The sequence below is a fragment of the Pagrus major genome, chromosome 11 (genome assembly GCF_040436345.1).
Source record: "Pagrus major chromosome 11, Pma_NU_1.0".
Lineage (NCBI taxonomy): Eukaryota > Metazoa > Chordata > Actinopteri > Spariformes > Sparidae > Pagrus > Pagrus major.
The window spans coordinates 4,338,480-4,409,199 of record NC_133225.1 but is presented as its reverse complement, the minus strand read 5'-3'; the positions used below and the strand labels follow the sequence as shown (position 1 = coordinate 4,409,199).

Below are 70,720 nucleotides of genomic sequence, written 5' to 3'. Positions count from 1 at the left end.
AACACCTCTGCGGTGAAAGTAGGCTCTCCATCACTCACAACAGCTGGATTCACACATGATACATGAGATGGTGTCTATGGCTCTGATTCTGATCTTTTAGCTTAAAAGCAATTCGGTTAGGGTCTCGTTAGTATTAAAAATTACTCTCGTAATCTTTAAATGCTTCAACCTAACTCATAATCTCACCATCAGCCCATATTCCACTAATAACCCATTACTTAGTTATTCCATATTTTCTGTTACCTGTTGTTATTCATTTAAATTGCCATTTCATTTATTTAACCTGAATTATTTAGTCAATAAACATATTAACCGTATGTCGTTGTCTGTGCAGGTTTGTTTTTAATGTGGAGAACCGATGGATATGTGTAGAATTCACCTGCTTCATATATGAGATGAATAAATTGATCTGAAATTGATTAAAATTGATACAAGTTAAACTTGTCCAGTCGAATTTGATTAATTACCTCCGGATTATTCAAATAGACAAAATAACGGAGGTGGTGCCCCATTAACGAGTGTTTATTATTAGTGTATCTCCTACAGTGTCATTATGTGTAGTGAGGATTTTCCTGAAACACTGCTTTGCTTTTTACTGGAGTGCTTTGAGGCTCTCAAGTTGCAGAGTAGCTGCTCATATGGGAAGGCATGAACACGGAACAAATCTGTTTTCTCTCAGCAGAAAACAGGAAGCATACTTTCAACAAGTTTCCCCTCATTTTCATCCAGCTGCATTTGAATTTTTGTCCCAGCTGTTAACGCTGTGGATTCAACTTCAAGTGCACTCGAGTTGTCTTTATTAAAAAAAGTAATCTTCACATCAAGGCACGTATAATCCAGCAGCAATGTCATTTTCAATAAAACTCACATTCTGCCTCTATTTATTTTGATCCAAACAGTGTTAGTGCATCCAGAAAGTGTAACAGCCGAACAAATACATAAACTGCAACCATGCAACAATTCAAAACTTTATTACAGACTCAGGGTCCAGATCAAAGACACATAACAGCATAACATAGAATAAATTGCATACAAAATCATATTAAGAGATCGTGGTGTAAAGAGGAAATTAGTATACGTTAGTTTCTTAAATAGAGACAGTTGTGCTGGTTTGATAAAACCAAAATTATTTTATTTTCAGAGACATTGAGGCGGCAAATGAGATTTGTACTTGAAGTTTCCATAAGCTTGCTTTTTCTGTAGTTTGATCACGTGTGCATTTTAAAGTGCTGCACCGTCTGCTCTGAACAGAGACATCTTCACTCCATCAGTACACATATAAAACCCTGTGTGAAGGTGTGTTTGAGTGTGCATACATCTTCAGCAGTGATGCCTGTAAATATCATAATCGCTCATTTGTTCTGTAATGTCCAAGATATTTAACCCAATTACTGACTTCAAGAGTATTATCAGACAATTTGTCCTCTTTGGGTCTTCAGAGTAAGACGACGCTCTTACTGGCCTTGTATTTGATGTTATGTTCAAGACCATAAGCAGAACATACAGTGAGAAGCTGCTGGAGACCAGCGCTACTTGGACTGAGGACTTTTTTATAACATGATGTCACAAACTAGCTGCAACATAGTCTGTTACGATATGGAAATAAATATTCTTTCTCCCATTCAAAGAGGGTCAGAGGCAGATGTAGCCTAATGAAAAACATCTTCAACTGTGTAAAACCTTAAACTTAACTAGTTTTCTTTTTAGCAGTAGTATATCTAGACAGGCAGAAACACACAGTCCAACATAGGATGTATAACGGAAAATATCCGGCCCCATTTAGGGAATTGAACATACATTAATGCAGCACATTAAAGCCTCTGACGTGTGCATTTATGTTCTTTGGCGCCACAAAAAGCTCTTAAAGAAATAAGTGATCAAAAGCATTATCAGTTAGGCTTTTATTAGACTGCAAATAGACCACATGCCGTGCTTAATGACTAACAGGTAGGTCCTACAGTAATGATTCAGGGATTATCACTGGATTACTGTCACATGCTGTTTAATGGACTAAATGAACTGACAAAAGTACACAGAGGAGGCAGCTTTTTAACAGCTTTTCATCCATTATTCACGGACAAACACCTGCGCTGACGTGTTCCCTATACTTTGACTTATTAGCAGTTCTTCTCAGAATTTGTGCTAAAATCACAGATACAGCATCACAACATCCTGTCACACCACAAACAACCTGCACCAGAGTCCATTTGGAAGCGGGCTGAGACCACCCTTTCTTGGAGATTGTTGTTGAGGGGGGAAACGCTCCCAATCCGAAACAACTGCTCCAAACGAGCCAGGTGCGAATACACTAGAGTCTACAGCCGTGCTAGCATAACCCATGTTCATTAATTTAGGGTGTTAGCAGGCTAGCATTTGCTAATTAGCACCAAACACGGGAATATCATTAGTTTCTGACTTGATGAGAGCGCTAGATGTAAAGTCAAGGGGTTGCCAATCATCCTGAAGGGGAAACATGAATGTCTGCAGCAAATGTCACAGTGATCTATCCAGAAGTCTTGGAGATGCATGTTGACACAAACGTGAATCTCAGTGGTGTTGTAGAGGAAAATGTCAGGGGATCACCAAAGTCTCAAGGATTCATTCTCTGGACACGATGAATGTTTAAGTTAAGGCCATCCACCCTCTGGTTGGTGAGATATTTCAGTTTGGACTGAGATGGTGAACTGAACAAAACAGGTTTTACCCAGAAATCTAAACATATTATGATATTATGATGAACCTCTGATGAAAATGGGAAGGAGGAAAAAGTCAAGAAAACTATATTTCTTCACAGTTTCAAGAAAACATCTCTAAATGTTTCTAAAAGATTTCTAAACTGTCTGGTGGACACCTCCACCCACATTTGGATTCAGGTGGTCAATTGAATGAAAATTCAACACCTAACCTTATGTGGGAGGGAGGGAGGGAAACTGAGCAGGAACAAAAAGCCTACATGTAAAAACTGTGAAAATGGGGAAAACCCTGGTATATGTCAACCTGCGTGTTACTCTCACGTTGCTTCCTCATTACTTCTTTTTACTTACCAGCTCTGTCGTAGAGATCTGAAAAACACTGAGTCACAATGTAGAAGATGAATGAGAGGGAGATGAGGCAGCTTCTCTAAAAATGTAAAAAATGTTTTCAGCTGAAGGAATTTGTCAGAGAGAGCTTTTTGTTCGCTTGCTGCGAGTCAGTTCAGAAGGTTGTTACCGCTCATGTCTGTGAGTTAAATGTGGAGCTACAGCAGAGAGACGAGGAACATTAGCAAAAAGACTGAAAGCAGGGGGAAATAGATAGCCTGGCTCTGGCTTCTGCCAGTTTTGAAGGAAACCGACACAGAGGCAGCAGATTAAAAAGTCTTGAGGCTTGCATGACTGTGGGCTTGTTTCCGTTATTTTACATTGGAGTCAAAATGACCTTGGTTGGTTCCACCACATAAATACTGTATAACACAATTAAAAAGGTCATTATCAGGTTCATACTTGTATTTGGGGGTCTTAGTAGAATAGCTTTACATACTTTCATTTTCAAAAAACACATTATTTCTCTCATATGGTGCATTGCAGCAGCATCCCTTTTCACATTGTGTCTTGAACGCTCCATTTTAGCTACAGAGTGAGATTTCTCGCCTCTATTCAATCTTTGGTGAGAGTTGCACATTACTTAACGGGCAGGATGTAGCCAATTGGAGGCAGAGTAGGGCGGGTCATACCGAGCAAGGTAGTGTGATCAAAAATAACGCAGCTACAGCTGGTAACCATGGCTTCGGTACAGCCGTATATTTATATATATTTTATAATATATTTATATAACAGCTGTTACATAGTGACACATAAGTTACGGACGTAAAGGCTCGACTGTAAACCAGGTGTTTCAGACGGTGCAGCAGTGTTTTCTGTGGGGGAGAGTAACTTTCTTCAGTGTGGACTTTCACTTTTCAGCACAAAAATGCTTCATAACACAATAAAGGAAAGGGAAAAACACAAAAAGCATAATATGACCTCTTTAATGTTTAATTCAAGCTGCTGAAAACTAAAAGATATCAAAATCGAAGGATGGTAACTAATTGGACAATATGTATTTGTGACTTTTCTGAAATATCAGTAAAAATAATAATTTCGTTTGTGTAGTGAGAAGAATCGAGACCAATAGTCATCACGGACCATAATGCAGTTGGATAGATTTTTATGCATCTGCTGTATTTTTATTTTCTGTTGGACAGTAATAACTCCCTCTGTGTGTGTTTTTATTTTCTGTTTTCTAGTCTTGGAGCTCTCGTGGGTCTCTCTGTAGCAGCTGTGGTGCTTCTCGCCTTCATCATCACTCTCTGCGTCCTCTGCTATCTGTTCATCACCACGAAACCCAGAGGTCTAGACAACGGGCTGCCGCTCCGAGCACCAGGTACCGACTGCAGATTGCTCGCTCTCTGCAGGGGGCATTTTTCTCACATCGTTTAAATGCCATGAATTATTGAGGAGCAACCTCCTGACATTTACAAATTGCCAATCTAAGAGTTTACAACGGAAGAAACTGCCTGCTTGTTATTTTCTTACTTGTTTTTTTCTTTCATGGTTTATGATTGAGCTTTATTTTGATGTAATTGGCTTTGCCATTGAATGAGCACAAAGAAAAATCAGCAATACAATCAACCAAGATTGGATTCGATCCATCTAAGGTTTCATGCTTTCAAAACTTTTTTCTCCAGCTGTTTGCCAAGTATAACTGAAAAAAGTCATGTCTTTATCTGTGTTTACCTGATTCCCGGCTACATCTTTACACAATGGACCAAACTTCTTTTCAATGCACAGGTTTAAAACCAGTTGTGTTACAACTTGGAGGTGGTTGTGAGTTGGATCCAAAAGCGAACACCAAGACAGGGAGAAGGTTAAAGGAATTTATTTGATTAGCTGTAGTAGTGGGCCGAGGATGTGGGCTCAGGCTGGTGGCTCAGCAGGTGTAGTTGCAGGGGCTCACAATGGCTTAGGTGGAGGCACTGGTGAGTGAGACACGGAGGGTCCGCAGTGGAGTAAAGGCTGGTGGCAGAGGTGTGGGAAGCTGGGTGACTGAGGAGGTCACTTCTACAACACGGGGTTGCACAATGAAAGAGAAGTTGTAGTCTGGTGGTACGGCAGCGGATACTTCTGTATCTTTTGCCAGATGGCAGCAGGGGGAACAGACTGTGGTTGGGGTGGGTGTCGTCTTTCAGTACCTTCTGGGCTCTGTGCAGACATCTCACTTCAACGATATCACTGTACTCGATAGACTGGTACAAATTATGTTTTGGGCGGTTTTAATCTCCCGCTGTAGAGCCTTCCTGTCCTGGGCCGTACACGAACCATGCCAGTTTGTGATGTTTCCAGTCGGGATGCTTTCTATCGCTCCTCAGTAAACGTTGACCAGAATCTCGCTGTGGAATTTAGCCTCCCTAAGTTTCCTAAGGAAGTAGAGCCTTGTCTGTGCTTTTTATGTTGTGTGATGACCAAGGTAGGTTTGGTAAGACAGAGTGGAGGGCAGTGGACATGGCATCCTCTTGCTTGCCGACCCTATTGACTTTCCTGCCCCTCTCCTCACAATTAGCCTGGAGTTTCACACAGCGAGGTTAGACAAGAGCAGCAACAGGCACCTGTCTGTTTCAAACCCTTGTTTAAAAGTCTACAATTCACTCTAAATCTGGCTTATTTATATTGTGTGCCAGTGACAGCTGTGTCCGCCGGCAGTGCGTGTTTTCAGGTTGTCCATCCATCTGATTAGACAGCTTGATTGGTTCACAGGTGTGTCTTTGGACTGATCGTCATGAAAGACGGCTCCCAACTGTTTTAACTTGGAAATAAAAGACATTAAATAAAAATATGGACTTCACATGACTATTTTTTGGGTCAGAAAACTAGTCAGTAACCGGTCGGACCAACATTTGCCTCGTGCAGTGCGACACATCTCAACACAGAGTTGAATTCTTAATCCTTGAATTTAACATTCAGTTCACAGTCGACAGCTCTGGTGAACGTTTCCTGCACTCAGCATGCCGACTGCACGCTCCCTCAAAAGTGACATCTGTGGCTTTGTGTTGTGTGATAAAACAGTTTAGAGTGGCCTTTTAATTCTGATGAGCCCAAATCACTCCTGCATACAAATCATGCTGGCTGTAAATCAGCTCAGGTGTCACACTGCTGTCTTCTCTGATTCAAGTCCTTAAAAACGTGGATAATCTGTCAAATGATCATTATTTCACTTCTTCACGACTGATCAGCGCATGAAAAGACAACTGTTAGTGAAAATCTGGAAGGAAATCAGGCTGTATTTCAATGTAAAACGACATATTTGGTTAGCCATTAGCTAACGTTAGCATGTAATGAGCTAGCTAACATTACTGTTTGATTACATCCAGTGTGTTTTTACCTCCAGGCTTAAAATAATGTGTCCAAGATGTGCGTTGATATTTAAGTTTACACCTTTCCTATCATATTGTGTAACACTAGCTAGGAAGTGGTTAAATGCTAACGTTAGCTGTTGTCTAACAGAAGCTAGTCATGCCACCCTGAGCATGACGTGAGAGCAAAATGGCCGCCGTGGGAATATGGTCTATTGCTGTCATGACTGACAGAACCGATGCCTTGACTCATCAAAATAAAACAGGTTGTAATAAACAGTTTCTGAGTGAATTTTCTGTCTTCCAGGCGCTTCATCAAGTCCACAAGAACCGGGGCCGAGTCATGCCAGCGCCCCTGCTGGACCTCAGGGCCTCAGGAAACACTTCCCGAGGGGCAAGCTGGACTGTGACAACCAGCCGCCGGACCCTGACCGCCTTTTCCAGCGATGTTTCATGGCCACTGTGACGTCTATCAACGTCGAGGGTCCTGCATAGATTGGTGGACTATTTGACTTTTTGACCGACCTCTCAAAAACATGGTTATCTTCTCTGGACTCAACTGCTAACAAGTTTGTGAATGTTGACCAGAATCTGATCTCAGTGATCTCAGTTGCTCTATATTTTGCATTATAAGCTTCAGTGTGGGGAGTCATACAAATTATTTATTGTCCTATGTGATTGTATTGTCAAAGCAACACTTTTGCTCCTCATAATCAACATACACAACAAAGCTGTGATTGCTAATTCCTGTTGTTTTGCCTGCTTCCTTCTGTGCAACAAAACTATAATACAAGGGAGCTTGAAGGCAAGCAGACAAAACAAAACAGCACAATTATGTAGAAAATCTATTTTTTTTTAAAAGGCAGTAAATCAGCAGAAGCGAGTCTTTGGAAAATGATGTTTTCTGAGTTGAATACAGATTATATGAAAGTTTTAATTGGCCTGAGATAGATGAGATGAGCCGACTTGTAATAAATGTATTAGAGCTCATTCTGTGAAGTCCAGAGGTGGTCTGCACCTCTCTGCTCATGCATTTTTCTTTAAAATTGATCAAAACATAGAGTCCTCTGAGAAATCACTTCGAAACATTCTGTGAATGATGATGAATCGTTGACTCAGATGTTTTGTCGAACCTCAGACACAGCGAATTGGACAAACAACTAAATGTGAACTGTCTGGCTCGTCTACGTGTCTGAGGGCGCCGAGTTTACCGTCACGCTGTGTGTTTGATTCATTTGTGTCCGTCTTCTTATTGAAGCCACCGGCTCTAAACAAAGCAACGGAGTCAGTGAAGACATGAGGTGAATAATGAATATTTAGTGGTGAAAGTTTTATTTGGAATAGATTTGAAAGAAAAGCTGAATATTTTTTTAATGCACTCAAGATAAGAAAATTCATGAACTTCTCCTAAACTGTCAGCATCTGGTTTAAAGGGCCATTCCACTGAGTTTACACACAGATACGTTTATTTATCATGACATCTTAAATAACCCCGATGATGTCATCAGGGTTATGGCACGAGGCTCCACATTTTAACAAACTCTCAGCTTGGGGTTTGAAATATGTGGTTGTTTACCAAATCCAGAGAAATTCTTTAGGGAGTGCATTATGGGTAATGTAGGCTCAAGTGTTTTTGGAGCTTGGCCCAAAGGGTCCCATACTTGAAGGGTAACTCCACTAAGGTTTTGGGGAGTACTACTGCATATTTGAAAAATGTAGTATATAAATCCTTTTGGATGCTGCATGTAAATTTCCTCCAGTGATGTCACTCACAAGTTGCATTGTGGGTGATGTAGGCACCACATTTTGAAGAAAAAAAAGCCATTGAATGACATCGCTGGAGCCAATTTATCTGATTACATGCAGCTTCCTCCGGAGCCACAACAGGCTTTATATTACTTTCGTTTTTTACGTATGCAGTAGTCCTCCCCCAGACCTGTAAACACACTTAAATGTGTAAAATTTGTGGAGTTACCCTTTAAAGTCAGGAGCGCCCCCCGTCTCCTTTGGTTTTTATCTGCCTGACAACTTTTTTGGAAGGTCAGTACCCTCTATGTCTGCTGAATGCAGCTGTGTCACTTTTACAACTCCGTCTCCGAGGGTGTAAGTAACTGAAGATGTTTTCACATTAGCAGCGTGACAGACTCACAGTCATTTCTGCAGGTAACATCGAGCAGTTTAGTGAGAGCGAGGTTTATAACGAACCTGTCTCAACGCAGATGGTGTCATTTTTCTACAGCCATTGCACTGTGCTGTATTTACTTCAGAATAAGTAAAAGCAAAAAAAGGTGTCTGTTGCCTGTTTTAACTGTGTGTCTCTGCACATGTATGTTTGTGATGTAGTCTGGTTAGATGTTTGGAAAGACCGCTCCAGTTTCCGCCCACACAAGCAAAAGACTTATGGGCACCTTTGCTGTTTTTCCGCTGGCACTTTTGGCCACCACACCAAGTCAAACCTGCTGATTTGCTTTTCCATCGTCAGCTTTACTGCGCTGAGTTGAGCCGAGCCGTGCTGGAGATAGACCTGCTCTGGAGTCGAGCTGAGCTGCGGCCGCCCGGCCTCAAAGCGGGCCACGGTGATGTTTCGCGTCTGTGACCCACCTGTAACAAGCACTCGTGTCCCCTGATACTCAACTCACGTCTGTGCAGGAAACCTGAGAGAAAGACGTTTTGTAAAAGTCTGTGTTCAGCTTTCAGTACTTCTGTAGCTTCTAACTGAATCTCTTTAGTTTCTCTCGTCCTGTTTGTTCTGTCAAACATCTGCTGTGTTTTACTGCTTCATGTGTTCACCTTTAGCTGGTTCAGGTGTCGTGTTTAGTGACTGCTGGTGAAAACATGTTTCCTGTAATGCTGCTTCATAATAAAAGCTTTGAAATGATGGGGGGTTTTATTGTGAAATAGTTATAGTAAATGATACGTCTGTAACTGAATTAGCGGAGCCGCTTTCTTCAGTAGTACTGCAGGGATCGAGACAAGCGCATGATTGCTTTAAGACACACCTTCAAGCAGGTAGCCCAGTTGAGGTGGAAATGCAAAATCCCGGCTGCGCCAAGTCAATCCGAGTAGAGCCAGGCCAGCAGATGTCTTTAGAGCAGGGTCTCTGTGTCTGTGTCTGCTTGCAGGCTGATAGAAGAGCTGCCCTTGTATATCACACAGATAACGGGCTCATTATGTGGACAATATTCCTCTTTTCTGGATTGAAAGTAGCGAAAATTTGAGGGGGGAACGCCGTACGCTCTCAACTTTTGTTCATGCCACGGCGTTCCCCCCCTTATTTCCAACATGAGCAAACGTTAGCTTGCTAAGATGGCGAACATGTTTAACATTATACCCACTTGGCACCAGCGTGCTAGCACTGTGATTGTAAACTTGTTAGCAGGCTATTAGCTTTAAGGTCAACGCACCGCTGTGCCTCAGTACAGCCTCACAGAGGCGAGCATGGCTGTAGACTCTGATTTGTGTTTTACAAGCACATTAATAACATTAATGTTAGCAGCTCATTTAAGATCATACGGGAACAGACTTTGTGTGCACGTCCTGTTATCTTTGTTTTGTGGATACTAAAGCAGAGCTTATCTGTGGCGTAAAATGACAACTAGAAAATACTTTGTCTGTATTTACACAAGTCAATAATTAATGACTTGTGCACTAACAGTGTTCATTTTGTTAACAAACTGACAAAAAATGTTCATCAACAACTTTTTTCTTATGACTAAGACGAGATGATGTCGAGCTAAACATAAATCTTTGATCTTTTTCATTAATGCGACTAAAATATTACTTTGGGGCTGCTGGACATTTGAAGAGTGCTTGATATTTCCCCAACTTGTGCGTCTGGTCTGTGCATCAGTGCATCTTTGTCACTGATTGACGTGCAGATTGATGTAGTTTCCCAGAAAACCGACAGCGAGCTAATGACGACGGGATGACTTCAACACAAACAAAAGTTTTGGTCGATAAAAACAGTAAATCCTTTCCCACAAAAAAGGTTTCAGCTTGCAGGAGCAGAATAATGATTGAATGAGCCCGACTCTGAGGCTAACAGTGGCTTGGTTAATGTGTTAGCTAACTGCCAGCAATTGTATCTGACAGGCCATGGTCCCCCCTGGTGGACGCCACTGCTTTTGGGGTGAAATAAGTGTAAATCTACGAACGATTACATGAACCCCTTCCAAAGATAAGATTATGATTTTTGTGTAAGTTGTTTGTTCAAAAGTCGAGTTTGACGATTTAACAAAGTTTTCTGCAGAACTGTTTTTCTAAAAATTGATGTTAACCGTAACGAAGGAAAACCTTCGTCTCATGTTTTCACTAATTCTGTGCTGTTGTTAAACGTTCGAGTTGTAAAGTGAAACAGTCTGAATCTCACAACAGTTTGTGTTTTTGCTTTCACGGCGTTGAAGAAGACGCCATCGCTTTATGTCGTAGCGGTAAAAATTCACATGCTGTGTCATGACTGTTCACTTCATATGCTGATAAGAACTTTCACGTGCTGTCAATCTCTGTTTATTAATAAATGGACCTGTGAGGAAGACATCTGGCAGCTCAAGTGCCTCTTGCTAATGAATGTGTATTTTCCAAAGTTATTAAAGTTCTGACCTACACGTGCTGCTGCGCCGCCTCTTGCTTTTGATGCTTGACTTCACTTTGATGTCGCTGCACCTCGAGCAGTTTCTTTAAATCATGTTTTCCTCTTATCTTAGGTGATGCATTTTTAATAAGTCCAAACACCAAAGCTGCTGCTGAACCTGCTTTAGATTATTTATTCTCTGTTGCATCCAATAAGTCAGCGTAGACTTTATTCAGTGGGCATCACATCTCATGGCTCACATTTATCTTCAAGATGTAAATCATTGCTGAACACTAATCCTTTTGTTTACTCCCTAATTTTTGTTCTAACATCAAACAAACCCTCAAATTTTCCTCCAGGAAAGCTGTCGATGCTTTGAAATTCATGCTCATCCAAGTCCCCTGAGATCTGTGAACACATATTTGAAGATGACACCCAGTGCTCATTTATCTTAGTATTTTAAGCAGTGCACAGCAGGCCTGGTTGGTGTGCTTTGATCTGCAGGCTGTCAGCTAGTTTAACTGTAATGAAGGTTCAACACTTTCAAAAAATAAAGTCCCAAAAATACTGAAACAAGAAGAAAATCACTGCAAACATGCCAAAATTCGGCAAGAAAAACAAATATGACTGAAATGGTGCAACAAAGTAACATAGAAACAGAAACTTAATACAAAATCTAATTAAACTTAAACTTAACTGACTTCTTGGTGTCAGGGGTGCCACAGTGGGGGGGCCAGCAACTGTTTCAGGGTGGCCGTGCCCCCTCCTGGCCTCGCTGCGTGGTGGCGGAGAAACGTAAGCAGATTCTGTCTCTTGTAAGAATGATAACTGGTGCGCTGACATGGTTACTGACCTTCCTTCACACTTGGCATACTAATGTCAGCAGACATAAAGATGACAAAATGAACCTTGAAAAGTACAAGGATCACACACACACACGTTCTCTGGTGGCCTCGTGTCGGAGGACATGGTGATACAAGAATATGTACGACGTATGACACACAATAAAGCTGAGCAACAGTAATGGTACTTTAAGTCCATGTAAACATGCTGTACCAAGGTCTTTTCTGTCGACAGATATGCGTTTATATTCAACTCAAGGACGACTGAGGTTTATCGAGTTTGTTCTTTTCTTCAGAGAAGTACTGTACGACAATTCAAGGGTTCTGTTTGGTTGGATCCTTGAGGTAATCAGGAATATGGCCCTGGAGACTTAAAGTGGCAATCTCGAACATTTCCTGATGCGGCAATTGCAAGTGTATTTTTCGACCTCACTGCTTCCCGGAGATCCAGTGTCGACCTGTGTGATGACAGTCAGTCGTCAGTTGGCAGCTTTGCCTCCGTAACAACACCACATGAAAGCGATTTTATTTCATAGGCTCAATCATCATTGTGTTTCCTCATTGACTTAACAGATATATATTTACATGTAAATCTTCGAGATTATTACTTTAAATATTAAAAAGGAGAATCGTAAAATCAGCTCTAAAGAAACGAGTATTGGCGTGTTGGGGTTAAAATCCTGAAGCAGTGTGAAGCAGTTACACGTGCCGGTCTTTAGGTTAATTTGCATGCAGACACATTATTTGCTAACTGCTAAGCTAGCGGTAAAACATGAAGTGTGCTTAATGTAGCTCAGTTTGGGAACTTTTCCTCCAGAAAGGCCACAAAGTCAAATGTAAGTTCAAAAGTGTGATGCTACTCTTTAGTTTAGTAGTATTATAGCACTGTGCTGTACCACATTAAGAGTTTTACAAGACCAGACTACACACAAAAGGGCTGATTCACTAATAGGACACAGGTGAACACAGACAAAGGATTTGAAATCACACAAAGGGAGGATATGAAAAAGCAAAACATGACAGATGAGGGCAGAACTTCAAAATAAAACAGGAAATAGCAAAATCGTGACCTCAAACTAGGACAATAATTAATAAGAAGGTATCAAATTTAAGCTGTACGTGTGTTTTGTGTATAAAATATTTTCGCTGCAAAGTAATTTGTAACAATATGTCTCAAATAAATGTAGTAAAGAAAGAGGTCCAATACTTCACAGAGCAGCAAAAAAAAGGAAAATTTAATGTCATTATAAATGCAGCCAAATAAAAATCACACTCCTCGCGCCACACAGCAAAACACATCCATTTTCAGTTTTCAACCGTGTCAACAGCTCACAGGAAGCATCCCAAACAACAATTATAGCTCCAAAATCATATAAATTTGCTTAGAACTGGGCTCTGCCACGCTGTGTGAAACAAACAGACTTATTGCTCATCACAAATAAATAATAAAACTGATGGAGACAGTTTTTGACACTGAAGTGGGGAAAAAGGCATCTTTCATGTTTGGCAAGCAAGTTACTTATTTAGCGACAAGTTTGAAATTCATCAGCCAGGCCAGTAGTTCCAGACGGTGAGGGGTTTGGTGACAGGATAGAAAAACAAACAACCAAAAACTCATAAAATCATTTTATCTTTTGACACATAGGAAGCATTTTTAAGGGTTTTTGAGTCTGGTGTGGTGAGAGAAGCGTTAACTCAACTCTTTACAGTAGACGTACAGACATCTCTCGGGACACAGTGGTGTCCTGCTGGCATCACAGCATGACAACTTGATCGAATTGTAAATACCTTGTCTGGTGGAAATTCAACCATTTTAATTGGAGAGCCGGACTGGCTGTCCCTCTCAATAGCAGGTAGGAAGTTGAGGCCATAATGCCGCTCAGCTTCAGGTTGCGGTATGTGATAATTGGACACCTGTTGAATTCAATCTCCGAATGAACAGGGGGCAGCATATCACAAAGGCACCGCCTTGTAGCTAGCGGTCCTATTAGCTGGCTCTGACAGAGCGGGAGCTCGAGGCACCACGGGAGTGTTGTTTTTTTATACCACTAGTTCAGTAGCTGTGGACCAAGGGGAGGAGAAGGTGTTTGGACCCCGGGGAATGTTAGACTGGAACCAGGCTCAGCAGCCTCCCAGTGAACACGACCGTACCGTGACTGAGCATAGTCTGCAAAAACCAACAGAGGCAAGACTCGTAATACAATGCCGAGGTGATTTACAGCAGTAACGACCTGGACTCCGACTCCAGGACGATGAAAGCACAGAGGGTTCGGACGGGATGGGTGAGGCGGGGGATCAGTCAGTGCCCATTCAGGAGGACTGAGCAAGGGATATGACTAGATCAACCACAGGGTACCAGGAGCCAAACCTGCCAAAAACTCACCTTGGTGTTGTTGCACTGAGGGCAGACTGGACACAGCGGTGATTCTCTATCACCTGTCGAGGTACAAAGTGCTATTACAAGACAGGGCAGACCGATGCTAGCTGGTTAGCATGCTAACTTTATTGATAGTCATGATAAATTGAATGTTACAAACTAAAATTTGTCATTTTCTGAACAGTTTTTGAGGTGTTTTTTATTTTTTTAATCAAAGACGAGCGCACATATCTGAATTGTGGGCAGCAATTCAGATATGTGGACTCGAGTTAATCTTCTTTTCATTTTGTAAATTACTGGATATTTTTCCTAAAAAAGGATTTAAATAAAACAGGCAATAACTTTTTGTTTGGCCTGGAGCTAAAAAAGCTTAGTTACTACTGATTTTGGCAACATCTCAACAAACAACATGACTTTCGAACCTCAGTCGAAGACCTGCGCGGTGGCATGACATTTGTATTACAGTCCCACAATTAAAGGTGCAAAAAATATATATACCGACCACAAACAGCTGTGTGCAAAGAGGAGAGCGACGGAATATAAATGTTGGAATTTCACACTGAGATGATGAGAGTAAAGGCGAAAAGGGGACTTATTACAGAGATGACAAGTTGACAAAGACTGTGGCGCCATGGCAACAGCTAGTATTAAAAAAATCTAATTCACGTAACTGCATTGTTGTATCACAGAAGTCATTTGTGGGGCTGGATGGATCTACTTTGTCTCCTTTTGCACTCTGCTGTTCTGCAAAGAAATGTGAACGGTTCATCGAGGTTACATATAATTGGTGCCACTGCTGCATGTGTAGTTGAAGACCTTCAAGAAGGAAAAGGATGATTCGTTGGGGAATCACAAATGGGACCTTGTGGAAACACATATGAGCTTTTATCACATTCAAAAGCAGAGACAGAGAAAGGAAAGAAAGAATATAAAAAAACATGTGTAATTACCCTTTTACCCTCCTGCATTCCCAACACAAACAAACCCCTAGTGTGTATCTGAGTGTACATACCAAACAGTACATTCAACATCGCTACTCGTTGGGAGTAATTCCGGCAAAGGTATGTTGTTTGAACGACCTCCTACAGTTCTCGCTGCGAGCCGGCCAAGGTTGCAAAAAAACCCGACAGGGCTGATTCGAAAACGTGGTGGATGGTGGCTGCTCAGGCCTGTGAGAGCTGACCAGTCGTGTCAGACTGGGCTTTTTCGGGGGGGGCGAATCCTTAAAGACGGTACGAGAAAAATCGTTATTTTTCTGAAAGCATGTAAACATTTTCAAGTAGACACCCAAAATAAAGGTATGAACCTGAAAATTAGCCAAATATGTGACCTTTAAAGGTGCAGTATGTACGTTTTTAAGTTCCTCAACAGAATGCAAATAAATAAGTTTTGATGTTATTCTAAATACGTCGATGTATTGTGTTGTAAGGGTATTTACTGAAGTTAGCATGCTAACCAGCTAACCCCAGCACGTCCTTTTTCATAATACCACTCCCAGCTGAAGACGACTAGCTGCACAGCTAACTGAGCTAACTGAGTTACAGTTGGCAGCAGTTAGCGGTTACTCTGGTGATATGCTGCCCCCTGTTTGTTTGGAATTTGAGAGAAGGCCAGTTCTTATTATCACATATTGCACCTTTAAGTCCCATAATGCAACGCTCTCAGAAAATTCTCACCAAACACCAAAAATAAAGTCACGAACATTTAAAAAAAAAATTGGGATTTTTCAGATTTCATGTATTTAACTGATTAATTAACTAAAATAAATATTTCTTTCATTAAGTTCTAGTGTTTCAACACATTTTCTACATAACCATGAATACAAATTCTGGTGCGCGAAAGGTGAAACCTTTCTTTTTATATATACTCTTGGTATAAAAACGTAGTGTGAATCCAGATTAAACCAAACAAGGGCACTGAAGGCTGCGGCCGCAGGGAAACAACCGTGCTCCTTAGTAGTATTAATGAGGTAATAATAATAACAACTCAATAACATAACTGAATAAACAAGCTGTTCTCAGAGGAAAACAAGGTCCCCAGAACACTGTTTAAAGCTAGAAAGTTGGCAGGGTCCACCACTTATAAACAAAGTAAAACAGAATGAATATTGTGTTGTTCGTTTTTAGTAGAAGATTATTTTTTTTACAACTGTAGAGCACCTCCAGACTCCGGTGTCCTTGCTCGTAACGCAAGATAATTGAGGATAATTAAGGTTTTTGTTTTCAGAGAACTCAGAACAGCCTGACTCAAAGCGGGATGGTGATGATGCACACAGGCTGATACTGAGTGATGTGTACAAGGTACATGCAAAGGTTTTTTTGGCAACAACAAGATGAAAGCACAGCATAAACTGAATAATACAACAGCGATGCCTCGAGGCCAGGAAAATGCCTGATGATTCAATCTCTGGAGAGAGAGAACTGGAAACAACAGGGACATTTTCCTTTAGTCTGTTGATGGCAGTATGAAGCCAGAACAAGGTCAATGTATTTACACAGAATTTCATACACTGAGCACTCAGACACTCACCGACCTTGTGAACAGCCTACCTCCGCAGGATGCAAACAGCAGCGTCAGAGGAACGTCTGAATTTAATCCTGCAACACATTCAAGGATGATTGAAGAACTGGAAGCAGAAACTTGTGGTGTCTCAACTCATGAAAACGATAAAGGTGGGGGATTTTATTGTGAGGTTGACTGGACCTGATCATGCTGCTGTAGCTGGCTACAGTTGGTTTTATGCTTTTATGCACTGGGTTGTCACTGAAATATCCATAACTATTCATGCCTTTTGTTAATTTTCTACAGATTTATATACGCATTTTGTAGAAGGATAAGCCAGAATACAGAATACCTGAACGCCTGATCTCCACCTCATTTGTCAAATTTGAATAAAGTCAATGTTTTTTTCATTTTTACTTTAGCAGGAAGTCCCACTGGGATCAAGATCTACTTTACAAGAAAGACCCGTCCAAGGTAGCAGCTGTACAAAAACACAAAAAGCAACATTATAATAGGCAGGACTGACTAAACCAGCGACAGAAGAACTATTATGTAACCCTCTGTGTCTCCCAAGTGATTGGAAGTGATGCCAGTATTTCAAATGACCCACGTATGAATGTAACTAGGAATGTAGCTTAACGGGTCCGATTTACAGAATTTAGCAACCAAATGTGGTACGTGGCCCATTAGGCATGTCTGGGATTCAGAACATTTACATCCAGATACATTTTGTAGACATATCTACAAAAACATGTCATATCCCGTTCACCTCACACGTTTATGACAAGAGCAGTGACGAGACTGCTTTTCAACATTTGTAAGCCTGATGACACCACGGGATATTTTTAAGGAGACCTCAGGCCGATGTCCAGCTGTGTTTCTGGTGACCGAAGCAGGTATTTTTAGCCCAAAACAAGATATTTTCCTAAACCTAATCAAGTAGTTTCTGTGCCTAAACTTAACCAGACCATACGTCACAACTTAAAGTAGAAAGTTGAACCTAAAGAAGTTGTGATGGGGAAACAGACAAAGGGAGGAAGTGGGGACACATGAGGGCATAAACTACAAAATAAAACAGGAAATGACCAATACAAAACCCAAATCATGACATAAACTCAGTTTAATGTTTTTGTTTTGATTTAACAATTAGATAGCCCCAATATGTACCTTTTTTAATAATCTACATTTACAGCAATGTTTCAACACACTTCTCCTAAATAACAATTCATATTTGTAGACTTTTTTTTAATGCAGCTAACAAGAAACTTGAGCACTTATTCTTAAAGTATTGCTACGGTTTCTGTTTCCTAAAAAAAGGTTTAGTATACATTCACCTGGTGCCCCACGACCTCTGTGCAATAACCAAAATATGAAGACAAATCTAAACTGTCCTTTGCTTTGTTCAAAGCAGCAACACATTTACACACTTTCCAACTAAGTACATTGTCTGTTATCAGTCCCAAAAATGTGGCTTCATACACTCTTTCAACGTGAACACCATCTTTAACCATTTTTCATTTGAGAGTCATTTCGATTGAGTTTTATTCCAATTCAAGGAGGATTTATGTTCTGCAGACATTCACCTCTTAAGTTTGACCAGTTCACATACTTACACACTGTCTGTACTTGTCTTTAAGTCCTGCCAAAAGCAAAAAATATTGTATCATCTGCAAATAAAAGAAACTGCACAAATCTCTTTCATTTATAGATAAAAACGTTTTGGGCCCAACACTGACCCTTGTGGGCCTCCGCATTTAACCCTCTTAGACTCTGAATCATTACCAGTACATAAACATATCAGGCTGAGATGGAAATATTGATAATATTTAACATAGCTGGTAGGAAGTCAAGTGGCACTAATGTAGCAGAATTTTCCTAAAGCCTCGGGGTGTCTGAAGTTAATGCTAGAGTGCATAATGAGTAATCCTGTTGTTTGATGAGTTTGTATTTTATTTCTTTAGCTTCTTGGCTTTATAGTCCTCTGACTTCCCTGAAGACGAGCTCGGTGCTGGAGACAGGGTGCAAGTTGGACTACGTTATTTCATCAAAATATCATATGGAGCCTATATGGATAGAAAGACCACTTTAATTTCCCTTTGTAGCTGTCATTTCTCCATCTAAATTGTTTTGGTCTGAGTTGCCGAACTTTGTAGATATCAGGCGCAGAGTTTCTGCCTTCTCTTCAATATATCAGAACTAGGAGGCACTCGCCCCAAAAGAAGAAAAAGAAAAACACTTGAAAAACTGAACAGCGAAGTCTCTTTGCAGAAACCATGACCCGGTGACTCGACACAATCTAAAGCCCTTTTAGTGAGCTGCTTCATTTAGGAGCTATTTTTCTTTCACCTGGAGCTCCACTCAGCAATTGTATAACCATGAAGAAAGAAATGTGTATCTACTCGTGGACTACAGACTCGTGCTTGTGAGACGGCGGATGTAAACATTAAAGGTGCACTATGTCGTTTTGGGGAAGAAATTTCAATCAGAAGAGACGGACATTCATTAATTTTTTATGCCTAAACAAAATAAATAAACAAACTCTCTTAAAGGACCTTAAAGGACAACGCAATTTCTTCCTGTTTTACTTTGTTTAAATGTGGCGGACCCTGCCACCTTTCTAGCTTCAAACAGTGTTCTGGGGACCTTATTTTCCTCTGAGAACAGCTTGTTTATTCAGTTATGGAAAAATAAATATGTATTTATTGTATTATTATCTCATCAATGTTGAATTTCTTCTCCAAAACTACAAAGTGCCCCTTTAGTTCAGCTGAACTGTAGTGGATGCAAGTTTTCTTCTATGCTGTGATCCAGAAAGAAAATAGTTTCTACATGAAACTGCCCACAGCAACGTCTGTAAACTATCTTGAGAAACCAGGTCCTGATATCTGAGAACGATTTTTCTGGCACTTGTCACAAGCAAACTGCTGTCTAGTTTGAGAGAAGGCCGACGTCTCCACCTCCAAAGATCGACAACTCACAGCAATACAGTCTTGAGGGATAGCTCTGAGGGTGAGAGGGGGAAACATGCATTTTTGATTTGAGGGTGAACTGTCCCTCAGGTGCTCAGAGAGGCCAGAGGCAGGTGAACGGTGCAGCAGCCCTCGTGAGCAGCACACTGTAGGCCTGTCGAAACTGTCTGTTCATGGCAGCGTAGAGCACAGGGTTGACACAGCTGCTGAGCCAGGAGATGTTTAAGCAGAACATCAGCAGAACCCGTGGGTGGTAATGTTTGTCGACTAATTCCAACAACATGATCAGCGAGAAGGGGATAAAGCAGAACACAAAACCCAGTAAAACAGCTAAACACATCCCTGCCACATGCTCATCCTCTCCTGAGGCCTTGGAGCAGGGCGAGGAGGCGAGCGCAGATGTGGGTGAAGGTGACGTAGTGATGACATCAGAGGGACACTCGGTTGCTGATTGGGCAGTGGCAGAGCTGAGAGTAGACTGGGAGGACGTTTCACTGTTTATCTCATCTGTCTTTTTGGCTGGCTCTCCCTGGCTGCTCGTCTCACAGCCACATGTGTTGGCCACACTGCTCTCGATGCCACTGTCATTGGTGTCTCGGGCTGGAGAAGCTGGTTTCTTCCTGGAGTGCCGGTGGTTGAACCGATGGCGGAGGAGAGCCTGCGATGACCTCCGGACACGTATATAGATGAGGAGGTAGAATGTGCCAACACATACCATACCGCCGAAAAAGAAGAAGCAGAGCAGGATGATGGGGTAGGGATGGTACATGCGCTGGTCGATGTTGCATATGCACATCCTTTTTTCAAACCTGTTGCCACGCCATAGTGGGGCAATGGTGACCAGGCCTAGTACCCACTCTGAGATGATGAGCAAAGGAAGACCGAAGTCAGAGAAGACACGGTCAAACATAGCCCTCTTTGTGACCATGAGATATCTGGCCCCTGCTATCAGGCAGAGGGTGATGATGGAGACAGAGTTGAAGACGAAGAAGAGCAGGCTGTAGATGCTGCACCACAGCTCACCAGTGCGCCATCTGAGGTGTAGATAGGCGTCAACTGAGAAGGGATGCAGCATGATGCAGTACAGGAGATCAACCAGAGCCAGGTAGACGATGAGCACGTTGAAGCGTGTCTTCAGCTGAGGCTGTAAGGCGAAGGCTAGGATGGTCATCAGGTTCCCCACCGTACCGATGATGATCACAGCACATCCCAACACCACGGTGAAGTATCGGTAGCTGACGACCGAAGGATGGTAGCAGGAGAAGTCGTCCTCCGTTTGGTTGGTGCGGTTCATCAGCATCCTGTCGACTAACGGGAGAAAATCAGTCAACAAACTGAAGGAAAACAACATAAGATGCTGATATTTGAGCTCGCTGAATGTTAGTATAATATAATTATAAGACATCCCTCTTCTTCATCTGTAAACAAACATTTACCTCATTTACGTAATTTTCTATATTTGAGTACTTACATTAAAGTATTATAGTACGCAAGTACTCAAAAAAGAACAGAACGTAAGAATAGGGTTCAAAACAACAGAAGCAAATTTAGGAGAAGGGGTTAGCGACGCATCTTAAACACCACTGTCAGTAGGATTAGTGACTTTGTCTGCACATTAGCTCTCAATTAAGAAAAAAATATATATATATATATATAAATATATATAGAGAGAGATATATAGATATATATACTGTATATAGAGGCAGATGTTGGGAAAATGCATAATAATATAGACATACTCAGCGTACACTTTTAAAGGAGGCGACACAGAAACACCTTTAATTAGGTGTTCATTTTATTTCTATTTTTCTTTTATTCATTTATTTTTTTATTATTGTTTCCCCTCCACATTTTTCGTAGGTCTGTCCAGTTACTTGACAGATTTTTAAATGTATGTAAAGACAAATATGTAGATAAAGTAAGTAGGTAAGGGTATAAAATATGAAAGAGGAAGAAAACAAATGTCAATGCAAATGAATGTCACCGCAAAAGATATCTCATGACTGAACTGAAATATGAAATATGAATGTCCGCCAACAAAAACTTAACAGGTCAGTCACCGTTTTCATGTGGAACCAGTTGCTCTTGTCCGCTCTAGTGGCGTCACGACAGCGCATGCAAATACAGCAAGCAAATGAGAATTTGGGAGATTACCTGTTGTGTGTTTCTACTGTTGCTTCCCTGTGCTTAACGCGGAAATGGTGACTTGGCAAATTTTTAAAGGAGCACTATGTAGTTCTGCGGAACAGATTTTAATCAGAGGAGAAAGATCTTCATTGACTGTTTTTTTTGTTAGTAAGCAAAAATAAATAAAACAAACAAACCTTGAAGGACAACACAATTTCATACTGTTTTACTTTGTTTATATGTGGCGGACCCTGCCACCTTTCTAGCTTTAAACAGCTTGTTTATTAAGTAATAAAATAATTTAAAAAAATATTCCTCAGTTTGTATTATTACCTCATAAGCAGAGTTTGAATTTTCTTCTCCAAAAACTACATAGTGCCCCTTTAACTTTACAGCTTATTAATTTATATATTAATACATTTAATTAATTATATATTAATTGCATGTTAATTTAGTTTATTTTGTCGAAATGCTTCCAGATATCACTCGTTGTCTGCAGGTTGCCATCCTGCCTGTGATATTAGATGAAGTGACGTCTCACTGAAAACGTTGCATGTTATCAGGGACTGTGCAGATCAAATAAATGCAAACGTTTAATATGCATCAGGGTCAATTTACATTTATATCTTTTAAAAATATATCCACTTTATATATATGTGTGTGTTTTTAATAAAGAAAAAAACGGGATCACTGTAAAGGTTGAACAAATCCTGATGTCCACTCTGTTCTCGTGCATCTCCCTATAAAATAACTGCAGTGAAAGACTGCAGCCGGACCTTTAAACTAAATAAACTGTATGTAGCTCATTCTGCTGCTGTCAAACTCACATAACATCTGAACTGTTTCATCTAAACTGCCCATCACACACTAATACAGAGAGATATTTACAAATGCAAGCAGTGGCAAACGCAGCATTCGGCCCCTTTACCTTCTGTCATGTTTCATGTTAATACTTTGTTAAACAAAAGTGTTGAAGCAAAGAAAAATATGCATTATTCACCTTTACGTTGATGACTTCCACCAGCTGTTTGTGAGGCTTCATGCAGCGATGTTGTCTGCTGACAGTGTGACTTCCTCTTCCACTTGTTTTATGGGCATCCTTTTTTTTTTTTTAAGTGGCTTCGACAGATGCTGCATTTTTCATTTTCATGCCACAGGCTGGATTGTACCAACAAGGATTAAAGGTGCACTGTGTCGTTTAGTTGTAGACATTTTAAAAGATCTTCATTGACTGTTCTTTTTTATGCCTAAACAAATTAAATAAACAAACTTTCTTTGTTATCATGACTGAATAAACGGAATAAACAAACTGGCCTTGAAGGACAACACAGTGTCATACTGTTTTACTTTGTTTATATGTGGCGGACCCTGCCACCTTTCTAACTTCAAACAGTGAGCTTTGCTTATTCAGTTCTGGAAAAAAAATATATTTCTGAGGTTTGTTTGATTTTCTTCTCCAAAACTAAATTTTAACCCTTTAAGTTTAAATTATGTTGCAGCTAACTTTAAAACTTGCGTTAAAAAAGTCTCTTTTTATTCAGGCGATGTAGGTTTAGGTGATGTAGGGTTCAGGTGATGTGGGGTTCAGGTGATGTGGGCTTCAGTTGTCGTAGGGTTCAGGTGATGTAGGGTTCAGGTGATGTTGGGTTCAGGTGATGTGGGGTTCAAGTGATGTAGGGCTGAGGTGATGTAGGTTTTAGATGATGTTGGGTTCAGGTGATGTAGGGTTCATGTGATGAAGAGTTTAGATGATGTAGGTTCAGGTGATGTAGGTTTCAGGTGATGTTAGGTTCAGGTGATGTGGGGTTCAGGTGATGTAGGGCTGAGGTGATGTAGGTTCAGGTGATGTAGGTTTTAGATGATGTTGGGTTCAGGTGATGAAGGTTCAGGTGATGTAGGTTTTAGATGATGTTGGGTTCAGGTGATGTAGGGTTCATGTGATGAAGAGTTTAGATGATGTAGGTTCAGGTGATGTAGGTTTCAGGTGATGTTGGGTTCAGGTGATGTGGGGTTCAGGTGATGTAGGGCTGAGGTGATGTAGGTTCAGGTGATGTAGGGTTTAGATGATGTTTGGTTCAGGTGATGAAGGTTCAGGTGATGTAGGGTTTAGACGATGTTTGGTTCAGGTGATGTAGGGTTTAGGTGATGAAGTTGCAGGTGATGTAGGGTTCAGGTGATGTGGGGTTCAGGTGATGTAGGGTTCAGGTGATGTAGGGTTTAGATGATGTTTGGTTCAGGTGATGAAGGTTCAGGTGATGTAGGGTTTAGACGATGTTTGGTTCAGGTGATGAAGGTTCAGGTGATGTAGGTTCAGGTGATGAAGGTTCAGGTGATGTAGGTTCAGGTGATGAAGGTTCAGGTGATGTAGGGTTTATATGATGAAGGTTCAGGTGATGTAGGGTTTAATTGATGACGTTGCAGGTGATGTGGGGTTCAGGTGATGTGGGGTTCAGGTGATGTAGGGTTCAGGTGATGTAGGTTTTAGATGATGTAAGGTTCAGATGATGTTGGGTTCAGGTGATGAAGGTTCAGGTGATGTAGGGTTTATATGATGTGGGGTTCAGGTGATGTAGGGTTCAGGTGATGTAGGGTTTAGATGATGTTTGGTTCAGGTGATGTAGGTTTTAGATGATGTAAGGTTCAGATGATGTTGGGTTCAGGTGATGAAGGTTCAGGTGATGTAGGGTTTAGATGATGTTTGGTTCAGGTGATGAGGGTTCAGGTGATGTAGGGTTTAGACGATGTTTGGTTCAGGTGATGTTTGGTTCAGGTGATGTAGGGTTTAGGTGATGAAGTTGCAGGTGATGTAGGGTTCAGGTGATGTGGGGTTCAGGTGATGTAGGGTTTAGATGATGTTTGGTTCAGGTGATGAAGGTTCAGGTGATGTAGGTTCAGGTGATGAAGGTTCAGGTGATGTAGGGTTTAGGTGATGACGTTGCAGGTGATGTGGGGTTCAGGTGATGTAGGGTTTAGATGATGTTTGGTTCAGGTGATGTAGGTTTTAGATGATGTAAGGTTCAGATGATGTTGGGTTCAGGTGATGAAGGTTCAGGTGATGTAGGGTTTATATGATGTGGGGTTCAGGTGATGTAGGGTTCAGGTGATGACGTTGCAGGTGATGTGGGGTTCAGGTGATGTAGGGTTTAGACGATGTTTGGTTCAGGTGATGTTTGGTTCAGGTGATGTAGGGTTTAGGTGATGAAGTTGCAGGTGATGTAGGGTTCAGGTGATGTGGGGTTCAGGTGATGTAGGGTTCAGGTGATGTAGGGTTTAGATGATGTTTGGTTCAGGTGATGAAGGTTCAGGTGATGTAGGTTCAGGTGATGAAGGTTCAGGTGATGTAGGGTTTAGGTGATGACGTTGCAGGTGATGTGGGGTTCAGGTGATGTAGGGTTTAGATGATGTTTGGTTCAGGTGATGTAGGTTTTAGATGATGTAAGGTTCAGATGATGTTGGGTTCAGGTGATGAAGGTTCAGGTGATGTAGGGTTTATATGATGTGGGGTTCAGGTGATGTAGGGTTCAGGTGATGACGTTGCAGGTGATGTGGGGTTCAGGTGATGTAGGGTTTAGACGATGTTTGGTTCAGGTGATGTTTGGTTCAGGTGATGTAGGGTTTAGGTGATGAAGTTGCAGGTGATGTAGGGTTCAGGTGATGTGGGGTTCAGGTGATGTAGGGTTCAGGTGATGTAGGGTTTAGATGATGTTTGGTTCAGGTGATGAAGGTTCAGGTGATGTAGGTTCAGGTGATGAAGGTTCAGGTGATGTAGGTTCAGGTGATGAAGGTTCAGGTGATGTAGGGTTTAGGTGATGACGTTGCAGGTGATGTGGGGTTCAGGTGATGTAGGGTTTAGATGATGTTTGGTTCAGGTGATGTAGGTTTTAGATGATGTAAGGTTCAGATGATGTTGGGTTCAGGTGATGAAGGTTCAGGTGATGTAGGGTTTATATGATGTGGGGTTCAGGTGATGTAGGGTTCAGGTGATGACGTTGCAGGTGATGTGGGGTTCAGGTGATGTAGGGTTTAGATGATGTTTGGTTCAGGTGATGTAGGTTTTAGATGATGTAAGGTTCAGATGATGTTGAGTTCAGGTGATGAAGGTTCAGGTGATGTAGGGTTTATATGATGTAGGTTCAGGTGATGTAGGGTTTATATGATGAAGGTTCAGGTGATGTAGGGTTTAGATGACGTAGGTTCAGGTGATGTAGGGTTTATATGATGTAGGTTCAGATGATGTTGGGTTCAGGTGATGAAGGTTCAGGTGATGTAGGGTTTATATGATGTAGGTTCAGGTGATGTAGGGTTTATATGATGTAGGTTCAGGTGATGTAGGGTTTATATGATGAAGGTTCAGGTGATGTAGGGTTTAGATGACGTAGGGCTCAGGTGATGAAGGGGAACGTAATGTAGAAATGTAATGACCCCTCTGATCCACACTCCGGTCCAGCAGGTGGCGGTACTGCACCTTGAAGCTGTTTTCCAGACGCCATTAAAACACAAAAGCAGACGAAGAAGAAAAGGAAGCTCTTCCTTGGAGACGAGGGACGCTCGAGTGGTCGTCAGGCACAAAGTTATCGGCACTGTGAGATGTTTATGTCTCCTGGCTGATGTGAAGTTGTAGAAAGTTACAAACGGACTCATGATGAAGCTGTGACGCACTTTGTATCGCGCCGTGTGTCGTTAGCTCGCGTTAGCAAACATGCTGTTAGCTCGTATCGATAGCTAGCTAACACATGACATGAAACGGACCCGAACCGGGTCAGCTGCTGTTAAAACAACCCGTGAAGATGTAACATTATAGCTACACGGACGTGTTGAAGCTCACAGTTTAAAGATGTGGAAACGAGGCGGACGGAGCTCGGCTCTGGACCGAGCTCAGGCTCTGCTGTCCGCCAAGAGGAGCAGCAGAGGAGACGCGGCCACGACACGGGTACGTTCCGGTACAGTCAGTTTAAAACGTGATTAAATGAGCTGTGGGTGATGTTACACTAGAAACGTGTCCCCCTCTGTAGGGTTTGTCTGTGAACAGCAGCTCTGCTCCCCCAAATCCACACGCTGTGCTCTCGGATCTGAGTGACCTGTCCTCGGCCAGCTCGGCTCCTGATCCTGAAGCTGGTACTGTGGGTCCAGCTGCTGCTGCTGGTGCTGCTGCTGCTGGGAAGGTCCAGGGACGGGATGAGGATTCAACCAAGGTGCATGACTTTATGATATATATTGCTAATTGATGCTTTATTGCTCAGGACATGCATGCAACAAACTCACTGTAGGGCTGTTTGCAAGCTGGATTTGACAACAAGCTTCCACTTTGTTGTGTCGCTTCCTGATCTTGTTTTCTTCTGCCAGGATGTCGGACCTCAGAGCTCTGTGGGTGGAGGAGGGAGCAGGTTCTTGAAGAAGGCACCACCACCTGCAGTGAACAGCACCCAGTCGCCTGTCAGCAAGAGCCGGACGCAGCAGGTGCCTGAACCCAGGTACGGTTTTCTGTATGCAAGAGGAACAAATGGCAAGATTTTTCCAGTTCTTGTTTTTGTGCTTTTCTCTTCATCCACCCTTCTCAACCCGCCCTCTGCTCAGAAATGTGTCATCTTCCCTGCGAGGCTCCCAGACCGCTGCTCTGAGTCGACTTGCTCAAATCGAGAGCCGCGTCCGCAGCCGCCAGCAGGTCGGACAGGCAACAAAACCTGCCGAGAACTTCACCTCGGACTTCGGAGTCTCGCCTCCACCAGCAGCTGCTCAGTCTCTGGAGGCTTCTGTGCAACACTCGGCACAGTCCAGCAGCGATCAGAGCCCGAGAGGGAAACGCTTCCTCAAGTGCAAAACAGCTGTAGCTCCGAACAACAGTAACACTGCTGCTGGCCCAGATGTCGGTGTCAGGTCCAGGTCCAGAGCTGCTGATGCTGTGGTGCCTTCGGCGTCTTTAAGACTAGTGGGTGGTGTCAGTCTGGAAAGTGATGAAGAGGATATGAAGAAGCTGCTTGGAGACTCGCTGGATTCAGAAGACAAAAGCTTCCTAACACCTCAGAGAGCCTCTTCTACAAGAACAGCCGACGAGGTACCGTTCAACTTTGAATCGCAACCTAATCGCCAGACTTTAAACGTTAGCTAGGACTCATGGAAGTTGTGATCAGTATTTTTTTCTTCAATTTATAGACTTAACAATAAATCCTGAATATAATCAGCTGATAAATCAATAATGAAATTAATTTTTAGTTGTAGCCCAGAAAAAGTGATATAATAATAAATAATTCTTGTCCACATGGTCCCTGGTTTTCCATCATGTGGTTTTAAAAAGCCACAATTCCTTCAGTTTAAAGCTGAACTATACGTTCCTCTCTTACAGATGTTGAGCAAAAGCCGTCAGAAGGTCGACTCCACACCTCCTCCCGCTGTCGTCCCTCCCTCATCCTCCTCCAACACAGCACCACCTCGCTCCCCCTCCTCTCCCGCTCACCGCAGCTCTCCTTTTCGATTCACCGGTCAGCCTCAGGCCCACTTCAGCCCCTCTGCTCTCTCCCCGTCCCCCACTCCTCCCCGTGTCTCCCCTTCTCCTCCCAGAAGACTGAACTCCCCTCACAGAGCGAGGAGTCCACAGCGCTCCCTCTCCTCCATGTCGGGCCGCAGCGAGGTGCTCTCTCTGGAGGAGCTCTTCCCTGTTGGGCTCGGCTCTGAAGACCCACACAGTGAGATGAGTGCAGTTTCCTCTGAAGGTGAGAAGTTCATCACATACATGAGGAAGGATGAGAGTTAGTGTTGTACTTACTAACGTCACAATCAAGAGTTCAGAGGACTTAAAATCAACTGTGTTCCCCTTTTTGCATTTACCACTTACACCAGTGTCTCAGAATTAATGTTTCAATGATTTGTTGACAGGCCTGTCATTTTCTAATCAAGGAGGGAACATTGTATTGTTCAATAATTATGTTTTATTCTTCACTCCTCATCACATGCATCCTAGATGGACAACAAGGTACTTAAATCACCTCTCTGTGAAGCACAATAAACAGAAAACAGGATAAATGATAAATGAGTTGCTGTGCAGTGGAGCTGCAACGATTAGTTGAGAAGTTGATTAATCTTTAATTATTACACTCATTTTTCAAGCAAACATGTCAAACACTTGCTGGTTGCAGCTTCTTAAATGTGAGGATTTGCTGTTAAACGAAATAACGTGTTGATGACAGAAGATCCACTTTAATTTACCATTTACGATCTTGTGTTACTGCAGACTTCAAGTTGAATGTGCTGACGCTAGACGACCTCGTCCCTGCTAACCTTGGATTTACTGATGAAGCACCAGGAAAGAAGGTGGGTCGTGACAGCAGTTAATGAAGTGGGATAAAGTAAAGCTTCAGTTTAGTTGTGTGTGACACAGTATGACATTTGGATGTGTTTTTTTGCCGCATGAGGCTGCAGGAACAAGCTGTAAACACAAAATATTATCACCTTTCAAGAAGGGCTGGACAATATGAGACTATATAACATCTTAGATTTTGGATAGCATTATATCAGGATATGACAAAGTGTTGTGTTTTCCTGTTTTTAAAGGCTTCATGACAGTAAAGTGATGTCATTTTCTGAACTTACCAGACTATTTAATTTTCTAATACTTGACTTAACCAACTTGGAAGTACCAACAGTCATCAGTCATCCCTACATTAATGTTGCGAACATTTATCTAGTGCTTTTGAGGAGATTTTAAAGTATCAAGATATATATTGTGTATTTCTATATTATTTTAAGCCACATCACCTAGCCCTACTTTTAAGTTGATACAGCAGATCTGTTGGCAAACAGTCACTTATGTACACACACACTGTACACACACAGCAGCACAGGGCAAAATTAACAAAAAGTCTGGCTCTTTAGCTGCTAAATGCTCCACAAAGTTCACCTGCTTTATGTCTGGCTGTTTGCTGCTGAGCAGGTAGAGTCCAGTGGGTTATTAGGAGTTTTCTGCTGTAAAACGAGGTTGATCAGAGAAAAGAGACTGAACCAAAACAGTAAAGTTGAGGGACATAAACCCAAAGCAATGAGCTGAAAGAGCTAAAAGCTCTGTAGAGTTGAGGGGGACTGCAGAGGAACCTTTGACATTAAACATCGTCATCTGGCACATTGTTTAAATAAGAATATTGATCAGTGCAGCTGTAAGTAATGATCAAAAAGTGAAACCGAAACTGAACATACACAAAGGATCTGTTAAAATCATCAGATGCATTGAAAGAAACTTTGACAAAGTTAGACATTTATCTCCACCTGGGCTCACAAATATCTAACGGCCACAATGAGACTTGTCCCTGGATCCCTGGAGGACTTGTGAGACTGATGTGTTTGCTTTCTTCCTGCTGCCTAAACAGAGAGAAGCCAAACTCCGAACACCTGTTCCTGGATCCCCGAACAGACAACAGCTGCCAAGACTGAAGGAGAAGAAGAAGGCAGAGGAGCAGCAGGAGGAGGAGGACGAGCTGGACTACCACAGTGACTTTGAGAGTGAGCGCAGGACGGATCCAGATCACAGTGCCAGCCTGGTGTCAGAGCACCTGCAAGGACACGGTGATGAAGAGGAGGTTGCTTCAGAGGTCAGAGATGAAGCTTCAGATTCAGACATGTCTCGTCGTGAGAGGACAGACGATGATTACTCGAGCAACTTCTCGGACGCAAGCCGCTCCTACACCTCACGGACCGCAGATCACAGTCCAACAGACAGCAGGAGCAGGGACTCCAGATCCTCCAGATCCTCCAGATCCTCAGTATCACACAGCAGCCGGAGCTTTTCTCACCAGTCGAGGAGGCGAGCTTCAACTAGAAAGGTTTTAAAAGAGGCATCAGTACAGACTCAGACTGACCCACTGGCTTACGCATGGCCCACCGGTTAGTCCGCCCTACATGGTGTTTGTATGTTTAAGATGTGTTCGGGCCTCTAATCATCTCTACCACGTTCACATTTCCTTATAATAGTCATCAAGTTATCAGGATTAATTAGACGATGACAGAAGGAGAGTAGAGAGTTTCTGTTTTTTTTCTGTTTCTTATCTAAAGCTCTTCTTCCTCTGTAGGTGCAGCTGCTTTGGGTCCTGCAGTGGATATGAACTACCTTGGTCCCTCCCCACTGTTCACACATACTGTCAGTGCAGAAGTGGTGGAAGGTAAGACCCCATAGATACAGAAAATATACAACATAAATACCAACATAACATAAAAATCTTAAAAAGTTTCAAGCTGATTGTGGCTTTAATGTTTGGAGAGTGTTTGAGAGGGATTGTCCAAGGATGATTTCAATTTCTGCTGAGTTAGGGCCATTTAAATTTGTCGCTGTTGCACCATCTATCGGTGAAATGCTATTGAATTTTGCAGGATTGCTTGTTGTAACAGATTCAGACTATACCTATAAAAACTTAACATTTATAACATCAGGCATCGATCAAGTGAGGAGAGAAAACTAACGTGTACATACCAGGCGAGTCTGCTGCTTTGTGCTGCAGTGGCACCTGCAGGAAGTGTTTTGTAACTTTATGTTTGACAGTTAGTAGATTTGGTTTGCAGTCGAACTTGACACACATTTTACAAACAAAACTGATGATAGACAAACATGATATAACATCAGATAGAATAGAGGTAAAATTCCTGTTAAGAAAATAATAAAAGAATGAAAAGTTGTTGCTTCTGTAGCATCTGTGCGACAACTTATGTTCAGAACATTTTGTGAAATACATTTTTATGCTAAATATAACACGAGAGCCAGGAGATGGTTAGCTTAACTTAGCATAAACTCCAAAAAAGACTCCAGGAAGTCGCTGCGCCCGGACAAGAAGTAGTGTGGAACAGATTAAACAAGACAAACGATGTTCAGTAGTGAGCTTTAGAGATGCTGATTGGTAGATTTTGTTATCTTTCAGTAGCACCAGATTAGTTGTTTACTCCTGTTTCCAGTCTTTGTGTTAAGATAACTATGTCCTGGCTTTAGCACGCAGATAAAAGTGGTATCAATCCTCATTTTTGCTGTCAGCTAGAAAATGAATAAGCATATATTTTATTTAAAGACAAAAGTTCCTTTAAAAGTTCTGTAGTTAAGACATTAATTTGTTTGTTTTCATCTATAGTAGTTTCACAAGACTGCATTCGCCATAAACCCAGTTAATGTCCGTCTGTCCCTCCCTCAGCTCTCAGCACCTTCAATCCAGCTGTATTTGCACTCAATGAATTGCTGAAGCAGCAGCTGGCCGTGACGAGGCGGTCCATCGTAAGCAGCCGACACCTTCACTCCAGCCTGGTGCGCAGCCTTGAACCACCGAACTACAGATACACAACACTGGAGGACACCAAGGAGGTAAAACATGCTCACACAGACACAGTTACATGTTAGCGTAGAGCTGTCAGAAGTTTGACTCAATGAACTTAATGAGTGTTTCGTCACTGCTGCAAAGCCACAGTGGTTGAGGCTGATATGTCACTATATTGTTCTCTCTGCATGATGAGACATTAATTTGCTTTAATGCAGATGTTTGCTGCAGTCTGATTGGATGTAGCTGCTCTGTTGCTCAGTTTAGTAGAAAATCAGTCAGCGTGATGAGACAGAGAAGTTAAACTAACAGAAACCAGTCGTCCTTTAAATTGGTGTTACATTTCAAACTCTGGACTGCGTTTAGAAAGATTACAACTCTCTCAGCTGTAACCTGAAACCTGTAGATAACCCACTCACACAAGCTTGTCCACAACATTACTTTTATTCTCTCCACAGTACATTCGCAAACACAGACCTCCCAAACTGACAATGGAGGAAGCCTTAGAGGAGGTGCTGCAGGAGATGACAAACCAAAATCCTGTCTGACCACTGATACCGGATGTCATGAATTACTGAACCCCCGTGTTTGAAACAAGAGACATTCACCATGTTGTTCTTATTGAAATATGTTTTATACAGAGATGTTTTTCTACTGTGTGAAGAAGAACAGTAATAAAGTGTATGAGCTGGATCGTGTTACAACATCATGACTGTCATTGTGTTTAAATGCTTTGGTTAAATAAAACCCAATAGAATTACTCATTTCCGTGTTTACAAATGTGTCAACATGTGTTCTGAAAGAAGAAAGATGTGAAAACAATTACACTTAGAGATGAGGCAATCAGGTTATTGACTATCAGAGCTCTTCCCCTATAGGACAGCCGGGGCAGCAACCATTTCTATGTGGACAACTTGGCTTCCACCTTGTCCAGCACTCCCTCCCAGTTCTGCCTCTGAAAGTCCTCAGTTCAGGGGTCGTGAACTTAACTAATGTAGCGTGTGAGTATTTTTATATATATATATATATATATATATATATATATATATATATATATATACATATATATACATATATACATATAATAAAATATATACACTCCAGTCAGTCAGCAGACATATAGTTGCAACTGCTGCAGCAGTGTTATTTTCAATCACACTACCTTGCTCAGCATTACACACCCTACTCTGCCTCTGATTGGTTACATCCTACCCAGCTCAGTAATGCACATGTGCAACTCACCAAAGGTTAAACAGAAGCGAGATGTCTCACTCTGTAGCTAAACTGGGAAATAAAAAAAAGAGTGTTTTTTGAAAATTAAAGTATGTAAACCTATTCTACCAGGACCCCCAAATAAAAGTATGAATCTGAAAATTTGAATAATACGACCTCTTTAATTTTAATGCATTTGAGAGAAATTACTGATTATTTTTATTTTGGGTCATTGCTGCATTAAAACAGGGAGTGTAATTAGCCAACAAGAGACAATCAACTCACCTGGCCATGCCCACCTCCACACTCACATTATTGACGATAAAGAAAAATCTGATTGTGTTAATATTTTGTGACGGTACCAGTAGTCACCCCGGTAGACTGGCTGAATAAAGACGCCCAGCGAGTGAAGTAACAAAATGTTTATTTTAAAAAATAACACGTACAGTACGTATACAGTCACACCAGAGCTTTCAGTCTTCGTCACCAACAATAACTTCAAATGTTCTAATGATAAGTGCAGGATTTGACAGAATCTAAAGACAAACTTCAATGTCCGGATCCAGGAACATTTATAAGTGATATAGGAGGGTTATGTGGTGTTGGTGGGGCTGTTGAAGGCACAGATTCAGGTTGAAGTGTGGGTGGTCAGTAGGGGTCGTTGAAAGGGTAGTGAGGATGTCCTGCATCCCTGGGAACACGTTCTCCGTCCACCTGCAACATCAGAACCAGAGTTGATACAGTTCCTTCTGCTCTCAGTAATGTGTTAAATCTGGCACTTTTTAAAAGCTGGACTTGCCCTGTAATGATCACAGGCTCATATATACTACATCTTAGAAAGGTACCTAGACGAGACATTATGTTTCCCAGAGCGTACTCACTTGGATCATTGGTACGATGTAGCGCCAGCCTTTGTTCAGCGCTGTAACACTTTTCATTTCCTCTGCTTCAAGGGTAAAGTCAAACACCTGACGACAAACACAAATCAACACCTCACAACCCGAACAATATCCTTTGAAACTGAGCTCACAGAGAGTTGTTAGCTGTAGTAACTCGGGGGCAAAACTGAACCTTAATGAGATATTCATAAATTTTCCATCTAAAACAAACAGCTCCGTGGTTTGTAAATTAATTAAACTTCACTCCACCTGAATGTTCTCTTTGATACGGGACTGTGTCACACTCTTGGGGATTGTTACGACTCCTCGTTGTGTCTGCCACCTGCAGGTACAACAAACGTGTTAGTGTTCAGTCACTGGAGAGATCCTCAATCAGGTCAGTGTATTTTAGCCTTCAAATCAAGTTCACCTCACAATTCTGTGAACAGGTTTTTTTCAAAGCAGGTTCTTATTTAGCTAGTTTTTAATGGAGCCTGAGTGATACAGCAGGAATGTGCACTTCCACCGTTACAGTACGGCTGAACAGTTAGTGCTGTTGTTGAATGAAGACAACAACTCCCATGATCCCACACTACTTATGTCCTCTGTTTTGTTTTGATTGAGAGTAGCCGAAATTAAAAACCGTGCATTTAATTTCAGAATAAAATCACCTTAGGATAATCTGAGCGGGAGACTTCTTATATTTCTCTGCGAGAGCAGCGATCACAGGCTCCTCTAGCAGAACCGGTTCATCTGGATGTTTCCAGGCCCGGTCGGGAGAGCCCAGAGGGCTGTATGCTGTCATCACCAGGCCCCGGTCCCGACAGTGGGCCAGCAGCTCTACCTGGGCCAGGTAAGGGTGGCCCTCTACCTGTCCAACCAAACAGAGAGATACCAGGGTGGTCTGCAGCTATCACAACACCAAACCTATGACGTGCTACGGCTGTGTCATCATCACAAACGGGCTGTACCTGTAGCACAGTGGGTTTGATGCTGGCCACAGACAGGATGTCGTCAATCTGCCGACTGTTGAAGTTGGACAGGCCGATGGATCTGACGTGGCCCTTCTCCACCAGCTTCTCCATGGCAGCCCAGGTCAGCTTGTAGTCGATGTCGTCATACAGCAAAGTGCCATCCTCCTTTTTGGGGAAAGGATTGTCTCCTTGTCTAAATGATAATTAATAATGTCAATATTACAACTTAACTACATTGTTATCTTGGAATAACACTTTAATGACATCCTTTTCTGACTAACTGTTAATTAGCTGGTTAATTAAAGGGTCGTTTTCTGGGGGATTAAAAGAGTAAATCATCTCATTATTAGACGTTGAGCTCACTGGAAGGCGTAGGGCCAGTGGATGAGGTAGAGGTCCAGGTACTCCAGCTTCAGGTCCTTCAGAGTCTTCAGGAGGGCCGGCTCCACGTCCTCTGGGTGATGTCGGGTGTTCCACAGCTTGGATGTGATGAACACGTCCTCTCGTCTCAGGGCCTGAGGCACAGACGACATGTCAGATACAGTTTGGTAAAAAAAAAATGAATGGAGGGACTGTCAGTGTCCTGACATTCTGTAACTACTGAACTATCTATCAACCCCTAAGGAGACATTTTTTGCGTGACGGTGATTCAGCTGTTGCTTACCTTGCCGGGGCCGAGCGTGTCCTGTAAGGCTTCTCCAATCTCCACCTCATTGCCATAGATGGCTGCACAGTCGATGTGGCGATAACCTGCCTCCAAGGCCCAAACAACTGCTTGTTTCACCTGTTACAAGGGCGAAATAAAACACTGTTAAACACTGACGTGCACAGATTTGTGCTGTCATGCCTCCATCAGTTGACAAGGTGTGAATCTTGCTAAATATTACGTTCCGTGAATACACATTCGATCTTTCACACTGATTGTTTGAACCTTAAAAAAGGAAGAAAAACAAATAATTAACTGATTTTACTGATTTGGTTGGAAAATGGTTTTGTGTAGATGCGAGGGACGTCACCGGTTAACTGTTAATCGGCAGCTAAAATCTAGTGATTATTCTCTACGAGCAACATTTTTCACTCGACACGCAGTCATTAGATGCATTCCTAATGTAAAAACACTGATTACTGCAGCTCTTGTATCTGAAATGACAGTTGTATTTCTGCATTTGGACAGAGGATGAGGAGGAGTGGATGTGCAGAGACACAAAGAAGGACTGACACTCGACTGTCAGAGAGAAATCACATTACAGAAGGCTATTTTTGTTTAAATGCAGGAGATCAGTGCAGCCTCTACCTTTCCTGGCTCACTCTTCCATGTTCCCAGTCCGAGGAGGGGCATCTTCCGCCCCGTGTTGAGAACTGCAAAGTCATTCATGCCTCTCTGAAGCACCTAAAAAGGAAAAGGAGAGGAGGATTCAGTCGGCGAGGGGAGCTGCTCGGCTTACTCTGGTGTTTAAAGCTGCAGGAACAAGAATTGTATGTAGAAATATGAGCGCTGCACTGGATTTTAGACGCTATCTGATGTGTGATATCTTCCAACTCATTTTGGCTTATTGCTGATACATGCTGATATTATTGTCCACCTTCAAGTCTCTCCTGTCGTAGAGGTAATATATCGTTGTGCCTGTTCTTATCTTGATTGCCCTCTGGCAGATGCAGACGTTAAATGCTCATCAAACTGTGGACATTTATGGGCAAAAATGACAGAACTACTCGGTCAACGTTTTTCATCGCTTACGCGTAATAAGAGCATCATCTTATCAGCAGAGATGTTCATTCCGGGCCAATGCAGATATTTCATTTTAAAGCCTTTATCAGCAAATACAGATGACGTACGCCCCTCTCATCAGCCTTATTAAGCCATTTAGACTCGGGCTGCAACGGCACGACATTTTCACGACACGCTGTTACACAATTTAATTGTGATGGAAGCAGAAGGACGAACACTTTGTCCTGACAGACATCAACCTAATATGAATGAATGTTTTTCAAATTTTCACAAACAGTGAAATGCAACAAACAAAAAGAGGCAGAGGCTGCCACACAAACACATAACGAACACATCATTACTGCGGTTAACGAAGTCGCTGACTGTAACGAAATTACATCACTTGGATGAGAAAGTTCAGGCAGAACTGAGAGGAAACACACGATCCTAACTTTATCAACTTCAGCCGAGTTTCTTACGAATAAAGCAACAGTACAGCAAAGATATAAAGCCAGTTCAACAAAAGAAGGAGTTGGCAAGCTGTCACCTTACTGAGAGAGTCAATCCCCACAGCACGACATGGTGATAAAGCATGCACCAACATTTCTCAATTCCCTGATGAACTGAGCTTTCAACTACACAGCTACAACTTGAGAGCTTACGTCAGGAGATAGCTGCAAGACATGCTGATCGAACACGGCACGAAACTGTCACAGAATGCACAGAATAACTTACGTTAACTCAAGTCCCACTCGATTCTGGTTTAAAAAAGGATTTTCTTCTGCAGAAAATGAGTCGAAGCACGTACAGAGTTCTGCCAGCTGACCGTCGAAGGAAAAAAGGAAAGGAAGTGATGACTGTGCATTTTCCTCAAAAGTCACCAGACTGAGCTGTAACCTCTCAATACACACACACACACACACACACACACACACACACACACACACACACACACACACACACACACACACACACTCTGAGGTGCTTTAAAGAGGAAATGGAATAATTTCCTTTAAATAAACATAAATCAATGCATATGTCAACAAGGAGAGAACGCAGAGAATAACACCAGATCAAATGTTTTCAGACACTCAGATCTGAACTCAGCAGCCAGTTTACAGCAAAAAGTGAAACAGCTTTTAAACACTGAAGATCAACTGGAAGAATTTAATGTTTCCCGTCCAGACGAGATTTGAAGAAAATGCCTTCATCTCCAACCAAGGAGAGGGTCACAAAAAACACAAAATACATTTCTGATATGCTTAAAAAACAACAACATAATGATCCTCTGAGCTCTTTAGGAATCGGTCAGCTAGTTGGACTTCAAGAACCAGAACCAGACACTGTAAAGCTGCTGCTTTGCTGCACACAGACAGAACCAACTTCGTGATTATCTAAAGTACTTGTTCCCGACTGTTTTGGCTCGTGAACCTTTAAACAACTGGTTGGTCTACGAGCTGTAACAGACTGTTTTTGTGCTTGTTTTATGCTTTGCTTATTTTCAAGTCCTGGGAAGGTTAAAACGTTCAGTAATGTCAAACCTTTGTGTGGCATCCATGTTTTTTTTCTGCCATCCTTGTCTGCTAAAACTCAAATTAAAACCTGTCCCGTTTTCCTTTGTCTTAGGCTCTCCTTGTGTTGAATATCTATTCTTTAAAGGGTAACTACGCCAAATACATTACAAAACACGTTAAACACGTGTGTTACAGGTCTTAGGGAGTACTACTTCATATGTGAAGAACAGTAGTAGCCTATAAATCCTTTTAAGGCTCCAGAAAAAGATGCATGTAATCTGATAAATGCCTCCCAGTGATTCCACTCAGTGGCTAAATTGCATTGTGGGTAATGTAGGCACCAGGTTTTAAAAAGCAGCCCACTAGTCTCGCATTGCAATTACTCATTATGGACAGTTTAAAAAGAGATACAGCAGAGATGTTGAGCCATTTATTCAGCGCGTTCTTCGTCCTTTTTCAAAACCCGGTGCCTACATTTCCCACAATGCATCTCAGCGGCCAACTTGAATGAGGATAATACAATTCAAGCGTGCGGCTCTTCTAGACTTTCTAAATGTTATTGGACAGAATTACGACGGTGAAACGAGTCATTTCTCGGTGGCTGTGACGCTCAAAATAATTTATCCACCGTTTTAAAGACGCTTGTTCGTGACGTGACGTGATGACATCATATATATCATATCGATGACATCACTGGAGGCAATTTATCAGATTACATGCAAGCTTCCTCTGGAGCCACAAAACACTTCATGCTACTATTTTCACATATGCAGCAGGACCTCCCCGAGACCTTTAAGCACACTTTAATGCATAAAACTGGTGGGCTCCCCCTTTAAAAGTTACCCAGAATGCAACCTGTCAGTAAAACAAACCAACGTTTAGCCACAGATGTTTGGTCTGATGTGAAGTAAAAACATCAGCTGTCAAATATATAAAAACAGACATTTTCCAGATCTTTCCAAAAATCAGGCTGTCAGCTGATTTTTTTGGGGGGGAGTCACGCGCCACACAGCCACGCCCAGGAGACTGACCTCGAGCTCAGCACCTCAAAATGTGTCAACATGTTGATATTAGCAAGCACCGGCTGATGCAATCAGGCTCCTAGCGTCGATTAACACACATTAACTGTATCGTCACTCAGTAGATCCGCTCATTGACCTCTCTGTCATCTACTCTTGAGCTGTAATCAACAAAAAACTGTCCAGAAAAATCCAAGTCACCGCTGCAGTCAGTGCTAAAACAACAACAACAACAACAACAGCAGCTAGCTTTAGCTTTAGCCTCCTCCTGAAAACAACTCTCGCGCTCGGCTCATTAGCTTTTTTTATTCGACGTTTTACAGAAACCATCAGTTCACTCACCCTCTCGCCAGTGTCAACACATACACGACGGAGCATCTGCTTAAAGAGCCGACAGCTGAGTGAGAGCATGACCCGGTTCGGCTCAGCAGAGAGAGGTGACACTACATTAGCTCGTCGTTAGCTCGTCGTTAGCAGCAGCAGCTCAACTTACCGTGTCAAGACTTTAAATCCTGCGACTTCGATCAAGAACCTCTTCCTGTCGTCCTCCCGAGCAGGACAAGTGTGCAAGAGTTGTTTTTTATTTATTTATTTATTTTTTTTCCACTGCCAAATGTTCAAAAACACCACCTCATTTTGGTGACGTTTCCTCTTCCGGGATGATGTTTCCTCTACTTCCGGTGTCCAATCCTGGGAGGTGTCGAGCTGCACTGAGCGTTTTAAAAAAGGTTTTACATAAATATACAGTCACCACCGGCTCTGATAAGGCTTTCCACGCTTAGAAATAATAAAAAATGTTTTTTTTAATAATGGGAAATCTTCAAATACTAAGCTTAATATTTGTATGAATGCAATGTAGAATAATTAAATCACACGGCAGGTAAAAATATTGTGACATCAATATTGACACGTGCTGTGACAATTTCAATATTAATATTGTCCATTTCGCCGACATGTTAAGAACTATAGCCTCTATTTTGTGTCTCTGCAACTACAAGGTCTATATGAATTATCAAGGTATCATAATAAAGGGGGATACTTGAGATGTTTGTTCGGATGTGTCAGGCAAGGCAAGTTTATTTGTATAGCACAGTTCAGACACAAGGCAACACAAAGTGCTTTACAGGTGCATACAATTACATTAAAAGATGTTAAAAGAAGTCGGAATACCTCAAGGAACAAAACATTAATAAAATAATAAAAGAATAAAAGTCACAGTGCAGTTCAAAACCTTGAAATCGCTTCAGTGAAACAACTCAAGCAGCAGCGCTCTGAATCAGCTGCAGCTGTCTGATGTAAAGACCTGTAAAGACACCGTTACAGTAGATAAATCCTGGATATATATACTTTGAGTAAGTATAAGTATATATATGCCACTAAGTCCGAGGAAATGAAGTTGGCACACAGCATAAATATTTTTTTTTCTTATTAAAATATTAGAATAAATATCTTAAGAATGATGCAGCTGCAGCTGTAAATCTCTAGCAAACCACAACAAAACATCTGAACATTACTTCTGACAACTTTGATGCTAATAACGTGAATCAGAACAAAACTTTTAGTAGAGTGCTCAGAAGATTTTGGCACCATCTGTGCCATTTAAACTATATATTTCACTTAAATGTTACCATCAGTGTTTAAAAAATAGCCCAGTTGTGCTCCACTCTGGTTCAACAGGTTAACTTCTGCTGTCAGACTGTTAAATCCAAGCGCCCCTGATCTTAATAATGTTATTTCTGATGTCTGAATGTTACTTCAGAGGACAAGATGATAAGTCTGTGATCTGCTGCTTCCCTGTGGCTAAAGAGGAGAGGAGGAACATAAAAGAGCTTCAAAGGAGGAGACAGAAACCTCCATGGAGAAGCAAGAAAATATATATATATATATTTATAATACTCAAAATGATGTTTTGATGTCTAATTACTTGTTTTTGTCTTCAGTTGCTTAAGGCATTATTGTGAAGCACAGACAACTTTCGAAGAAATGCAAAAGCAAACCTCCCAACAGTAATAAGTGGAACAGAGGTCATTCATAAGTTTCACCCATATATTATATAGAATATTATATATTATAACCATTTGCTCTCTACCAAACTACATTACATCGCTGCACAGAAGCAAGCATCTACTCACGGACGAGAGGATCGTACTTGAGAGTAAAATTTGGGACAGGAGTGTATATATATATATATATATATATATATATATAATAATAATAATAATAACAACATTCTGAATTATTAAATAATACAATTTACAATATATCAATGACACCTGTTGCTTTATCCACAGCATGTTGGCTGCTGTTCAATAATGCCTGGAATAATACCAATTTTCGACACTGTGTTCGACACCGTAGGGAAACATTGATTAAACACTGAGGGCATAAGACTTTAGATTTTTATAGAAAAAGATATATATAAAAAGGCTTGGGTTCTGCATGTTAAGAACAATAGCACAATTAATTTACGTCTGACAAGAGTAGGAGGAGCTGGAACTGTGTGGGCACTGCAGCAGAGCCAGTGTCAACTCACCGTTGGAGAGAAAAAGAAAGCAAGAAAAGCAAAGCTGTTCACAGACAGGTCTGTCAGGTCCGAGGGCATCAGTGTGCTGGGGGCAGCAAAAGTCTTTTTAGGCAAATCTTGCCCTGGGCAGTTATTTCAGGCTAACAAAGACCAGGCTCCTATCTAAATGAATGGGGAGAGAGCCATTACTTGACTGTCATGATCACTGGTACATAAAAACTGTATGTATCGAATCACCAGTCTAATAAAAAAACACTTAAAAAGTTCAGAGACTCACTGAAAACAATGTTGAAAACTCTTAACCCACAGGTTATATTTCTACTACTTGTGTGCACCGTTTCACAATCAAATTCTTCTCTGACTCAATCCAGAGTGCCATAAAGCGACTCAATTTCTTGCAAATGGCATTAGTGTGATATTCTCCACTTTAATGCTGATTGGAAGTCCATCTGCCTCTGCAGCAAATCGTCTGAAACTGTTGTAAATATCAAATGTGTTTAAAAATAGCCTATTCTAATAAACCTTGAGCAGCATCAGAAACGTTTAATGACTTCGACTGAGTTAATAACTTATTAACTCCTAGTACGTTTTTAATATAGTATAAATCAGTTAAGCTGTTAATCTCTCAATGAAAATGGCTTGACACGTCACTGGTTCTTCATTTCTTTGTATTTTAGATTAAAACACGACTGCTGTTGTCTCATTTATGAGAAAAGCTTTATTAAAACAGGTTAGAATAAACGATACAGTAGATCTCAATACATCCCATTAAAATACTGCCCTTTTAATCAACACTGAAAGGGAAGTGATGAATCAAAGAATACAATGCAAATGATTTACATAATTCATTAGATTCAATTAAAGAAAGGATAAATTAATGTGAATATACTATATGTGACAACAGCCACATGCATTGCAATCAAATAAATTGTTGAATTACAGAATAATATTGACACATTTTATAAGACTTGTTACACCATTGTTGAGACGTGTGCTTCACTTCAGACAACTACTCAGCTCTGAGAAACCATCGCCATTATTCACCACACAGCTAATTTTGGAGTGTCCCTTATAAGATGCATACTGTGACGGAAAATAGTTTTCCAGATGATAAGGACAAAGGAGATGGAGATTTCCTCCACTATGTTTTGATCTAGCTGCTGTAACTGCCAACTAAACACAGCATCACGCAGTAACCCAATTCCAGGTCATTTCAGAGTCCTGGTGGCTTCATGGGTGGAGCATCCCTGTTTTTCTGTGTTCTAACACAGGGTGAATATAAGGAGACCAAGGAGAAGATGGATCACACCTAATCTGATACAGAAGGCATCACTGGCAGTAGTTGTCGGGGCAGCAGTTGTTGTTGTTGTGTTAGTATTACACAAACTGGTCCCACAACAGGTTGGCCCACTGGTGAGTGTCCCAACACTATCCAGGAAAGGTAGGTTACCCAGGCCTTGAGCAGCTGCACATACGTTTGAAGATGCACAGCCAAAGGTTGAAGAAGTGACGCCTGAAACTGTCACTGTAGATAAAAAAGAAAATTGTAAATCCCAGTTTTAACACATAATGTTGTTTGTTAATGATTTCAAGAAGAAATATTCAGATTCTTCACAATGATCAAATATTATTACAAATAAAAGGTGAAAACTTAAGAAACGTAAACTTAACAATTAGGTTACAATATTCAATAATTTAACAGTGTAGTTATGTTATTTATTTATTTTTAGTAGGTGGAGCTAATTCTAATGTCTAAATCAAATGTGGGCTTTTTCAAAAATTGTCTGCGTTTAATTTTTAATTGAATCTTCATCTCCAAAGTAACAACTCACAATAGCTTTTATGTCAATTTAGTGCAGTAAATTGTACATTTTACTCTGAAATGTATATATTCAGGCACCTCAACATTATACATAAGTTCAGTGATTTAGTTACTATATTTAATAATGTTCCTCAACTGGTTGATTTTCTAGAGTTCACATGTAGTGACTTATTTTAAAAACTTAAAAAACTCAGGTAGCGACATTTATTTAGAGACAATCTGTGTTGTACTGTATCACAAAGACTCACCACTCGCTTGAAAGCATTGGTCCTCGTTTCCCCTGCATTGTGTTTGAGTGTTGCATAGTCGGTCGGTACAAGTGAAACACTGTAGGCTGTTATTTGCCGGAGTCGCAGGGGCTGAAACAGAAAAGAAATAAATCATTTAATTGAAGAAAAGAGAACATTAAAGTGTTTCATGATGAAAATCAAACATGTTAGAAGATACCAGTGTTCTATTAGTTAATATATTTTATTTTATTAATTCTGTCTATACTTACCAGCTAAAGTTGCTGTGTTGCAGTTATCTGTGTTGCAGCACTGAGCAGCTGCAACAGCACTGGAAGCACCCAAGTTGACTGAAAATGTCTGAGAGCCTGTGTTTGGACACAGTGCGGATGATGCACATCCCCTGAAGATCTGTGTCACTGTCACTCCAGATAAAGTGGCTACAAAATCAAAGGTTAGTTTGTTAATGTTGGACTCATAACACCACATACAGTATATTTCACTGAAATAGAATAGATGACGTAAAGAAATGAATACCTTGAATAGCAGCTGTTACACACATCGTCTCTGAAGCATTACATGTCACAGCCGTCTGGCTTGAACACAGTGCATTGGTGCAACTTTGACACACAAGTGCTCCAGCTGCAATAAGGAGAAAAACAGTTAATGAATGATGATCACATCTCAAATGTCAAATCAAATGTCTGAATAAGAAACTCTTATTTCAGAGTAAGAAGGGTTGCCTGTGCTGGAGAGTGCCCAGATGAGAGTCAGAGACAGGATCAGCTTCATCATGATGAACAGATCAATCAATGCTGGAGTTAGTTCTCCTGGATGGTGATACTACAGCTTACCAGAACACCTGCTCTTCTTATACTGTACAGGTGTGGCATAAATTTGAAATATGCATGCTTAAGAATCTCAGGGAACAATGTAACAATTGTAATCATGTCCACACACCTTCCCACACTGTTTTTATTTCCAGCAATGTTTACTTGTGAAGGATTACACAACAGGTCTAAAGGACTGAGTTCATTGTCATTTTTTGGTGTTTGATACTTTTCACCCTCTTCAGCTTTCTGAAATTTGAAATGTTTATCACTAATGTGCAATTTTTCTGTTGTCTTTGTTGCAGGTGTACAATCACACATATTTTAGTTGCGTGTCTTGAAGATGTTGACTAAATTAAAAGGAGATACTGTCTGATTATTATCAATCAGATATGGTCTTATATGGCCTGTTAACGTAAGTTAGGTCATTCTTTTTGCCTTGCTCATTAGTAACTACTATTATCTATGTAGGGACACAGTGTTTTATGAAACGGAAAACAATGTAAACTGTGTGACATGCAGTGGTAGGAAGTAACTAAGTTTTCTTGTGTCTAATTCCAACGTATTTGTATTTGACTTGAGTCTTCTCAGTTTTCTGCTACTTTCTAATGCTACTCCACTACAATTCAGAGGGAGATATTTTACATTTTACTCCGTTAGTAACTTAACATATATTATTAAAGATAAAGATAAAACTTTGATACCTTGGTGGAAGCCCCCTATGACAGACATTACAACAAGGACATTTACGTCGCCCGGAATGGCGTCACCGGGGCCCCACCCTGGAGCCAGGCCCGGGGTTGGGGCTCGCAGGCGAGCGCCTGGTGGCCGGGTCTTTGCCCACGGGACCCGGCCGAGCACAGCCCGAAGGCGCGACGTGGGCCGGCCCTCCAGTAGGCCCACCACCCGCAGGAGGGTTCAGAAGGGGCTGGTGCGGTGCGATTTGGGTGGCTGTCCTGGGCGGGTGCCCCGGCGACCCAATCCCCGGACGGTGACTCTAGCCATGCGGACATGGAATGTCACCTCGCTGAGGGGGAAAGAGCCTGAACTGGTGCGGGAGGTTGAGCATTACCGGCTAGAGATAATCGGGCTCACCTCCACGCACAGTCTGGGCTCTGGAACCCAACTCCTTGAGAGAGGCTGGACTCTCTTCTACTCTGGAGTTGCCCGCGGTGAGAGGCGACAAGCTGGTGTGGGCTTGCTCATAGCTCCCCAGCTCAGCTGCCATGTGTTGGAGTTTTCCCCGGTGAACGAGAGGGTCGTTTCCCTGTGCCTTCAGGTCGGGGATAGGTCTCTCACTGTTGTTTCGGCCTACGGGTCAAACGGCAGTGCAGAGTACCCGGCCTTCTTGGAGTCCCTGAGAGGGGTACTGGAGAGTGCTCCAACTGGGGACTCCATCGACTTCAACGCTCACGTGGGCAGCGACAGTGTTACCTGGAGGGGTGTGATTGGGAGGAACGGCCTCCCCGATCTGAACTCGAGTGGTGTTCTGTTGTTGGACTTCTGTGCTAGCCACAGGTTGTCCATAACGAACACCATGTCCAAGCATAAGGGTGTTCATCAGTGCACGTGGCACCAGGACACCCTAGGCCGGAGGTCAATGATTGACTTTGTGGTCGTGTCATCTGACCTCCGGCCGTATGTCTTGGACACTCGGGTGAAGAGAGGGGCTGTCAACTGATCACCACCTGGTGGTGAGTTGGATCCGCTGGCAGGGGAGGAAGCTGGACAGACTTGGCAGACCCAAACGTACTGTGAGGGTCTGCTGGGAACGTCTGGTGGAACCCTCTGTCGGGGAGGTCATCAACTCCCACCTCCGGAAGAGCTTTGACCAGATGCCGAGGGAGGCTGGGGACATTGAGTCCTAATGGGCCTTGTTCTCCGCTTCCATTGTTGACGCGGCTGTTTGAAGCTGTGGCTGTAAGGTCTCCGGTGCCTGTCGTGGCGGCAATCCCCGAACCCGGTGGTGGACACTGACAGTAAGGGATGCTGTCAAGCTGAAGAAGGAGTCCTATCGAGCCTGGTTGGCTCGGGGGACTCCTGAGGCAGCTGACGGGTACCGGCAGGCCAAGCGTGCTGCAGCACGGGCGGTCGCGGAAGCAAAGGCTCGGGTCTGGGAAAAGTTCGGGGAGGCCATGGAGGAGGACTATCGGTCGGCCTTGAGGAAATTCTGGCAAACCATCCGGCACCTTAGGAAGGGGAAGCAGCCCACCACCAACACTGTTTACAGTGGAGGTGGGGAGCTGTTGACCTCGACTGGGGATATCGTCGGGCGGTGGAAGGAATACTTCGAGGATCTCCTCAATCCCACTGACACGCTTCCATAGAGGAAGCAGAGGCTGGGGACTCGGAGGTTGATCCATTCATCACCCAAGCCGAAGTCACCGAGGTAGTCCGGAAGCTGCCCGGTGGCAAAGCACCAGGGGTGGATCAGATCCGCCCTGAGTACCTCAAGTCTCCGGATGTTGTGGGGCTGTCTTGGCTGACACGTCTCGGCAACATCGCGTGGCAGTCGGGGACAGTGCCTCTGGACTGGCAGACCGGGGTGGTGGTCCCTCTATTCAAAAAGGGGGACCAGAGGGTGTGTTCCAACTATCGGGGGATCACACTCCTCAGCCTCCCTGGTAAAGTCTATTCCAGGGTACTGGAGAGGAGAATTCGGCCGATAGTCGAACCTCGGATTCAGGAGGAACAATGCGGTTTTCATCCTGGCCGTGGAACACTGGACCAGCTCTATACCCTCCGCAGGGTGCTGGAGGGTTCATGGGAGTTTGCCCAAACAGTCCACATGTGCTTTGTGGACTTGGAGAAGGCATTCGACCGTGTCCCTCGTGGTGCTTCGGGAGTACGGGGTCGGGGGCCCTCTGCTAAGGGCTGTACGGTCCCTGTATGACCGGAGCAGGAGCTTGGTTCGCATTGCCGGCAGTAAGTCAGACCTGTTTCTGGTGCATGTTGGACTCTGGCAGGGCTGCCCTTTGTCACCGGTTCTGTTCATTATTTTTATGGACAGAATTTCTAGGCGCAGTCATGGGCCGGAGGGGATCAGGTTCGGGAGCCACTGGATTTCATCCCTGCTTTTCGCAGATTATGTTGTCTTGTTGGCTCCTTCGAGCCGGGACCTCCAGCATGTCCTGGGGCGGTTTGCAGCCGAGTATAAAGCAGCTGGGATGAGAATCAGCACCTCCAAGTCTGAGGCCATGGTTCTCGACCAGAAAAAGGTGGCTTGTTCCCTCTGGGTTGGGGGAGATTTCCTGCCTCAAGTGGAGGAGTTCAAGTATCTCGGGGTCTTGTTCACGAGTGAGGGAAGGATGGAGCGCGAGATTGACAGGCGGATCGGTGCGGCGGCCGCAGTAATGCGGTCATTGTATCGGTCTGTCGTGGTGAAGAGAGAGCTGAGCCGAAAGGCGAAGCTCTCGATTTACCTGTCAATCTACGTTCCTACCCTCACCTATGGTCATGAACTTTGGGTCGTGACCGAAAGAATAAGATCCCGGATACAAGCGGCCGAAATGAGTTTCCTTCGCAGGGTGGCGGGGCACTCCCTTAGAGATGGGGTGAGGAGCTCTGTCACATGGGAGGAGCTCGGAGTAGAGCCGCTGCTCCTCCACATCGAGAGGAGCCAGCTGAGGTGGCTCGGGCATCTGTATCGGATGCCCCCTGGACGCCTGCCTTGGGAGGTGTTCCAGGCATGCCCCACCGGGAGGAGGAGACCCCTAGGAAGACCCAGGACACGCTGGAGTGACTATGTCGCCCGGCTGGCCTGGGAATGCCTTGGGATCCTCCCGGAGGAGCTGGAGGAAGTGTCCGGGGAGAGGGAAGTCTGGGTGTCCCTGCTCAGGCAGCTGCCCCCGTGACCAGGCCCTGGATAAGAACCTCAATAATAATGTCTCTTTTCAGAAATCATGACCTGGATGCTAGAATATTATATATTATATAGAATATTCCTTGTTTTTAACAGTTTCTGGTAGGAACCATTTGCTCTCTACCGAACTACATTGCATCGCTGCACAGAAGCAAGCATCTACTCATGGACGACTCATCGTACTTGAGAGTAAAATTTGGGACAGGAGTGTATATATATATGAAATAATAATAATAACAATACTACTACGACTACTACTACTACTAATAATAATAATAATAAAATTCTGAATTATTAAATAATACAATTTACAATATATCAATGACACCGGTTGCTTTATCCACAGCATGTTGGCTGCTGTTCAATAATGCCTGGAAAAATACCAATTTTCGACACTGTGTTCGACACCGTAGGGAAACATTGATTAAACACTGAGGGCATAAGACTTTAGATTTTTATAGAAAAAGATATATATAAAAAGGCTTGGGTTCTGCATGTTAAGAACAATAGCACAATTAATTTACGACTGACAAGAGTAGGAGGAGCTGGAACTGTGTGGGCACTGCAGCAGAGCCAATGTCAACTCACTGTTGGAGAGAAAAAGAAAGCAAGAAAAGCAAAGATGTTCACAGACAGGTCTGTCAGGTCCGAGGGCATCAGTGTGCTGGGTGCAGCAAAAGTCTTTTTAGGCAAATCTTACCCCAGGCAGTTATTTCAGGCTAACAAGACCAGGCTCCTATCTAAATGAATGGTGAGAGAGCCATTACTTGACTGTCATGATCACTGGTACATAAAAACTGTATGTATCGAATCACCAGTCTAATAAAAAAACACTTAAAAAGTTCAGAGACTCACTGAAAACAATGTTGAAAACTCTTAACCCGCAGGTTATATTTCTACTACTTGTGTGCACCGTTTCACAATCAAATTCTTCTCTGACTCAATCCAGAGTGCCATAAAGCGACTCAATTTCTTGCAAATGGCATTAGTGTGATATTCTCCACTTTAATGCTGATTGGAAGTCCATCTGCCTCTGCAGCAAATCGTCTGAAACTGTTGTAAATATCAAATGTGTTTAAAAATAGCCTATTCTAATAAACCTTGAGCAGCATCAGAAACATTTAATGACTTCGACTGAGTTAATAACTTATTAACTCCTAGTACGTTTTTAATATAGTATAAATCAGTTGTATAAAAAAAACTGTTAAGCTGTTAATCTCTCAATGAAAATGGCTTGACACATCACTGGTTCTTCATTTCTTTGTATTTTAGATTAAAACACAACTGCTGTTGTATCATTTATGAGAAAAGCTTTATTAAAACAGGTTAGAATAAACGATACAGTAGATCTCAATACATCCCATTAAAATACTGCCCTTTTAATCAACACTGAAAGGGAAGTGATGAATCAAAGAATACAATGCAAATGATTAACATAATTTATTAGATTCAATTAAAGAAAGGATAAATTAATGTGAATATATTATATGTGACAACACATGCATTGCAATCAAATAAATTGTTGAATTACAGAATAATATTGACACATTTTATAAGACTTGTTACACCATTGTTGAGACGTGTGCTTCACTTCAGACAACTACTCCGCTCTGAGAAATCATCGTCATTATTCACCACACAGCTAATTTTGGAGTGTCCCTTATAAGATGCATACTGTGACGGAAAATAGTTTTCCAGATGATAGGGACAAAGGAGATGGAGATTTCCTCCACTATGTTTGGATCTAGCTGCTGTAACTGCCAACTAAACACAGCATCACGCAGTAACCCAATTCCAGGTCATTTCAGAGTCCTGGTGGCTTCATGGGTGGAGCATCCCTGTTTTTCTGTGTTCTAACACAGGGTGAATATAAGGAGACCAAGGAGAAGATGGATCACACCTAATCTGATACAGAAGGCCTCACTGGCAGTATTACACAAATTGGTCTCACAACAGGTTGCCCCACTGGTGAATGTCCCAACACTACCCAGGAAAGGTAGGTTATCCAGGCCTTGAGCAGCTGCACATATGTTTGAAGATGCACAGCCAAAGGTTGAAGAAGTGACGCCTGAAACTGACACTGTAGATAAAAAAAAAATATAAAAATTTGTAAATCAGTTTTAACACATAATGTTGTTTGTTAATGATTTCAAGAAGAACTATTCAGATTCTTCACAATGATCAAATATTATTACAAATAAAAGGTGAAAACTTAAGAAACGTAAACTTAACAATTAGGTTACAATATTCAATAATTTAACAGTATAGTTATGTTATTTATTTATTTTTAGTAGGTGGAGCTAATTCTAATGTCTAAATCAAATGTGGGCTTTTTCAAAAATTGTCTGCGTTTAATTTTGAATTGAATCTTCATCTCTAAAGTAACAACTCACAATAGCTTTTATGTCAATTTAGTGCAGTGAAATGTACATTTTACGATTAAATGAATATATTCAGGCACCTCAACATTATACATAAGTTCAGTGATTTAGTTACTATATTTAATAATGTTCCTCAACTGTCTGATTTTCTAGAGTTCACATGTAGTGACTTCTTTTAAAAACTTTAAAAACTCAGGTAGCAACATTTATTTAGACAATCTGTGTTGTACTGTATCATAAAGACTCACCACTCGCTTGAAAGCATTGGTCCTCGTTTCCCCTGCATTGTGTTTGAGTGTTGCATAGTCGGTCGGTACAAGTGAAACACTGTAGGCTGTTATTTGCCGGAGTCGCAGGGGCTGAAACAGAAAAGAAATAAATCATTTAATTGAAGAAAAGAAAACATTAAAGTGTTTCATGATGGAAATCAAACATGTTAGAAGATACCAGTGTTCTATTAGTTAATATATTTTATTTTATATTCTGTCTCTACTTACCAGCTAAAGTTGCTGTGTTGCAGTTATCTGTGTTGCAGCACTGAGCAGATGCAACAGCACTGGAAGCACCCAAGTTGACTGAAAATGTCTGAGAGCCTGTGGCTGGACACAGTGAGGACGGTGCACATGCCTTTAAGATCTGTGGCACTATCACTCCAGATGAAGTGACTACAAAATCAAAGGTTAGTTTGTTAATGTTGGACTCATAACACCACATACAGTATATTTCACTGAAATAGAATAGATGACGTAAAGAAATGAATACCTTGAATATTAGCTGTTACACACATCGTCTCTGAAGCACTACATGTCACAGCCGTCTGGCTTGAACACAGTGCATTGGTGCAACTTTGACACTCCAGTGCTCCAGCTGCAATAAGGAGAAAAAAACAGTTAATGAATGATGATCACATCTCAAATGTCAAATCAAATGTCTGAAGTTCTCCAATCGCTCGTGAAGGCTGAAAACTCTTCTTTCTCTTGTGCAACAGGATTTTAAATTACAGGAGGTTGTGTAAATGGCGTCTAGTTTGTAGGACATTAATCTAAGTCGTCATTATTTCATCACCTCTTTAGACTCCTTCTCTTACTGCTATACCGTAACATTAAAATTTACCCTCCAAGTCTTATCTACAAGGATCGGTTGTAAAAATAAAACGTTTAAAGTGAGTAAGAAAGTCTAAAGTAAGAATAAGTAGAGTTACCTGTGCTGGAGAGTGCCCAGATGAGAGTCAGAGAAAGGATCAGCCTCATCATGATGAACAGGTCAGATATCAGTTATCCTGGATGGAGATACTACACCTTACCAGAACAGCTGCTCTTTATATACTGTACAGGTGTTGAACATATTTACCACAGAAATGTCAGGGATTGGGTGTGTTTCCATTTTTACAGTTTGACAGTTCCGACACTCATTTCCTCTGTGGTCACTTGGGAAATAAACCTGCAATCATGTCCCACACCTTCCCACACCCTATTTAATTCCAGCAATGTTTGCTTGTGATCAGTTGTGCACCTAAAAGAATGTTTAAAACATAAGTACCTAAATCTCTACATTTAAGAGAGTTTAATTTTGTCTTTAATCCTTTTTTTATTTCCTGAAAGTCTTCTATTCATACAATTCAGTTTCTCTAGTTCTGTTGTTCTTATTTTTAACATCAGCAACAAAATACAACTTGTTAGAAATCAGTGGACTGTGTAAAAGCTATTTTGAACAAAAAAGTATTTTTAGACGTCTTTCAACGTTCACTATTGATGTCCAGTTGACACCTACACAGGGTGCAAAATTATAGTTTTTACAACATCATATTAGACATCTTTTTAAGCTGTGATTACAGACTTCCAACTTCATGAAGTTCAACTTATACCTCATGCAGCAAAAACTACAGGGTGGAATCAAATCTCAAGCCTGAACGTTGGTACATCGGAAACAAACTCTACCAGGTGAGCTACCAAGGCAGCCTGCAGACTCACTTCTTCAGTGCAATAATTGAAATGCAAAGTCCCATCCGGTCTTCGTTTACTGTCAGCAACCATGTGTTTGGTCATCCAATCATCCGGTGGACTACTGTTCGCAGGTTGAATGACCAAAACATGATAATCAATGATGCTGAGCCCCGGTAGCTCACTCAATAGAGTGTGTGCCTCATGATCTAAAGGTGAGGCTTGAGGTTTGAATAAACCCTGTAGCTTTTACAGCATGGAGTAAAATTGAGCCATGATTAATACTTCAATTCTGAACTACAAGAAGTTGTCCTTTGGAAGTCTGTAATTGAAGTTGAAAATATGTCTAAAATGACAACATAAAAACTTTCATTTTGAACCCTATCAGGATGCCACCTAGACATCAACCGTGAAAGACAAAGACGTTGAGTTGACGTCTTTGATGTGTTTCACTTGGTTGGTTTCCAGAGTGTTTGTTGATTTATTTAATGCATCACTGAACTTGGGACGAAAGAAAAACAAGACAAGAATGTTCATGATGCAAAAACCATTGTGTTACACATTGCTGTGACGGGGAGGAAGCTGGCATACTGTGTGTAGGCAGGTGTAACAGGGTAGACCTGTATCATTCACACTGTTTTTAACTTCACAGTATTGGGCACTGAGGGGAAGTGGTTTTGTGTGTGTGGGGGGGGTAGAGGATCTCACCTTTGATGTGAGCCAATGGCTGTGTGTGTGTAGGTGTTGATTGAGGGCAGGTGTGTCTGATTACTTTCACTGAAAAGTCTATTTAGGCCCACATGCAGGAGACACCGTCTCTCTCATCTGTTCTGTGTCCTGTGTCCAGGCCAGGGTCCGCTCCAGACGCTGCAGTCTAAAGACTGAGTTGGGCTTCCTGAGGCTGAAGACGCTGCCAGCCTAGTCCCCTTGATGGGTTAAAAGTCAGCCATCAGGTCAGAGAATGAAGTGGGATCAATCTAGGAAGCAACCAACCTGTGGCGCGGCTGACCTTGGCCTCTGACACTTTCTCCTTTTGCGAATCCTGGACACTGATCATTTAGATTCTCAGTATATTTTATGATTTATAAATAAAGTAAGCTTTTAAACTTTCATTGTGGTGTAGTCTTTTGCCTGCTACTTAGACTGGTTGGTCGGATCAAGAATCTGTTATAAATGCATGCTTAACACCTCAACGGCGCTATTTCTTACGCCGTTTTATCAGTATTATTTTTGACGGCGTGAGAAATAGCAGCGTTGCTTGAGTGCGTGTGAAAACAGTTGTTTGCGTGACTCTCTGATTGCGTGAGAGTTGATAGCCCTGTGATCAAATAATTGTGTCCCACAGCCACACCCAGGTATGTGTGTGTCGTTCTTTTGCTTTGTTAATTACCATCAACTATTTTTCATGAGTCTGAACACAGTGTTTTATGAAAGGAAAAACAATGTAGGCTGTGTGAGACTGGATGGAGGGATGGAGAGGTTCCTTGTACAAGGGGTCACAGGGTCAGTTAAGCTATAAAAGATGTTTACCTCCCAGAGAAACAAGGCCTCAATTAATAGTTCAGACGAGAGGCATGTGTCCCTACATATCCCCCACTTCGATCTGAATGACCGTGGTAGGGGAACTTTTGATCGATGAGCTCATGCCGTTCATCGTTGAGGAGCACAGGTGGCACACTTTATGATCAGAGTTGGTGTCTTTCTTTGGCATGTGCTAAGGTCTAATCGTATAATAAAGGAAGAATGAGGAAAAAAAAAAACAATACTGATAATACCAACTCCTTATGTTTGGTAGGAGGTTCTAGTCTTATCGGGTTAAGGGGCCTATTCTAGAGCTGTCATTAGTAACTGTCATCGAGCTGTAAGAGGGCCGGAGTCGTTATCACTAACTGGTCACTGCACTTGAGTAAGAGGGTTTTGCTCCAACTCGAGTGTGTGTTTGTTGACAAATTTAGATATCTTGATTTCGCTTTCATATTGGTTTGAATCCGAAATCAACCGAGATTACAGAAAGGAGAATGTGTACTTATGTAATCATTTATTACACTATACATATAGATGAACATTTCTTATATTTTTATTCTATTTGTATTATTCTTGCTTACATATAGTTCTTAATTTTCTGCTTATTTCTAAGACTGAATGGGAGAGTAACACAAGCAATTTCCCTTCAGGGATCACTTAAGTATTTCTGATTACCGCACGGATGGTTTTGTTCAGAGCTTTAGAGATAGATAGGAGTTTGTCAGTTTGCTAACCGGTACCCCCTGAACAAACCCAGTCAAGTAAACAAACTAACGTAAAGTGTAAATTACCGGTAGACTACAGCTACAGCCAGTGGCTACGGAAACCGTGGCCCCTCTTGTAGGTTGAAATCAAGACGAACACATTATTAATTAATTCGTTATCACGTGAAAACGATCTTTGTTATATCGAGATAACGAGATAATAACTCGTTATCACGAGATCATGAGAGCGGGTGCAGTGACGCTCCCTGCCGGCAGGGGGCAGCCTGCAGGAGCGACCTGCAGAAGTGGGGGGAGACCAGAACCGGAAGTAACATCGACATCAACAACCTGAGTCACAACAACTGAGGCGAAACTTCACTCTCGTTACAACTAAAACGCCTTTTAAAGTGATTTCACTCGCTACAAATGCCGTTTTAACACCCGGTATATTATGGAGGAGGTTTCTCGCGGCGCGTCGCGGAAGTGGTTCGTGTTACTGCTCGAGCTCGGTGGCTAATTCAGCGAACCGGAGCCGCTAAGTTAGCTAAGTTTCTGTCAGCTGACTGGACCGGGTTCATTTTGACAGCCCCGGTGAGCAGACAGCGGTGTAATATGCCCCGGTGCTGCTCTGTGCTTAGTTTTAATAAGGTTGTGGGTGTAGCTGGATCGTCTGCTGTCTCTCGTCCCGGTCCCGGTCGTGTTTGTACGCGGTGCTGATCAGAGCCCCGGTTCGCAATGCTCCTGCAGCTGCTCCCACCTGTCAACTAGCTGGCTCCTCTCCTCCGTGTCCTCCTCGTCCTCCCCCCCCCATGGCTCACTGCGGCTCCTCCGCTAAGGTGCAGGCGCCACGTCCCGACAGCATCATGCCATCGCCGGGCAGCGTGGACCAGAGCATGAAGCCGGTGCTGTTCGAGATCTTCGGCGAGATATGGACCGTGCAGTCGCGGCTCGGCCAGGGAGTCTCGGCCTCGGTGTACCGGGTCAGCTCCGGCAGAGCCGCCACCGCCGCCGTGAAGGAGTTCCAGGCCGACACTCAGGGAGGAGACTACGGGTACCACAAGGAGAGGTCCGTGCTGGAGGACATCCAGGGACATAAAAACATCGGTAAGGATTTTTTATTACTCTTTCCAGAAACATGCAATGATCTCAGGCTGCCCCGCTGTAGCCTCACAGGTGCGGTCAAAGGTTTACACACACCTGTACAGAACAGGTACATCATGGTGGTCTTCAGTTACAATCATTTCTACAGCTCGCATTTTATGTGATGAATGACAGGAGCTCAAACTACTCTACTGTTATAGGTCTTCTGAAAATGTGACCAAATCTGCTGGATCAAAAATATACAGCAGTGATTCTGATATTTGGTTAAATGTGTCTCGGCCATTTTCAGATCAGTTAGGTGCTTTTGATAGTCATCCACAAGCTTCTGGTAGTCTGGAAGTCCTCCATCCACCGTCAGCATCCTGTCACAGACTTGTTTATTCAGCACATGTTGTCGATTGGGTTCAAGTCAGGACTTTAGGGAGAAAACCTCAGTTCTGGCCTGATTCAGCCGGTCCTTTACCACTTCTGATGTGTGTTTGGGATCATTGTCCTGTTAGAACATCCAACTGCGCCCAAGACCAAATCTTCTGCTGATGATTTTAGGTTTGGAGATAATCCTCCTTCTTCATTATTCCAGTTACTTTCTTTAGTGCAGCAAAACAGCCCCACAGCATAATACTACCAGCACCATGCTGGACAGTAGGTGTAGTGATCTTGGAGTTAAAGGCCTCACCTTCTCGCCTCCAAACATATTGCTGCTCATTGTGGCCAAACAACTCAATGTTTGTTTCATGTGACAACAGAGTTTTTTCTGCAGGAGGTGTTTTTTTCTTTGTCTTTATCAAGATCTTCTGGATCAAGAGCTTCTTTCTTGCATGGCAGCCTCTCAGCTCATGTTGTTAAACACACTTGACTGTGGACACTGATACTTGCTTTTTGGTGGTTTTTGGTTGACTCTTGACCATCCTGACCAGTTTCCTCTCAGCCTTTCTGTAACATATAGAAAGCTTTCATGGTGGAAAGGTTGTTACTGGCCACTCTTTTTTTCAAACCCTTATGTGTTGATGTGTCTTTCAAATGGAGCAAAACCAAATCCCACTGAAAAATCTACCAATTTAAAAGGAACTTGGGTGTCACTTGGCGTACCCATGGTATTTAAATAAAAGTAATGGTCTGCTTTTTAATTCTGCATATGATACTCCATGAAACAGGATCTCATTTGAGAAAAACACCAGGCTTTAAAATAAGCCTAGTGGAAGGTGGAAAGGCTTTATTTGCTTTTTCTGAAAGGTGATATAAATGTGACAGGCTGAGCTGTTTGTAAAGACCGATCTGTTCTCCTCTCAGTGACGCTGTACGGGGTGTTCACCAACCACAGCTGTATGGGAGTCACCACCCGCTGTCTCCTGCTGGAGCTCCTGGACGTCAGTGTGTCGGAGCTGCTGGTGAGAGGCAGCAGTGGTACCCAGGGTGGGAGGTAAGTCACGTCATGGTGTCACTGCTTCCCATACAGTCTGCTCTGACTGTGTCAGGCTGCAGAGATGTGTGTCTGTTACTCAGCCTGCCTTCATTGATATTAAAGGGGCGGACAAATTAATAGAAATAACTGTCAGTATAATGCAATGCACCACGAAATGCAACCTCCAGACTGATTATCGTAAAACATCGTAACCTTCATGAAGGGAGGATTTAGTGCAGGACTGTTGTACTAAGCAACATCAGTTTTAGCTCGGTGGTCCTGATAAATTGTCTTCACTATACATTTTGTTGCCAAGAACACAATCTTGGCCAATAAAGCTGATTCTGATTCTGATAATGAATGCTATAGGCTGCAGTTGCTGTATTTAGGAGAGCTTTCCTTTTAACTGCGTGCTATCACATCTATTGGCAGACCCCAGCAGGGCCACTCCATGTGGCTCGTCCAGCACTGTGCCAGAGACATCCTGGAGGCTCTCGGCTTCCTCCACAGGGAAGGCTACGTCCACGCTGACCTCAAGCCACGCAACATTCTCTGGAGCGCCGATGACGAGTGCTTCAAGCTCATCGACTTCGGCCTCAGCTTCAAAGAGGGGAACCAGGTGAGTGCGTCAGGGGATTGTTAGGTCGGTGGAAAAGTAGCATTATACTTCTGACTCTCTCCCGCCCTCACCTCCTCCAGGATGTCAAGTACATCCAGACGGATGGGTATCGCGCTCCGGAGGCCGAGCTTCAGAACAGCCTCGCTCAGGCTGGCGTGGAGATGGACGGGGACTCAGGCTGCTCGTCCGCCGTGGACCTGTGGAGCCTGGGAATCATCCTGCTGGAGATGTTCTCAGGAATCAAACTCAAAGACACCGTCCGCTCGCAGGAGTGGAAGGTATGACGGAGATAGCTGTAGGTAGATAGCTGATGTAAAGTTGATAGAGCAAGATTTAATTCTTCATAGAAATGGTCAAAGGAAAACAGATTTGATGACTAAAGGAGTACTAATCGATGCAAACAGTGTGGACTTGAGTTTGAGATATGAGTTTATATATATCTGTATTTGTAACGGTAAGTATGAACACTATAGGAGTAAATTAAAAGAATAAAGTTTCAATTTTGAATAGGTTTTTATCATTAATGAAAAGTCTACTGGATCAGAACATTTGTCTGTTCTCCTCTCCGTCAGGATAACTGTGCTGCCATCGTAGACCACATCTTTGCCAGCAACAGTGTTGTGTGCCCTGCCATCCCCGTCTATCACCTCAGAGACCTTATCAAAAGGTAACTATGAGATGCGACTGTTATGCCGTGTACTTGACCTGCTTTCCTGTGGAAGCAGAGGACAGTTGTCTGCAGTAATTCAGTTACATTGGACCTTTGTTGCTTTGTGTCTGCAGCATGCTTCTCAACGACCCAAAGCAAAGATGCACAGCTGAAACTGCCCTGCTGAGCCCATTCTTCAGTATTCCCTTTGGTATGTGTCAATATTTGAGACTCACACCAGGATTAACACAACTCTCAGTGCACCATATTTACCTACGTGTGTGTGTGTGTGTGTGTGTGTGTGTGTGTGTGTGTGTGTGTGTGTGTGTCAGCTCCTCACATTGAAGACCTGGTCCTGCTGCCCTCTCCCGTCCTGCGTCTGCTCAACCTGATCGATGACAGCCATCTGCACAATGATGAAGAGTATGAAGGTACAGCAGCATGTTGTTCATTTTCTGTCTTTACATTTTGAGTGACTCAGAGGGAATGACTTGACTTCCTGTTTCTTCTGAGTGTGCAGAGGTTGAAGTAACCTTTCATTGTTTCTGCCAGACATACTGGAGGACATGAAGGAAGAGTGCCAGAAGTACGGCTCGGTGGTTTCTCTGCTCATCCCCAAGGAGAACCCGGGGAAAGGACAGGTGAGACAGTTGATCCGAGAACAAGGAAACTTTGAAACGTTTCAATTAAAGTGGAAACATGAGGAGTTACAGGGAAGCTCTTCATTATAATTCACATGTGCAGATGTAATTTAGTAGTAGCAACCCAGACTTGAAGAACCAGTTTGTTTTCTGTGCAGTGTAATTATTTGAAAGTACCTTTAATCCACTGATAAGGTTGTAAAGTACAGTGTTATTTACTCACCTGATAACCACAGACTGCAGCTGCAGCTTTGTCTGTGGTGCTGGAGATGACCATTAACTTGTGACTGTATATAAATGTCTATATTTATTGACCAAAAATACATTTAATTTGTTATTGATGTTGAGGAGACAAATATCCGTTTCTCGCTCACCAAAAAAACAACTTAACGCTCCGACATCTGGCTTTTGTCTTTAATGTCTTTAACTCCTGCATCAGATGACTGTGTAGCAGTCATGAATGTTCATCAGCTGAAGACACAACACCTGGTTAATTTTCCAGCGTGATGCAATGACGTGGATTTAAGTTGTAGGCGCTGTTAATACTTTTCCATCTGTCAAGCAGAGCTTTAAACATACCCACCGTTACACTTTCAGTGGCCTCTGTAAGTACCCAAGCTTTGCCAGCTTGACCAGAGATGACAAAAGAAGCAAGATATCTCACTCCTTTGATAATTCCATCAAAAGCTCCAGAAAAAACGATGCGTCTGTTACTGATAAGACTTTTTTTTAAAAAACTGTTCCCTGTTTTTCAGCGTGTTCATGGTGTCAAATGTGACACACCATCGACAAAACATAAACCAAAGGCAAATCCATCTACTAGCAATGGAAAGGAGTATATTGCCTATTTTAGTGGGTTCACCTGTGTTTAAAAAAACCTCATTTTGGTGTAAAAGTGGTTACAGAGACAGTTTTCCTGCTGCTAACACACACAATTAAGGAAAGAGATGCAGATACAAAAGGCATGCAAAGTAAAGCATCTGTTTACACGTCAAAATGAGCTGTTAAACACAACAAGTCAACAACATTTGAAATGTGGCTGCTAAAGAACAGACTGCTCCAAAAACACCGCAGTCGACGCAGCTGCACGTCTGAGGTGAGACACAAGTTCAGCCACTAATTCATCTTCATGTCCTTCATTTGTCCACCAGGTGTTTGTGGAGTACGCCAACGCTAGTGACTCCAAAGAGGCTCAGCGGCTGCTGACGGGCCGCACCTTTGATGGGAAGTTTGTCGTGGCCACCTTCTACCCCCTCAGCGCCTATAAGAGAGGTTACCTGTACCAGACTGTGCAGTGAAGTCACCACAGCTCACTTTACACCTTCTGCACTGTTTGCATGCAAAAACACTCCTGCACAGGGCACCACAGGAGACAGGTCATTTTCTCCGTATAACAATTACTACAGCCGACACAGAATCATGAGCGGATGTCCTGCAGTTTGAGTCCAGATGATTCAGTTATTAATGAGTGTAGTTCAAACTTCTGCATGTTCTCATGTGGTCTTTCTACAGTAGATTCTGTGTGAGTTGAACTCTGCTGCGAGGAGCGACAGCGACTTTATATCTGCTGCCTCCAGCCCGTGCACGACTCGTATCAGTGCACATCCGTGTAGTGCTTTAAGGTGACCCGAATCCACCTCCTGTAACGACTCTGGTCTGAGTACACTAGTTCCTGTTCTAGCTTCCGTTTCACTCTCGTCTCATTTATCGAAAATCGCCACGCCGGAAGAAAAAGATCTTCTCTGATGAGGGTTGCTCGAGCAAACGCCTTCATCAGATGGTGAAAATTCAAACTTTGAGAATCTGTGCTCGACAAAACTAAATAATTCTACATATGTGAGTAGTTACATCTCCTGATACATTATTAGTTAAATCATTTAATCTCATCAGTTGAGTCGGGGATGTGATTAGAAGCTTGTAGCAGGATAGAAGTGATCCTGAAAATCTAAAATTCTCTCTCAACTGAGTTTTTCCTGAGTGTCATATCTTGTTGTTACATGAATAATAATAATTGTTACTGTGTTACCTGTATATGAGAGGAAGCAGCATTGGTACAAGGGGACATACAAGTGGTTTCAGGGAGAAGTTGTTTGGAGTGACCTAATTTTCACTCACTTACTCTCCGCCATTATCTGAGCAAGGGCGGCAGTTGAATAGTCCAAAAAAATAATTTCCTGTGTATTTTTCTAAACACTTTCCCTTGAGCTCGATGGAAAACGTCACGAGTTCACAGAAAGACGTGAAGAAGAATTCATGAGGATTTAGAATAACAACGCACTCCTCAAAGAGCCACATTATGGTCCACTGCGCCCTGTAGTACAGGAGGTAAAGGAAGGAAGCACTGAAGCTCAGCTCTCATAACGACCGTGTTTGGATGCTTCACTGTCCTTTATCTCAGTCGGGAAAAAGACTATTCGACCGTCGCCCAGCGCTCCTCCTGCTCTGTCCCGTAGCCTAATGTTTTGTAGCTTTTTATTTACAAAGTCTACATACTCAGAGAATATTTTATTATCAGTTGGCTATGCTCCTATTTATGAGGACATAGAGTGAGTTTTTTCTGTTTTGACTGCAACACTGAAAGGGCACACGAACAAGAAGTAAATATTTGAGTGTACATGCTGAACTGATCAGAGATTTGACGTGTGAATACAATCAGAACACCTTTTGTCCAGTTGGAAAATGAGTCCGTGAACAAAAAAGAAATAGAAAGATGGATAGAAAATAAAAAAACATCCTCTAACTTTCTAAAGCTAACTACGCTTTATTTGACCTTGTAGACATGAGCAGCAGAGCGTCATCGCTCTTTGACAGACGATGCAGATACGCTGGACTGTCATGTGAGCAGCAGTTTAAAGCCACTGTGTGTGTGTGTGTGTGTGTGTGTGTGTGTGTGTGTGTGTGTGTGTGTGTGTGTGTGTGTGTGTATGTAGAGTAACGTCTTTCAAATGTATCTAATAGCGTAGGTTGCTGTTGTAGAAAAATGAGTGCCGTCTATGTTTTGGACATTTTCAAATCCTACACATAGTGGCTTAAAAGATTGTGAAGCACTGATGCAGGGTGAAGAGCACTGTGCAGTGGTAGTGAATACATAGATAAAGTGCAGTTTGTGCATGAACCAGTGGGTTAATTAATGCTTAGACTGCAGCCTCAACATCACCAAGGCTGCTGTTTTTGCACGACTCAGAATTGTTGCACACTTCTGTCAGTTTCAAGAAGTGTTGCTAGTTGCATGACAACATATTGAGTTTTCTGAATCAGTAATACGGCAGAAATGTCATAAAATGACTCATGGAACCAACAAACTTAGATAATTTTGACAGGTTGTATATCAGTTTGGTGTTTCTGCAGCGTGGAATGTACGTTAGAGATAGTTTTGTTTTGTGGTTTTCTTCACTTCCTTCCACTTCATGGATACGTCGTACCCATCGAGCCCACTGAAACATCAGATGATTTCTACACAAGTGCCCTATGACATTGAAGCTAGCTAACTAACCAAAATGCTGCTATAACAACAGGTTGTGCTACACCTGCATGCATCGATTGCTCATGTAGCCCAAACCATCGCAGATGCCTTAGAGAGTAATGTCCCTCCCAGCCGGTGTGGTCCTGCCCAGGAACAGAACCAGACTGAGCAGTGACCCGTTTGATTCATAAAGTTGTTTAAGGCTCATTTTTCAGTGTATCCTGTCAAAGCCAGACTACGAGTGAAAATGATAGTAGTCCCGTTATGCAAACTGCTGGTGTTAGCTACAATAAATGTGATTAAACTACAGCATGACCAGTGTGCTAATGCTGGTATTAGCTTAAATAAATGCTTACAAATGTAAACCAGTATGCTATTGTTGGTTTTAGCTAAAATAAATACTATTAATTGATTGTAAACTGGTATGTTAATACTCGTATATCCTACAATAAATGCTAATGTAGTATAACCAGTATGCTAATGCTGGTATTGGCTACATTAATCTATATTAATTGATAGTTATACCAGCATGCTATTGCTGGTGTTAGCATTAGTAAATGCTCAACTACTAAATATTAAAATGCTTAACTAGCATAAACTGCCGTTTAGCATTTAGCTAAATTGCTTGGTAACTGAAAGAGTCGCACAAGTGGAGAGGAGTCAGTAAAGTCACTGTATCATGTGCATTATGGAGTCATATTTACTTTCAGTTTGCTAATTTAAGCTAATATTTTGGCTGTAGGATCAAATCCTCTGTCTTCTCTAAAAGTTCGAGAGTTAAAGTCACAAGTTGTTCACTCACGTCTTAGAGCACAAATCCATCTAAATGTGATTCAAGTCTGTGAAAGAAACCAGATAAAATGAGCGAATATCTGAAGCTTCTGCACATATAAATGTTTCTGTCTGAGACCTATTTTTATTAGATAATGTCTCACTGCCTCCACTATTAGAAAACATGTTTAAATTCTGCAACTGAAAATATAAAAATGAGTTGGAGGAGAAGTTGTTTTGTCCAAAGTTCTACCAAAAACATATTTTTCTACAAACTTTATTTGTTCGTGCCTGAAATGTGAATTCCCAAGTTTTTCTCTTCGAGAGCAACACTGGCCTGAAAATCTCGATGTGAAACTTGAATCGGACTCCAACCACTTTGACTACGCAGCACTTTTTGAATTCACAATCTGTGGTACGCGAGCCTGATGGTCGGTGTCGTCAGTAACTTGTAACCAGTCGTCCTCAAACAAAAAACTAAAGAACACGATTTCTTCCACATTTTTCTTCATGGGTTTGTCAAAGACCTGGTACAGAAAATGACTCTGATTCTCTTTTACAGCGTTTGAAGTTTGATGTTGTCTTTTGGTTTTCTTCCTTCGTGTTTGATGATGCAAATGATTCGGGCTGCAACTAACTTTCACTTTCATTGTTGATCGATCAGTCGACGATTTCCTCGATTTAATTGTTAAAAAAAGATGAAAAGATGTCACAGAGGAAGAAAGAAACTAGAAGTAGGAAGGTTGAGCTCTTTTCATCGTGTTGAGATATGTGTGAGTGTAGACTTGACTAATAAGAGTGTGTGTTGAGTGTGTGTCATCATTATCATCACCAACCGGGGATGTTGCAGTTACATGATGTGTGTCAACAAATGACATTTTCCACTTCTACAGAGCTTAAACATTGAGGCTTTATGTCCTCGTACATGCATCCACTCGTGGTCTTCCGCACCACAAATTAAAAACCTAACATCCAAAGCTCAGTCCTGCTTCATCCCTTAAGTTTAACAGTAGCTGGTGCCGTCCCACTACTGTTTTTATAACGGCATGCAGTCGACACGAACACTGAGCCACAAACAAAAAGCAAATCTGACTTCTCTGCGACTCTACAGACGACCCTCCACTGACTCCTCTACTTAAAGCCACACTGCCGTTGTTAACGACTGCAACACCATCGGTCTGTTTGTCATCTTGTCGGCTGGTGCTGATTCTGAATCTGTTTTCAGTGTCGGGTGTGTGTGAGTGTTAGCATTAGGTTGTTGGCTGGAGTTTCGCTGTTTGTTTTTACTGAGAGAAGGGCGAAGCAGGTTTTTCTACTGACGGCTGCACCTTAGAATAACAACGTGACCGGTCTGCCTTCATGGATGAATAAGAACGACTGATTGATTGATCCGGCGTTTTTTTTACGATGTTTGTTGCCTGCAGGTGTCAGATCAGCTGCAGCCCTGAAATCATTAACAGTCTGAGAAAACAGCCTGCAGCCACAGAGCTGCAAGCATCTGCAGTGGAAATTATTTAGCTTTGTTTAAATATTAGACTCGTATTTATTGATCTGAATGATACGATATTAATTTGTGGGCTGTCCTGTTTGGAGCTCATTTCAGTTGAGACCTGAAAGCGTCTTTGAGCTCGAGGATTTGCAAAGGAAGCCGTTTGTTTGTGTTCTTTACACCATGATTATCACTTTTATATATTATTATAATTTTAAGGTTGTGGATTTCTTTTTTTTTAGGTTGGTTAGTTTTTAACTCTCGGTGTAGAGGGCTGTGTACTCACAAAAGTAAAAACTACACAGACTTTCACACTGTTTTTATGTTTAACATCCTATTAATGTGATATTATTGATGCACTAGTCAGTTATATCTCGAGTGAGTCTGTGTGCACGTGGTCGATGTCTTCGCCACTAAGGGGACGCAAATCCAGTTGGACCTGAGTCGAGCTGTCAGGCAGCATCACACCGTCTCCCGAGGATCAAACACGTCCATCATTTTATATTCGCCACAATATGCAAACTGAGGCTGCGGCGTCGAGCTGTTGTCGACTGCGGTTCTGATGATGAGCACACATTGTTGGTCAGCAGGGACAGAGAGAGGGGACAGGGTGAAGAACAGGATCTTTAAAGGTCCAGTGTGCAGGATTTGGTGGCATCTGTCACACTTGTTGGGATTTTCTTCCAGTTATTACTTTATATTTTAGAGTTGAGAGTTGGGTTGTTACGACATCGATGGCTCTGATACTGCAGAACGTGCTGGACTGGGTATCAGCGAGGGTGTGCGGGATCCGATACCACATCATTTATCAGCCTGAAACAGGACCCTGCTGCTTCCCAGAGGCTTCCCAGTACACCAGTACAGTAACCAGTACAGTAACCCATATATATACACACAGGTCAAGCATTTGTTACATTTGTTGATATTTGTAGATAACTAACTAGATGATAACACAAAGTTCTGTGGCGATCATCTCTGGTTGTGTTTGTTAATGTGTTACAAAGGGTCTAACACTCGTATCGGATTTGTTTATCAGCCAATACGCAAGTTCAGGTATCAGAATTGGTGTCGGTAAGGAAAAAAATGGTATCAGAACATTTCTAGTTGAGTGTGTTGGCCTTCAATGGGGGATGCATTCAGCTTCCTGCTCTGTTATCCTTCATGCTTGGCTCCATTTTCCTCCTGCCTGTCCTCTGAGTCCTGCGTCCCCGTCTTTCTGCTCGTCTCTGTGGTTCTGACTCAAACACGAGGTTTTTAGTTGACACCCTCAGGCAAGATCTGTGCTCGTCTTCCCATCCGGACACTAAAGGGAAATCTGTGCTGGCAGGAAATAACAGAAAATATCAAGACGGGCTTCTGCAAATACAGCAAAATGTTTCTCTTTCCGTGGCGCTGCGTTAGCTGATGACTGGGTGTTCAAGTCTTAACATTTCTAACTCTCACTGCCATTTCGGGTCCGCCGACGGCCGGCTTGAAAAATCTGTTTATCTTCCATTTTTCTATCATCTGAGGCGACTTTTCCTTCCTTTTGTCGTTTTGCTGCTCAGAGCGGCTCCTTCGTGCACTGACAGAGATCCAGGGGTTACGGCACCGGACCTCTGGGCCTGACTACGATAAGCGCTCAGCACATTTGTGCATTAAGTGTGTGTCTAGATATTAAAGGTGTGTTTTTGTGTGTGAGCTCGCGGAAGAGGAGGAAGCAGCAGGAACAAGTTATTATCATATTTGGTGGCAGCGTTTATAAGTTGCAAGGGCTGTCTACCTGAGTGTGTGTATGGTGAATCTGTGTGAGACAGATGTTACGCTGTGTGTCGGACTACTTTCCGCCATCAGTGTGTGTGTGTGTGTGTGTGTGTGTGTGGTGTTATAGATGAGGCGCCGTATGCCTGTTTGCTTGCAAAAGGCAATCTGAAATCATTTGTATTCGCAGACAGTGTGAGATAAAAGTCGGAGCGAATATGCAGCCAGATATTAATACTGTGATGTCTCGAGTATCCATTCCTGTTAACAAAGCACACATTACGAGGCGAATGTTGAAATTATTCACAGCACAGAAGATACAAAAGTAAAGTTCGATGTAGTCGAGAAAAAGGATCAAATATAAATAAAAATGAATCGACTGCTCACCGGAGCCTGAAGCAAAACTTTAATAAAGAGTGTTTTGTTAGTCGACTGAAGCTGAATAAAAACTATAATTCTACCTTTTAAATGCACATCAGCTGTTCATATGATTCACAACGACAAAGTGTGAATAACCGACAACATTGTTCTTTCTAATTCAGATTTAAAGGGACAGTTCACCCCTTAAAATCAAGAATACATATTTGTCCTCTTGCCTGTAGTGATATCTATACATATATATATATATATATATATATATATATATATATATATATATAGATATATATAGATATATATAGATATATATATAGATATAGATATATGTATATAGATATAGATATAGATATCTGCCTTGTCTCCAATATAATGTACCCAGATGACCTGTGGGGCTCAAAGTGCAAAGAAAAAAAATACATTCGAACAACTCGACAACACTGATGACCACACACCTTGTTGTGAGCAGTTTCATAGGAACTATTTTCTTTCCATATGGCTAAAAGAAGCCTACATCGACAGATGGACACAAAAGGCTAGCTAACTATGCAAGCTAACATTACAGCTCAGCTAAGGGGGATGCATTAATGTTTACATCCTTCGCTGTCACAAGCACGAGCCTCTCACGATTTCTGGAAAGCGACATCGCTGTTGAGTTTTTCAGATGTTTTTTTTCTTTTTTTGCACTTTGAGCACCAGAAGTCGAGTGCTGTCTGTTTCCTGATATCAACCAGTGCTCTGCCACTCACACCAAAACAATCTGGATGGATAAACAGCACTACAGCTAAGAGGGAAAATGCGTGTTTTTGATTTTGGGTTGAACTGTCCCTTTACACAACAGTGATCCAAAATAGACTAAAAGGAAGAGAGCCGCAGAGTCTGGTGATACTTCTCTGTAGGTTTGACAATTTCTATAAAGAATATTGATTAGTGCACCTTTTTAGATGGCTTTTGGCGTTTTGATATAAAATGGTTCCCATGAGACCAAACCTGACCTTGTTACTGATGTCCAGTCGGGTTTGAGAATAAATGTTGAGCTACTCAAACTCTGAAGGAGTAGACACCAAAACCAAAACCACTTTCATTTAATCAGGAGGGAGAACTCGCACAGGTTGTTCTCATCATTAAGAGTCTGAACAACTCAAAAATATCTTCACTATAATATTTTTTAAAGACAATCGTCAAAACAATTGTTGCCTTTGTTTGGTTGGTTTCTTCCTTTTGGTTTTATTTGAACCAGTTGGAGCATTTTTGTTGAATTTTGAGTCAAAGTGCGATGATATGTGGGATATTTGAAGAAGTGGGATGATTAATCTGACCAAATAAATACAAATGATTTTTTTTTGTCAACGAATCATCAAAATATACAGAGTTGATTTTAACTTCTGCTTCAGGAAAACGTCCCACAGGTCAAACTGGACTGAGCTGAAACGTTTGTTACTTCTTTGTGAGGAGGTCACTGTATACAAGACACACAACATGTATGAACCTGTGTGAGTTAGTCCATGTTTAACAGCCTTCCAGTTGAGAGTGAATCATGGCGCTCATGCTGTTGTGTTTGAGTATCTCATAATAATAAAATGATGCTTGACTTGGACCTGAAGTTTTGTCTGTTGTTTCTCGGGCTTCGTTAATTGACCGATAGGTGTTCAGGACCGAAGACATCATCTTCTTCTTCTTTAGGCCTTTTAAAATATATATATATAACAAGATGTCTACAATATAATATGTTTGTTAAAGAAAATATGTTCTTTATTTGAAAATAAACAGCAGATTTTTGTTTTTTTAATCATAAAAATGTTGAGTTGCGCTTTCTGAATACTGTTGAATGTGATGTATAAATATATAAAAATAGTTTGCCCCAAAATCCAACAACAAAATGTGCCATGGAGACAAAATCATAGCAAATAATGACCCATAAAATTAGTTCATGTGGACTTTTTTAAAACCTTTATGCCATTTGGAGTTTAGATCTCATGCAGGGATCAGCTGGGTCATAATTTCCCTTTTTGAATTCACTCTGACCGATAACATTGAGTGTGGCGCCTCCATGTGGCTGCTGTTGGTACTACACCCAGCAGATCTCTGGTCAATGCATCCTTCTGTCATTGATGATAACCACCGTCTTTATTCAAAGATGTTCGTTGGTGTTGGAAGTGAAAAAGGCCTTTTTTTGACCTGATAATCATGAGTGGTCCTACGACACCTGCACTAAACCAAACATGCACTCAAAGCCACAACCAAGTGAATTCAGGGCCACAAAGTATTAATGTTTGCGCCACAGTCTCCAGTTTGTTTACATCTGCTTCCCCATGCAACCAACTAAATACCCCTCGCCTATTTTAGAGCCGTGTTTGGTTTGTCCGTTCTGTGTTTGGTGAACTTCATGAAGGAGGACTCGCTTCCTCTGTAGATAAAAAAGGCTCATTCTAATGTAACAAAAACATGATTCTTAGTTTCAGGTGATTATTCACTAATGAAAATATAATAATGTTCATTATTCTGTTCCTGGGAGTGTATGAGATTTGAAATTTGGAGCTGCAGCTCAGCCTCAAAGCCAGTTACAAATCGGTGATGGTGAAGTCTTTCACAACTGAGTATTCATTTATAAATCTGCAGGCTGCCTGAGTCTCATCACAGCAATTATATGATCGAGGACCCTTGAAAGTAACCGACACACTGTAAATCACTCACTCTCTGATTGGTAACGACAAAGATGTAATGAAGGGAACAGATGATCTGAGCGTGTGTGCTGTAGAGAGATTTTATTCACATGAAAAGGAGTCAGTGGACAATCTGGTTAATAGAGACCGTTTATTATTTCTTCTTGTGAGTGCTGATTTTCTGTCTCTGATCAGGACTTCATGGAGAGATGACAGCAGATGGTAAGCTCTCATCCAAGCTCTCCTGTAATGACATAATTAGGGTGATTTAGATAAACGACCGAAGCACAAACGAGTCACGCTAAATAACCGCTGACCTAAATTGCCGTGATGTAAATTAGATAAACTCAGACTCACTCCTGTGAATCCAGGCATGTCCTGTACGATCACCACCTCGTCGCTCTCCTGCCGTCTCCTCCTCATCCTCAAGACAACCAGCACGGTGGCCACCAGCATGGCCACTGCCACGGACCCCGCCACAGCTGTGATCACTGCGGGGTTGTTAGCAGCTTCCTGTGGAGCGCTTTGTGCGGCGGCCTTCATTACGCCGTCATCGGTGCGGACAGCAGAGCGGGGAAGAGGCTGAGTTGCCAGCAGGTCAGATATATCTGAGGAGAAGCACACAACAGCCGTGATGTTTCATAAACAGGATGATCT

The 70,720-nt window shown here is 42.2% G+C and overlaps 6 protein-coding genes across 9 annotated transcripts in view; 3 read left to right on the top strand and 3 right to left on the bottom strand.

Annotated features, from left to right (window-relative positions):
* The window catches only part of LOC141004341 (protein shisa-like-2A), a 21,501-nt gene extending 12,327 nt beyond the window's left edge, over positions 1-9,174 (top strand). The window contains exons 2-3 of the mRNA XM_073475774.1: positions 4,265-4,401; positions 6,675-9,174. Of these exons, the coding sequence (XP_073331875.1) occupies positions 4,265-4,401; positions 6,675-6,862 (325 nt within the window). The 3' untranslated portion in view covers positions 6,863-9,174. The remainder of the gene's footprint in view (positions 1-4,264; positions 4,402-6,674) is intronic.
* A 10,547-nt stretch (positions 9,175-19,721) lies between these two features.
* Positions 19,722-20,927, bottom strand: LOC141004728 (G-protein coupled receptor 84-like). The gene has a single exon (XM_073476387.1). It carries the CDS (start codon positions 20,925-20,927, stop codon positions 19,722-19,724), a length of 1,206 nt encoding a protein of 401 aa, XP_073332488.1.
* Positions 20,928-26,307: 5,380 nt separating this feature from the next.
* Positions 26,308-32,795, top strand: c11h19orf44 (chromosome 11 C19orf44 homolog). Its single transcript, XM_073476683.1, has 10 exons — positions 26,308-26,684; positions 26,767-26,946; positions 27,098-27,225; positions 27,329-27,806; positions 28,095-28,461; positions 28,980-29,059; positions 30,109-30,622; positions 30,808-30,897; positions 31,912-32,078; positions 32,490-32,795. The coding sequence occupies exons 1-10, from the start codon at positions 26,589-26,591 to the stop codon at positions 32,577-32,579; spliced, it is 2,190 nt and encodes a 729-aa protein (XP_073332784.1). The 5' UTR covers positions 26,308-26,588; the 3' UTR covers positions 32,580-32,795.
* An 855-nt stretch (positions 32,796-33,650) lies between these two features.
* akr1a1b (aldo-keto reductase family 1, member A1b (aldehyde reductase)) lies at positions 33,651-40,012 on the bottom strand. 3 transcript variants are annotated; one of them, XM_073476987.1, is made up of 10 exons: positions 39,830-39,995; positions 37,539-37,624; positions 36,390-36,485; positions 35,760-35,879; positions 35,459-35,610; positions 35,093-35,288; positions 34,793-34,992; positions 34,392-34,464; positions 34,125-34,211; positions 33,651-33,957 (listed from the first exon to the last, which is right to left on the bottom strand). In XM_073476987.1, exons 3-10 carry the CDS (start codon positions 36,468-36,470, stop codon positions 33,892-33,894), a joined length of 975 nt encoding a protein of 324 aa, XP_073333088.1. In that variant the 5' UTR covers positions 36,471-36,485; positions 37,539-37,624; positions 39,830-39,995; the 3' UTR covers positions 33,651-33,891. The 3 variants fall into 3 exon arrangements, with proteins under 3 accessions (XP_073333088.1, XP_073333087.1, XP_073333086.1); XM_073476986.1 differs by lacking the exon at positions 37,539-37,624 and having other exon boundaries at positions 39,830-40,012; XM_073476985.1 differs by lacking the exons at positions 37,539-37,624; positions 39,830-39,995 and adding an exon at positions 39,679-39,781.
* A 15,477-nt stretch (positions 40,013-55,489) lies between these two features.
* uhmk1 (U2AF homology motif (UHM) kinase 1) lies at positions 55,490-62,298 on the top strand. The gene is made up of 9 exons (XM_073476863.1): positions 55,490-56,254; positions 57,542-57,671; positions 58,086-58,272; positions 58,353-58,550; positions 58,845-58,939; positions 59,056-59,132; positions 59,254-59,352; positions 59,474-59,562; positions 60,714-62,298. The coding sequence occupies exons 1-9, from the start codon at positions 55,960-55,962 to the stop codon at positions 60,858-60,860; spliced, it is 1,317 nt and encodes a 438-aa protein (XP_073332964.1). The 5' UTR covers positions 55,490-55,959; the 3' UTR covers positions 60,861-62,298.
* A 7,848-nt stretch (positions 62,299-70,146) lies between these two features.
* Positions 70,147-70,720, bottom strand: part of mep1ba (meprin A subunit beta a) — a 5,607-nt gene continuing 5,033 nt past the window's right edge. For both annotated transcript variants that reach the window (XM_073477145.1, XM_073477144.1), the window contains exons 14-15: positions 70,421-70,671; positions 70,147-70,307 (exon numbers count right to left, since the gene is read on the bottom strand). In XM_073477145.1, coding sequence (XP_073333246.1) covers positions 70,263-70,307; positions 70,421-70,671 — 296 coding nt within the window. In that variant the 3' untranslated portion in view covers positions 70,147-70,262. The remainder of the gene's footprint in view (positions 70,308-70,420; positions 70,672-70,720) is intronic.

Bases quoted from the DNA above. Each gene is read 5' to 3' on its own strand.
- LOC141004728 (XM_073476387.1), bottom strand. From the start codon at position 20,927: ATGCTGATGAACCGCACCAACCAAACGGAGGACGACTTCTCCTGCTAC.
- c11h19orf44 (XM_073476683.1), top strand. From the start codon at position 26,589: ATGTGGAAACGAGGCGGACGGAGCTCGGCTCTGGACCGAGCTCAGGCT. The intron at 27,226-27,328 runs GTACGGTTTTCT...CCCTCTGCTCAG, and splicing joins CAGCAGGTGCCTGAACCCAG to AAATGTGTCATCTTCCCTGC. The intron at 30,898-31,911 runs GTAAGACCCCAT...TCCCTCCCTCAG, and splicing joins CAGTGCAGAAGTGGTGGAAG to CTCTCAGCACCTTCAATCCA.
- akr1a1b (XM_073476985.1), bottom strand. From the start codon at position 39,747: ATGCTCTCACTCAGCTGTCGGCTCTTTAAGCAGATGCTCCGTCGTGTA. The intron at 36,486-39,678 runs GTGAGTGAACTG...TTTCCTTTTTAG, and splicing joins GTGTTGACACTGGCGAGAGG to GTGCTTCAGAGAGGCATGAA. The intron at 34,993-35,092 runs GTACAGCCCGTT...TTGGTTGGACAG, and splicing joins TCAAACCCACTGTGCTACAG to GTAGAGGGCCACCCTTACCT.
- uhmk1 (XM_073476863.1), top strand. From the start codon at position 55,960: ATGGCTCACTGCGGCTCCTCCGCTAAGGTGCAGGCGCCACGTCCCGAC. The intron at 58,273-58,352 runs GTGAGTGCGTCA...CACCTCCTCCAG, and splicing joins GCTTCAAAGAGGGGAACCAG to GATGTCAAGTACATCCAGAC. The intron at 58,940-59,055 runs GTAACTATGAGA...TTGTGTCTGCAG, and splicing joins CTCAGAGACCTTATCAAAAG to CATGCTTCTCAACGACCCAA.